Source organism: Cetorhinus maximus, chromosome 9 (assembly GCF_964194155.1).
Source record: "Cetorhinus maximus chromosome 9, sCetMax3.hap1.1, whole genome shotgun sequence".
Lineage (NCBI taxonomy): Eukaryota > Metazoa > Chordata > Chondrichthyes > Lamniformes > Cetorhinidae > Cetorhinus > Cetorhinus maximus.
In genome coordinates this window covers 139,578,501-139,650,589 of record NC_135887.1, presented here as the reverse complement: position 1 = coordinate 139,650,589, position 72,089 = coordinate 139,578,501, and positions in this window count along the sequence as shown.

Genomic DNA, 72,089 nt, shown 5'->3' with positions numbered 1-72,089 from the left:
TTGTGCTATTCAATGAATAACATTCATAGTTTTTTTGCCATTATGCAAGCAAGGATTAATATCTAGCACAAAGGGACTGCAGGCAGAGAATTCAAATATTAATCTTGGGCCACAATGCTTTTACAATGAATCCTGCCCACTATAAATTATATTTATTACAGTGCAGTAATATCTGAAGGAAATGGTGGAAACATAATGTAGCCATAAGTCTAAATTGCCTATCATTAACATGTACGTTATACATTGGGTAAGTAGTTCACTAACCTGTTTTGGGGTGAAATTGGTCTAGCGAACTAGTAACCAATTTTTCACCCAGCCTGATCTTCTATTGACTGAAGTTCAGAGAATGATAATTCAAACTCCTTCTGGAGGCTAGTTTCCTGGTCTCAGTGTCGCTTTTATATGGTTTGAAATTAAAAGCCTTGGAAATATTTGCCAACATGACAGGAAAAAAACACTGATGCTGTGAAAAATCAATTGCTGGTTTTCCTATGGGTCCGTTTCACACTATTGGCATAGACCAATTTTGCCTTCATAATATTTAAGACAAGACCAAGTTACATTGAAGTGGAGAGATTAGTAGTCACGTTTTAGACATCTCAGAGAGAGTGAGAGGTAAACAGTGTGGTCATTTAGAGCGAGAGGGTGTGAGAGAAACAGTGTGGTCATTTAGACCGAGAGGGTGTGAGAGGAGCATGGTCATTTACAGCGAGAGCGTGTGAGAGAAACAGAGTGGTCATTTACAGCAAGAGAGCGTGAGAGGAGCAGAGCCTTTAACAGCGAGAGAGTGAGAGAAGAGTGTGAGACCATTAAAGAGTGCAGAGAGCAACTGAGTGGTGAGTAGAATTGGTGAGTATTTCTAGTCTTTTTTTCTTAAAGCTAGCTTGTTAAGTAGAAGATCGATACTGGTGTGTATAAAAAATATAATTAAAATAAAGTGTAAAGAGTGGGGATACTAGAGCAATTAATTAATTAATTGAATAAAATACGATAGAGATGGTAGGATGGGTGATGTGTTGCTGCTACAGAATGTGGGACCTGCTGGACACCAAGGTGATCCAGAGCTAACACATCTGTTCTAATTCTTTGCAGCTTGACGAACTGAGTTAAGGAGCTGGAGTCTGAGCTGCAGACATTGCACCACATCAGGGAGGGGGAAAGTTACCTGGACACTTTACCCCAGGAGGCGGTCACACCCCTCTGATTAGGTAATTCATATTTGGTCTGTAATCAGGGGCAGGAGGGTGTGACTGCAGATGAAGCAGGTATGGAGGCCCAGGAGTAGCTTTTAGGGAGCCTCAGCCCCTGTGACTTTCCAACAGTTACAAGGTTCTTGCAAGCTGTGTGGATGAGAGAGGGGGCTGCAGGGAGGATGAGCGAACTGACCATGGCACCATGGTACAGGGAGCCATTCAAGTGGGGGGAGGAAATGGGAGTGTAGTAGTGGTAGAGGACAGTATAATAAGAGGGATAGATACCGTTCTCTGCAGCCGAGATCATAAGTCCCGAAGGCTGTGTTGCCTGCCTAGTGCCAGGGTTAAGAACATCTCCTCAGGGCTGGAGAGGAACTTGGAGTGGGAGGGGAGGGATCCAGTTGTCGTTGTCCATGTTCATACCAACAACATTGATAGGACTAGAAAGGAGGTTCTGCTGAAAGAATTTAAACAGTTAGGAGCTAAATTAAAAACAGAACCTCCAAAGTAATAACCTCGGGATTGCTATTTGAGCCCACGAGCAAACTGACATAGACTAGGAGTTAAATGCGTGGCTCAGAGATTGGTGTGGGACGATTGGGTTTCAGTTCATTGGGCAATGGCACGAGTACTGGGTTAGAAGGGAACTGTTCCGGTGGGACTGACTTCACTTGAATCATGCTGGAACCAGTGTCCTGGTGAACCAAGTAACTAGGGCTGTAGAGAAGGCATTAAACTAAATAGAGTGGGGGAGACTTCTGGAAAAGGGATACATCGGCTTACAAAACTAAAGAACATGACAGCCTGGCAGGGCAGCTATGTAGGTAATGATACCCTGAGTATGACAGGGAGGGACAGAGTGTACAAACATGAAAAAAGCAATAAATGGGGCCAACGGGGGAAAAATGTTAAAAAGGCAAAATTAATGGAACTTTACTTAAATGCATGTAGTATTCGGAACAAAATAAATGAATTAATGGCTCAAATGGAGGTTAATGAGGATGATCTTTCAGCCATTATGGAGGTGTGGTGACAAGGAGATCAATGCTGGGAACTAAATACTCGGGGGTATGTGACTTTTTGCAAGAATAGGAAGGAAGGAAATGGTGGTGGGGTAGCTTTGTTAATACAAGATGGAATATATACGATAACAAGAAAGGGTCTTGGATCAGAAGATGTAGAATCCATATGGGTGGAGGTAAGAAATAACAAGGGGAAGAAGACACTGGTGGGAGTAGTCAATAGGCCCCTGACAGTAGCTATACTGTAGGACAGAGAATAAATCAGGAGATAATGAGGGTATGTAAAAAAGGCTATACATTAATCATGGGTGACTTTAATCTTCATGTAGATTGAGAAAAACAAATTGGCAGAGGTAACCATGAGCAAGAATTCATAGAGTTATTCGGGACAGTGTCTTAGAACAATATGTTGTGAATCCAACCAGGGATCAGGCTATTTTGTATCTGGTAATGTGTAATTAGGCAGATTTAATAAATAGTCTCAGAGTAAATGATCCCCTGGGAAACAATGACCATAATATGATAGAATTTAGCATTCAGTTTGAGAGTGAGAAACCTGGGTCAGAAACAACTGTGCTAAACTTAAAGGAGGGTAGTTACAATGCAATGAGGGCAGAATTGGCTGGAAGTGACTGGAGTGAACTGGGAAAGTAGTTTAGCAGAAAAGATGGTTGATGAACAATGGTACACTTTTAAGAAAATAGTTCATGACTCTCAACAAAGATATATCCCAGTGAAGAAGAAGGATTCAAGGAAGGGGATAAACCAACCATGGTTAACCAAGGAAGTTAAGGACAGTATCAAATTGAAAGAAAAACATACAATGTAGCAAAGATTAGTGATAAGCCATGGGATAGGAAACATTTTAAAAACCAACAAAAGATGACCAAAAAATAATAAAGAGGGGAAAAATAAACTTTGTAGGTAACCTAGCAAATAATATAAAAACAGACAGTAAGAGCTTCTTTTTAATATATAAAAAGGAAGAGAGAGGCCAAAGTAAACATAGGCCCATTAGAGAATGAGGCTGTGGAAATAGTAATGGCAGAGGAGTTGAATAAATACTTTGCTTCAACCTTCACGTTAGAAGATACTACTAGCTTTCCAAAAATAGTAAATAATCAAGGGGCAAACGTGGGGGAGGAAATAAATACAATATCTATCATTGGGTTTGCATCTTGGGTTGAATCCGAGGATATTAAAGGAAGTAGCTACAGAGATAGTGGATGCACTGGCAGTAATCTTCCAAGAATCCTTAGAATCTGGAAAAGTCCCAAGGATTGGAGAATGGTCAATATAACACCCTTATCCCTTATTCAAAAAGAGAGGGAGACAGAAAACAGATAACCATAGGCCAGTTGGCTTAACATTTGTCATTGGGAAAATGTTAGAGTCCATTATAAATGATGTAATAGCAGAGCATTTAGAAATACATAATCTAATCAAGCAGAGTCAGCATGGCTTCATGGAGGGGAAATCATGCCGAACAAATTTATTAGAATTCTTTGAGGAGGTAACAAGCAGAATAGATAAAGGGGGACCAGTAGATGTAATATATTTGGATTTCCAAAAGACGTTCGATAAGGTACTGCACATTAGGCTACTTAATAATATAAGAGCCCATGGTGTTGGGGGTAGTATATTAGCATGGATAGAGGATTAGCTAACTAATAGAAGAGAGAGAGCTGGTAAAGGGGAGGGCGGGGGGGGGGGGGGGCGGTGCATGTGCGGGATGGCAACCTGTTACTAGTGGAGTGTCACAGGGATCAGTGCTGGGCCCTCAAGTATTTACCATATGTATTCATGACTTAGATGAGGGAAGTGAATGTACTATCGCCAAGTTTGCGGATGACACAAAAATAGGTGGGAAGGCAAGTGGTGAGGATGATACAAGGAGTCTACAGAGGGATATAGACAGGTTAAGTGAGTGGGTAAAAACTTAGCAGATGTAATATAATGTGGGAAATTGTGAGGTTATGCACTTTGGCAGGAAGAATAGAGGAGCTGAATATTATTTAAATGGAGAAAGGCAGCACAGAGGGTTTTGGGAATCCTTGTGCATGAATCCCAAAAAGCTAACATACAAGTTCAACAGGTAATAGGGAAGGCAAATGGAATGTTGGGCTTTATATCAAGGGAATGGGGTATAAAAATAAGGAAGTCTTGCAAAAACTATACAAGGCACTAGTTAGACCACACCTCAAATACTGTGAACAATTTTGGTCCTCTTATCTAAGGAAAGACATACTGGCATTGGAGGTGGTCCAGAGGAGGTTTGCTAGGTTGATCCAAAGTATGGAGGGATTTTCTTATGAGGAGAGGTTGAGTGGTTGGGCCTGTACTCATTGGAGTTTAGAAGAATGAGAGGCAACATTACTGAAACATACAAGATTCTTAGGGAGCTTGGCAGGGTAGATGCTGAGAGGTTGTTTCCCTTTTAGGAGAGTCTAGGACCAGAGGGCATTATCTCAGAGTAAGGGGGCACCCATTTAAAACAAATATGAGGAATTTCTTCTCTTAGAGGGTAGTCAATCTGTGGAATTCTTTACCACAGAGGGCTGTATAGGCTGGGTTAAGTAAATTCAAGGCTGAGATAGACAGATTTTTAATCAGCAAGGGAGCTAAGGGTTCTGGGGAAAAGGCAGGAGAGCAGAGTTGAGGATTATCAGATTAGCCATGATCTCATTGAATGGCAAGCAGACTTGATGGGCTGAATGGCCTACTTCTGCTGCTACATCTTATGGTCTAATGCAAATAATTGCTTAAACTCTGTACTCTTGTGAAGAAAATGGCATATTGAAGTTCTATTAACATTTGCAGTTAATATAATCCTATTCTCTTTATTTTAGATAATGCCCAAATGGAGTTATAAAACCAAAATTATATGGACAAACACTGTATAAATTTCAGTTGTGTGAGAACCTACTCAGGGTGGGTTTGGATGGAGGGGTTGTGTGGCGAATGAAATAACAGCAAATAGTAAACCTAATGTTCATACCCATCGCTTCCTTATGCAGAAATCTTTTCACAAGGCAAAGATGGTAACATCATTTTCGCTGGAGAATCTGTAAATCTGAGATAATTGACCTCATTTCCTGTGTATTACTGGTAACTTTTGATCAATCAGTCCAATGTTTTCTCTCCTGAGTCCAGGCTAACCATTTGAATAGTCGCTATTGAATTTTTGAACCATCTCACGAAACAGAACCTGCTGACAAATGCAACTCCACACATGAAGCACTAAAAAATACCCATCAAAAATATTGTTCTTTGCTGCCAAATGCTAGTTAATGCAATTTGATTTAAGGTAAAGAATATGCATCTACAGTTACAAAAAAAAAGAAAGTACCAATGATAGACCTTTGAAGTGCAGTCACTATTGTGCTGTAGGCAAATGCAACAGCAACAGTTTCATGTGAAACTGTGCTTTATATCAAAGAATGATTTTAAAATTTTTTAAATGATTGGAAACCCTCAAATGATTTTTTTTAAAAAGAATAAAGCCACATTCCAGTGACTTGGAATCACAGTGAAAGATGGCTGCACATTTGTATCACTATACTTTCTGCATTCCAATTCCAATTCTACTGGAATGGAGTCACCATACCTGCACTGGGAACAATTGCTTTGAAAGTGGTGAATCGGGGCCATCTCCTATCCCATTAGCAAAGCATCCAGGCAATTCCTGGGCGGAGACAAACATGTGGATATGATCACTTAGACAATGGGACCCTGGCTGAGAGAGGAATTCCCAGACATGATCAATTCAAGGTAGCTGGGCTACACTAGCCATGCCCATATTTGTGGCACTGGGTAGTTGGAGAGAGAAAGTCATGTGACAAGGCAACCTTGTGTGTGTTTAAGCACATGCTTCATCTTCTGAACAAAACACGCAACTGAGGCGCTGATGGAATAAGACCCTGAGAGGGTTCCTTGCCTCTGTCTCTAGCTATTCCCTCCAAGTTGCAAGTTGAATCATGTCTGTTGATTTTGGCTATCCAGATGCTGCAGACAGAGGTTTTAAATGAACTCAACCCAGCCCCGTTATCTCCAGAAGAACAAATACATCGTCCGTCTACATCTTCAAACTGCCTTAAAGCCAAAAGCGGCAGAACCACCAAGTTCAGCCAGAAGCCAGCTGAGTCACCAAGCTTCAAGTGCTATAAACCCCTTTAATTTTACTGGACTCCAAATTAATCCCCACTCTGCAATCTATTTGTCTGTGCATGTGTGTGAACTTCAAGTGTGTGTGTGTGCGAATGTGTGTGTGTGAAGGTTGGAGCATATTTTTATTATTTTTCTCAGACTGGGTTAGGCATAATAAAACTAACCTTTTTGAAAAAAAATCTCAAGAAAACCTGAATGATCATGGCCAGAATTGTTCAGCCATGTGGCAGTGGGGTCGGGGCGGCAAAATGGTGCGAGCGATTCTAAACCCCATTGACTTCAGCAGGAACATCAAATCCCACTGCCGTAAAATTTCACCCCAGGTCTTTCATGGTCACAGCAAGTAAACGGTAAATTGGCAAGTATATCTGTTAACAGAAACCTGTTGCGTTCAAATGAGTGGAGGGAAAAGAAGAACACAACTCGACCCCTCCTCACCTGATTGTAACACCCCAGGAACAACAATGTGTGAAATGATTTCATTGTCTATTTTGTCAACATTTGTAGGATTAAATGTTGATCCCCAGCCTGCAAGAGCAATTGGGGCTTCTGTTTAATGTCTCACCAAAAAGACAGCACTTACTCAGTACGAGACTTGAGTCTCAGCCGGGAATTTGCGCTCAAGAGCGTGGCCACTGAGTCAAAGCAAACAGTGACTACCCTTCCAAAGTGCTTCACTGGCTGTAAAGCACTTTTGGGATGTTGTGAGGTTATGAAAAGCTGTGCGGAAATGCAAGTTTTTCCTCTTTTCTCTAGGCGACATCATCAGATTACTAATAAAAGGAAACATGAGGTAGGGACTTGCAATCACAATGGGCGGGATTTCCCACACCCACCGGCCACCAGGATCTTCCAGTCCCGCCGCAAGCCAATGAACTTCTGGTTGGGGCACCACCTCAACCACAGCAGGTCCGGAAAATCCCGGCCAGTGTTTCTGTACGAGCAGTTAACATGCTCACGGTTTAAAAAATTATCACCCGTGCATGATTCGCACTTACAGGAATTTAGTGCAAGTTGGTTTGCTTTGAATAGTCTTTAACACGGGTGTAATATCATCAGTGTGATATCGACAATATTCTTCGATGCTGAGGTCTGAGATGCGCATGTCAGTTTGGCCCCACAAGAAATATGTCATAGTAATAATACAACTCAGCAACCTTAGCTTTATGTCTTAGAAACAGCATGCATAAAACCTTACTGCTGAAAGTGAGCACACACTGTAACATTTCAAATTTAGTATATCAAATCTTCATTCAGTACAAGTGCAGACACGTTTCAGTATTTTTATACAAATTGCTCCTCACTTTTATACAATTTATGAATCTGAACATTACAAAGCATACTTGCTATTTTATTGTTCATCTATCATCTGTATTCAGATTTATTGGGAGATACTGAAGGTGACATGGTTGTCTCATGCGGTTTTGTCAAGTTTAACCTATGATTGACCCATATGCACAATGTTCACAATATTGAACAATTTTAAACACTTTTTACACAGGTGAAAGCTGTGTTGTTCATACAACTATTCAAGTTATAGGCCTTACAGCTAGGACTGGGATGGAAGGAGTGCGCAGTTGATCTAGCCCCACTACTCCACAGGTTAAAAGTTTAATTTACTCACCAATGTGGCCAATTGTTTACCCTCACTACTGGTACCCAGAATAAAAGAGACTTTAACCAGGCTTCTTCCAATCAACAACAAATGTATAAGTTTATTATGAAACAGGTCTTGTGAAATAGAAAGGCAACGTTTATCAACATGAAGTATGGAATATGAAATTTTAACAATTACTCTTTCGAGGTATCTTAAGTCTCACACACACACAGACACACAGACACACACACAATAACATAAGTAAAAATAGAAATGGAGGGATTCGACCAAAGGTTAAAAGTCAATGGTTCAAAGGCAAAAGATAGATGGTGGAGTTCTTGAAATGGCGTCCGGGTTATATGGTTGGTCTTGCAAAACTGATCCATGAAACAGTCAAATGACTCTGGCACTGCTATTCAGGCAGACTCACGGAATAGTTGAGGGTACTCTATTCCAGCATGTGGAACATCTCAGGAGCAGCTTATATTCACTCTCGGCTATGGATTGTATCTGGTCCACAAAAGGCTGCTGTCTTGCTTCTCAAGCAGTTGGTCCTTCTTTTCTCAAAGCAAAACCAAAACCCACTTTTGAAACGTAGTCTTCCAGGCATGCTTTTTTTTTCCAGGGCCATTAGAGTCATGTGATCCCCTTTGGACACAGTTCACCCGGGTCAAGAGGTTGACAGAAATTTTTTTCAACTGCTTAATTACCCTCTCTTTTTCCTGCTTTTTCCAGGAATAGCAATCAGAGTCCTGCATTAACCCTTTAAGGGACAGCGTCTTTTAAACACAAATTCTTCCAGAATGTTCTTGGTCCTTGAAGGTGAATCAATTTCTGTGATTAAAGTGTTCATGACATTAGATGATATCAAACCAGCATCTTTCCCCATCTCCCTGGGTAGCAGACTGAAAAGCCATCATCATCACCAGTCTACAAGTTGATATTCTGAATGAGATTAAATCAATCAAAATTACAGCTAGAAAAGTGTAGGATTAGTGTGTGAATCATAGATGAAATCTGTTGCAGAATATTTCACCATCTGTAACGTATGAGTTTACTGCTTTACTGGCAGTGTATTGTTCCTACAGTTAACAGAAACCAGAGCTAGCATTTCCGGCCCCGCTCTAATTCTGGCAACTGCCCAAGGCAGACAAGGTATTTGACCTTTCATTAGCTCCACGGGGAGCGGTTAGAAGCGCTGCTACCGAGTAAAATAGTTGTGAGGTGGGAAGAGAAGCCATTTCGACAGATGCTCTAGCTATTATCAAATATACAAGAGTGGAACCAAACAAGGGTAGTCACATAGGGGTGGGTTTTGGTGAGAGGCATTGGAGAAGGATCTTGTGATTAACCAATAAAGACGACAAAGGGATCAAGGAGAGAAAATACCACAAAGACATTGTCACAGAGATTATCAGTCATGATTTTGGTTTAGGCTCTTTTTAAAAATTCATTCATGGGATGTGGGCTTCACTGGCTGTGCCAGCATTTATTGCCCATGCCTAGTTGGCCTTTAGAAGGTGGTGGTGAGCTGTCTTCTTGAACCACTACAGTCCATGTGGTGTAAGTGCACCCACAGTGCTGTTAGGAATGGAGTTCCAGGGTTTTGACCAAGTGACAGTGAAGGAACGGCGATATATTTCCAAGTCAGGATGGTGAGTGACTTGGAGGGGATCTTCCAGGCGGTGGTGTCCCTATCTATCTGCTGCCCTTGTCCTTCTGGATGGTAGTGGTCATGGGTTTGGAAGGTGGTGTCTAAGGAGCCTTGGTGAATTCCTGCGGTGCATCTTGTAGATGGCACATACACTGCTGCTACTGTGCGTCAGTGGTGGAGAGTGAATGTTTGCGGATGTGATGCCAATCAAGCGGGCTGCTTTGTCTTGGATAGTATCCAGCTCCTTCAGTGTTGTTGGAGCTGCACTCATCCAGGCAAGTGGGGAGTATTCCATCACACTCCTGACTTGTGCCTTGTAGATAGTGGACAGGCTTTGGGGAGTCAGGAAGGTGTGTTACTCATCGCACGATTCCTAGTCTCTGACCTGCTCTTATAGCCACAGTATTTATATGGTTAGTCTAATTCAGTTTCTGGTCAATGGTAACCATCCAGGATGTTGATGATGGGGGATTCAATGATGGTAATTGAACATCAAGGGGCAATGATTGGATTCTCTATTGTTGGAGATGGCTATTGCCTGACACTTGTGTGGCACGAATTTTACTTGCCACTTGTCAGCCCAAGCCTGGATATTGTCCAGGTCTTGCTGCATTTGGACATGAGCTGCTTCAGTATCTGAGGAGTTGCGAATGGTGCTGAACATTGTGCAATCATCAGCAAACATCCCCACTTCTGACCTTATGATGTAAGGAAGGTCATTGATGAAGCAGCTGAAGATGGTTGGGCCTAGGACACTACCCTGAGGAACTCCTACAGTGATGTCCTGGAGTTGAGATGACTGACCTCCAACAACCACAACCATCTTCCTTTGTGCTAGGTATGACTCCAACCAGTGGAGAGTTTTCCCCCTGATCCCCATTGACTCCAGTTTTGCTCGGGCTCCTTGATGCCACACTCGGGCAAATGTTGCCTTGATGTCAAGGGCAGTCACTCTCACCTCACCTTGGGTGTTCAGCTCTTTTGTCCATGTTTGAACCAAGGCTGTAACAAGGTCAGGAGCTGAGTGACCCTGGCGGAAACCAAGCTGGGCATCAGTGAGGAGGTTATTGCTGAGCAAGTGCCGCTTGATAGCCCTGTTGATGACCCCTTCCATTACTTTACTGATAATGGAGAGTAGACTGATGGGGCGGTAATTGGTGGTAAATGGGGTTGGATTTGTCCTGCTTCTTGTATACAGGATATACCTGGTCAATTCTCCACATAGCTGGGTAGATGCCAGTATTGTAGCTGTCGTAGAACAGCTTGGTTAGGGGCGTGGCAAGTTCTGGAGCACAAGCCCTCAGTACTATTGCCGGAATTTTGCCAGGGCCCATAGCCTTTGCACTATCCAGTGCCTTCAGCCATTTCTTGATATCACGTGGAGTGAATTGAATTGGTTGAAGACTGGCATCTGTGACGCTCGGGACCTCTGGAGGAGGCCGAGATGAATCATCCACTCGGCACTTCTGGCTGAAGACTGTTGCAAATGCTGCAGCCTTATCTTTTGCACTGTTGTGCTGGGCTCCTCCATCATTAAGGATGGGGATATTTGTGGAGGCACCTACTCCAGTGAGCTGTTTAACTGCCCACCACTATTCATGACTGGATGTGGCAGGACTGCAGAGCTTAGATCTGATCAGCTGGTTGTGGGATCACTTAGCGTTGGCTATCACTTGTTGCTTATGCTGTTTGCCACGCAATTAGTCCTTTTTTATAGCTTCACCAGGTTGACACCTGATTTTTAGGTATGCCTGGTGCTGCTCCTGGCATGCTCTCCTGCACTCTCCATTGAATCAAGTTATATCCCCTGGCTTGATGGTAATGGTAGATTGGGGGATATGCCAGGCCATGAGGTTACAGATTGTGTTCGAGTACAATTCTGCTGCTGCTGATGGCCCACAGCGCCTCATGGATGCCCAGTCTTGAGTTGCTAGATCTGTTCGAAATCTATCCTCTTTAACACGGTGGTGGTGCCACACAACACGGTGGAGGGTTTCCTCAATGTGAAGGCGGGACTTCGTCTCCACAATGATTGTGCGGTGGTCACTCCTAACGATACTTTCATGGGCAGATGCATCTGCGGCAGGCAGGTTGGTGAGGATGAGGTCAAGTATGTTTTTCCCTCTTGTTGGTTCACTCACCACCTGCCACAGACCCAGTCTAGCAGCTATGTCCTTTAGGACTCAGCCAGTAGTGGTGCTACCGAGCCACTCTTAGTGATGGACGTTTAATTCCCCCACCCAGATTACATTCTGTGCCTCTGCCACCTTCAGTGCTTCCTCCAAGTGATGTTCAACATGGAGGAACACTGATTCATCAGCTGAGGGAGGGCGGTGTGTGGTAATCAGCAGGAGGTTTCCTTGCCCATGTTTGACCCGATGCCATGAGACGTCATGGGGTCCGGAGTTGATGTTGAGGACTTCTGACTGTATATCACTGTGCTACCACCTCTGCTGGGTCTGTTCTGCTGGTGGGACAGGACATACCCAGGGATGGTAATGGTGCAATGGGAGGGATAGAAATCGAATGAAAGGGATTCAAATGACGAGTTGCAAGACCTTGAAGAGGAAAGGGAGGTTAGAGATGGAATGGTAGTTGGTGTGGACAAAGGTGTCACCAGTGTTTGGTATTTTAGCACAACAATGGCTTTAAAAGTTAGAAGGGCAGTGTTTGAATATGGAGAGGATCATTTATAATATTGGTTAAAATTGGAGCCAGGAGAAAATTGGATCAGAGTTAAGTGGATGTTCAGGGTTGAAGTAGCAAGCGAGAGTAATTCTGTATGAGGTAATTTGGCAAAGGTAGGGGAGGGCAAAGGGGCATAGAGGTTCAGAGCTGGATAGGCATGAGAATGGTTGGGGGTTTGCTTAATGGGCAGGAAGAAGCAACAGAGGCTATTACAGTCTTGAGTATGGGACTTTAAGGAAGCAGTTGGTAAAGGCCTGGATTTCTTTTTTACCTCAAGGATCAAACTAAATTGGTCGATCTGTTTGTAATGAAATGAGTGAGGTCTTGTAGATGTTGTTGTGATCAAGTCAGGTCGGGTGATGGATGCCTAAGTCAGTTCTTTGCCATGTACACTGATAATGTGGCCCTCATATCTGCGAGTGCAAAGATGAAGGTCATGCTGAGGATATGATTGTCATGGGACAGAGCAAAGAATTTGTTAAGCACAAGGGAATCAAAGATGGGGGTGAAGAAGCGATTGCGCGCCAACAGCAGTTTTGACAGTTGGAGGAATGCCAGGTATGCAGTCCAGAGTTCAAGTGTGTGGTTGCAACCCCATGTTTGGAGAGAATCTTACCAGAGGTAGATATAGAAGAATTGGGTTGGAAGGAATGTAAATGATGATAAATATACCGCAGTGGATGAAGATGCCTCATCAATGGACAAGGCCATAGAAGATGGTGAGATTGAGTTGCAGCTGTAAATAAAAATAATGGGCCTGAACTTCCTCTGAGTGGCGAGCAGCGTTGGATTGACACGCCACGCCGAGTTTCTGAACTGTTTTTATTTCCAGCCTGTCTTGCCTGATCTTCCAACTCAGGCCGGGCGAGATACCAGGCAGTGCAGCGTGTACCTGGGTCCCAGCGTCGAAGTGCAAGGGGGTGGTCAAAGCGAAGGAGGCCACGACCCGGACAGGATTCTGCCTTCGTCGGGCGGGCGTGGCGGGCGAGCCCGGGAGTGGCCGCGAAATTGGCCGCCGCCCGTGATGTCACTCTGGCTGACCAATTAACGGGCAGCCAAGCGTGACAGACGCGCTGAAATGCTCGGCGCTGCCGGGCGTGGGGGCGGAAGGAGGGCGAGTAAGAGTCTCTGGGTTGGGGGAGGCTGAGGGCACACTGCAGCCTCGGGGAGCCGAAAATTTTGGACGAAGGAGAGTAAAGCTTTAATAATTGATATAAACATGTCTCCACGTGTGACTCAGTCACATGAGGGAGGGACACGGTTAAAATAAAATGGAAATTTATTTTTTGAGTTATTCACTTACTGTTGGAAACCTCATCTCACCCGTGGATGAGGTTTTGTAAAAAATGCAAAGGCTGCTTGGCCTAGTCACTCGCCCACCAACCGGACAGTTCAGCGGGCAGCGAAAAATGCAACTTAATTAATACTTTAAGGGCCTTAATGGGCCTCTTAATTGTCGGTGGGTGCGCTGTGGAATCTCAAGTGTGCCCGCCGACCGAAAGATCGCAAGAGTGCGCGATGATGTCAGGGCCCTCGCCCGATGTCATCGCGAGGGATTTTACGCTCGATCGTGTCTGGCGCACACCCGCCGGACGGCTGTAAAGTCCTGCCCCCCCCCCCGGTTTTGTATGGCACTAGCTGCTGTAAAGCAGGTAGGTTTGAAGTTCTATTGAGATTTGAAAGTCCTTGAGAGGCTAGGGAGAAGCTAAGTGTCTGAGGTAAGCGGATAGGATTTGGGATGCGGGGGTAATCAGAGATCTGGGGGTAATCGGAAGTGGGAGGGGGAATGGGAGGTAGAGGGGGCAATCAGAGGTGGGGGCGGATTGGAATTTGGGGGCATCGAATGTTGGGAGGCTCAGAGGTTGGGGGGGCAATAAAAGGTCGGGGAGGGATTGGAGGTGGGCGGGAGGTTTGGGGGTCAGGGGGGGAATCACAATTTGTTTGGGAGTCGGGTGGGTCGGGCCTATGGGGTTGGTGGTTGGGTCTCAGGGGTGGGGAGGTCCAGGCGTCGGAAGGTGTAGGGCCTCGGGGGTCGAGGGTTCAGGCTGGACCTCAGGTTGGATCGGGTTGGGTTGGGTCTGGGTTGGGGGAGGCTGTTAGGCCTCGGGGAGTAGGCGGACGGTGTCGGGGGTAGTTGGGCATCGGGGTTGGGGGGCGGTGGGGGATCGGTGGGGGGGTCGGTCGGGCCTTGGTTCAGGCCTGCCTTAAGGGGGTTGTGGGGTAGAGGGTGCAGGTCCACACTGGGGTGGAGTGGGGGGGGTGGACCTTTGTGGGGGTGGGGTGGTGGGGGGTGTTGTTGGGTCTCGGGGAGCTCAGGCCTCGGGGTGGTGTTGAGACGGGTGCTGAGCCTGGGTGCAGGAGGGTGGGGGGGTAGGACTTAGGAGTTAGGGGGTGTCACGTGAGGTCAGTCCTCAGGGGGGTGTCGGGCCTTGGGTCGGGTCTGTTGGGGAGGTGGGGGGTAGGGTGTTGGGCCTCGAGGTGTGATTAGGCCTTGGATGTGGGGAGTCAGGTGGGATTGGGTCTGCGGGGGTGGGGGGTGGCGCATTTTCAGTTTTTGGGCCTGAGGAGAGTAGGTTTGAGATACATGCCTGCTGGAGTGGTGGGAGGGGGGGGGGAGGTGGGGGGGAGGTGGGGGGGGGCGGCGGCGGGGAGCAATTTGCAGGTGCAGGAAACCCTATGGGGTATATTGGGAGACTCCTGAGGGGGGGTCGAGGGAGTGGGGGAATGCTACAGGGGGTGTAGTCGGCGGGTGGAGGGGGAAACCCATGGGGGAGCCAGGGGTGTGCAGGTGGTCCTGTGGATAGAGTATTCAGGGGGTGCAGGTAGACCCCTGGGGGTGTTGGTGGGGTGGGGCAGTTCAAGCAGGGGTTTATTCGTAGGTTGGGGGCAGTCCCCTGGAGGTTTGGGGTCGGTGGTTAGTACCATGGGGGTTGGTTTGGGCCTGTACAATGGTTACCTAGAAGTTAGAAGTAGTTTTAATTCTCCTAACCTTTTCTGGGTAACTTTTGGTGTAAACCAGTTGGAATCATTTGAAGTTTGTGATTTAAATCGCATTTTCGGATGATTCCCAGTGCAGGCAATTACCCAGGGGAAGTTTGCGCTTCTGGGCAATTACCATGTAAACCTTAACTGGCAACCTCTGAAGGGGATTCCCCAGCGCACCTTTGGGGTAGCCCCCCCCCCCTTAATCTGACACTGGGGAGCTTGGAAGTTAAGGTCCAGTAAAATTCATATCAAGAGAAGGGCGTTGAGTGTAGCCAGTGTGAAAAGGAGTTAAAAATCTCCTAGAATGAGTTATTGCTTGGTTCAGAAGCTCAGAGAAGAAAGAAAGGAGGATATCAAGGATAGAGGTGGAGGGAAGGGGAGACGGGGATGACAAAAACCCTAAAGGAGAGCCAAGAAGCGTGAAATAGAGTGAGGTATTCAAAGAGAATGTAGAAACGGTACGGGACAGGGCCAAGCCATGTCTTGTTAATGAGGGTCGCACTCTCACCTTGGCAGTGATGGCAGGTTAAATGGTGGGAAGGGCAACCAAGAAGATTAGGAGGATTTTTTTAAGGGATATGGTACCCCCCAGCTGTGAAGCTGATTTCAGACAAAGGCAGGATGTCAATGCCATATAAGGTTATGGATGCAAAGGGCGCTTGTTCACAAGTGAGCAAGAGAAATGTAGTGGGTTGATTTATGTCCTGGGAGAATCTGTGAGACAGCAATAGGTGAGTGAATGGGGCAGGAAGCAGACAAGTGAGGTCAGAGAGAAAGGCTGCAAAAGAGGGACTTGCGTCAGTTGAGGTTAGTGTTCTTAGGGAGACAGTGGATGGGAACCCCAGCAAGGGATGGATTGGTAAATGCAAAATACTGCGGATGCTGGAAACCTGAAATAAAAATAGAAAATGTTGGAATAACTCAGCAGGTCTGACAGTAGAGAGAAGCAGAATTAATGTTTTGAATCTGTATGACTCTTCTTCAGAGATTGGGCTTGTTAAGGGTGTGAGAGGGGGTTAAAGTCTCAAACATCAATGGAGAGAAGAAAATTCTGAAAACAAAAATTAATTAGAATTAAATTAATTGATTAGAAATTAAATAGAGTCTTTCCCGAATGTCTCTGGCCTATTAATCAATCATATACAGCATGTAACGCACAAATAAAGCAAACTGATGAGTCAACCTGCTGTGCACATCCAAACCATGATGCTGGAGAACAATTATTTTGTTCATAGCATAATGTAAAACACTAGGTAGTAAAGATCCAGCATGCTCTTATGCCTCTTCAGTTACACAAGTATGCAGGCTTCTTAGCAATTATCAGTGATGGCTCACAGTCCAGAAAAAGCAGACACTTCCAAGTAATTGGAGATCCCAGTTACAAATGCTGTAATGATGCCAATTTAATTTAATGTTGCTTAGCAACATCACACTGCAGTATATTGCTATACATAACAAATATCAGATGGCTGTTCAACACAATGTTATTCTCTTAATTATTGATTTCCTGAACACTGTTTTACATAATACATCCCTGGAAATGGACAAAGTATTCATTACATTTTTAGTAATAGAAAATGTAAAAATTCTGGAGTGGATTGATTATATGTGTCCTGGTGCTTATATTTACATTAAGAGCAATGATTAACTAACTAATCAAGCAGATTAAAGCCCCTATTTTCAGAGAACGATCACCATTGGTGCAGGTTCACACACTAGAAATTGGAAAATCATGCATGGGTAATAGCTAGGGCTGTAGAGAGGGCTTTAAATAAAATAGAGGGGGGAGGGTTCTGGAAAGGGGATACTTAGGCTTTCAAAGCAAAATGACATGGCAGCCTTGCAGGGTAATGATACCCAGAGTGTGACAGGAAGGGGCAGTGTGTACAAACATTAAAAAAAAGCAGCAAATAGGGTCAAAAGGGGAAAAAAATTTAAAATTTTAAAATTAATGGCTCTTTACTTAAATGCACATCGTATTCGGGACAAAATAAATGAATTAACTGCATAAATAGAGGATAATGGGTATGATCTTATAGCCATTACGGAGATGTGGTTACAAGGAGATCAAAGTTGGGAACTAAATATTAGGGGTATGTGACTTCTCGAAAGGACAGGCAGGAAGGAAAGGGTGGTGGGGTAGCTTTGTTAGTATGAGATGGAATACGTACGATAGCAAGAAAGGATCTTGGATCGGAAGATGCAGGATCCATATGGGTGGAGGTAAGAAATAACAAAGGGAAGAAGACACTGGTGGGAGTAGTCTACAGGCCCTCTGACAGTAGCTAAACTGTAGGACAGAGAATAAATCAGAAGATAATGAGGACATGTAAAAAAGGCAATACATTAATCATGGGTGACTTTAATCTTCATGTAGATTGGGAAAATCAAATTGGCAGAGGTAGACAGGAGCAAGAATTCATAGAGTGTATTCAGACAGTTCTAAGAACAATATGTTGTGAATCCAACCAGGGATCAGGCTATTTTGGATCTGGTAATGTGTAATGAGATAAATGATCTCAGAGTAAAGGATCATCTAGGAAACAGTGACCATAATATGATAGAATTTAGCATTCAGTTTGAGGGTGAGAAACTGGTCGGAAACAGCTGTGCTAAACTTAAATAAGGGTAATTACAATGGAATGAGGGCAGGGTTGGTTGGAGTGGACTGGGAAAGCAGTTATCAGATAAGATGGTTGATGCACAATGGTAGACTTTTAAGAAAATAGTTCATGACTCTCAACAAAGATATATCCCTGTGAGGAAGAAGGATTCAAGAAAGGGGATAAACCAACCACGGTTAACCAAGGATGTTAAGGACAGTATCAAAGTGAAAGAAAAATACATACAATGTGGCAATGATTAGTGATAAGCCAGAGGATTGGATAAGTTTTAAAAACCAACAAAAGATAATGAAAAAAATAAGAAAGAGGGAGAAAATAAACATTGAGGGTAAACTAGCAAGTAATATAAAAATTGACAGTAAAAGATTCTTTAAATGTATAAAAAGGAAGAGAGAGGCCAAAGTGAACATAGGCCCCTTAGAGAATGAGGCTGGGGAAATAATAATGGGGAACCAGGAAATGGCAGAGGAGTTGATTAAATACTTAGCTTCAGTCTTCACAATAAAAGATATTAATAACATTCTAAAAATACTAAATAAGCAAGGGGCAAAACTGGAGGAGGAATTAAATACAATAACTATCACTAGAGAAAAAGTGCTAGGGAAACTAATGGGGCCCCTGGACCTGATGGGTTGCATCCGAGGATATTAAAGGAAATATCTACAGAGATAGTGGATGAACTGGTAGTAATCTTCCAAGATGCCTTAGATTCTGGAAAAGTCCCAGAGGATTGGAAAATTGCCAGTGTAACACCCTTACTCAAAAAGGAAGGGAGACAAAAAACAGGTAACTATAGACTAGTTAGCTTAACATCTGTCATTGGGAAAATGTTGAAATCTATTATAAAGGATGTGATAGCAGAGCATTTGAAAATACATAATCTAATCAAGCAGAGTCAGCATGGCTTCATGAAGGGGAAATCATGCCTAACAAATTTATTAGAATTCTTTGAGGAGGTAACAAGCAGAATAGATAAAGGGGAAACAGTAGATAACAATAGTAATATATTTGGATTTCCAAAAGGTGTTCGATAAGGTACTGCACATAATAAGATAAGAGCCCATGGTGTTGGGGTAGTTTATTAGCACTGATAGAGGATTGGCTAATTAATAGAAGACAGAGAGATCAGTGGAGTGTCACAGGGATCAGTGCTGGGGCCTCAAGTATTTACAATATGTATTCATGACTTAGATGAGGGAAGTGAATGTACTATCGCCAAGTTTGCGGATGACACAAAAATAGGTGGGAAGGCAAGTGATGAGGATGACACAAGGAGTCTACAGAGTGATATAGACAGGTTAAGTTGGTGGGCAAAAACTTGGCAGATGGAATATAATGAGGGAAAATGTGAGCTTATGCACTTTGGCAGGAAGAATAGAAGAGCTGAATATTATTTAAATGGAGAAAGGCTGCAGAAAACTACAGCACAGAGGGATTTGGGAGTCCTTGTGCATGAATCCCAAAAAGCTAACATACAAGTTCAGCAGGTAATAGGGAAGGCAAATGGAATGTTGGCCTTTATTTCAAAGGGAATGGAGTATAAAAATAGGAAAGTCTTGCTAAAACTATGCAAGGCACAAGTTAAATCACACCTAGAATACTGTGAACAATTTTGGTCCACTTATCTAAGGAAAGATATAACAGCATTGCAGGCAGTCCAGAGAGGGTTTACTAGGTTGATGCCGGGTATGGGGGTATTTTCGTATGAGGAGAGGTTAAGTAAGTTGGGCCAGTACTCATTGGAGTTTAAAAGAACGAGAGGCGACCTTATTGAAACATACAAGATTCTTAGGGGGCTTGACAGGGTAGATGCTGAGAGGCTGTTTCCCCTTGTGGGAGAGTCTAGGACCAGAGGGCATAATCTCAGAGTAAGGGGGCACCCATTTAAAGCAGAGATGAGGAGGGATTGCTTCTCTAAGGGATAGTCAAACTGTGGAATTCTTTACCGCAGAGGGCTATAGAGGTTGGGTAGTTAAGTATATTCAAGGCTGAGATAGACAGATTTTTAATCAGTGAGGGAATCAAGGGTTACGGGGAAAAGGCAGGAAAGTGGAGTTGAGGATTATCAGATTAGCCATGATCTCATTGAATGGCGGAGCATACTCGAAGGGCTGAATGGCCTATTTCTGCTCCTATGTCTTAGGGCCTTATGGTCTTATAATGCAAGGACCAACATACATTACTTCTCTCGAACCATTCCCTCCGGGACACCCCTGGCCCAGTCGTCCATCACCCCCAACACCTCATCCCCTTCCCACAGCACCTTCCCATGCAATCGCAGAAGGTGCAATACCTGCCCCTTTACCTCCTCCTTCTTCACTGTCCAAGGGCCCAAACACTCCTTTCAGGTGAAGCAGCGCTTCACTTGCACCTCCTTCAATTTGGTCTACGGCATTTGCTGCTCCCAATGCAGTCTTGCCTACATTGGAGAGGCCAAACGCAGACTGGGTGACTGCTTTGCGGAAAACCTTCAGTCTGTCCGCAAGCATGACCCAGACTTTCCTGTCGTTTGCCATTTTAACACTCCACCCTGCTCTCATGCCCACATGTCTACCCTTGGCCTGCTGCAATGTTCCAATGAAGCCCAACGCAAACTGGAGGAACAGCACCTCATCTTCCAACTAGGCACTTTACAGCCTTCCGGACTTAACATTGAGATCAACAACTTCAGACCATGAACTCTCTCCTCCATCCTCACCCCCTTTTTATCCCCTTTTTTTCAATATTCATCTTAATTTAAAAAAAAAATTTCATCTTTTAATTCTTATTTATTATCCAGTTATTTTTATTTTTATTTATTTTCATTTTTATTCATTGTTTTATCCCCACCTTTTATCTTATTTTCAATCTTTTTTCCCACCACCGTCTCCTCCGCCCACCCCACCCCCACTAGAGCCATCAGTCACTTGTTCATGTTGTTCTTTCCAGAGTGCTTACCCTTGTCTAGCTATTATCACATTCTGCTTTCTGACCTTAATGCCACCATCAGCACCTCCTTTAGCCAGCACCACTATCCTTAACACCCCTTTGTCCTTTTGTTCACCCAGAGGGTGGTGACGGTCTGGAATGAGCTGCCTGGGAGGGTGGTGGAGGCGGGTTGCCTCACATCCTTTAAAAAGTACCTGGATGAGCTCTTGGCACGTCATAACATTCAAGGCTATGGGCCAAGTGCTGGTAAATGGGATTAGGTAGGTAGGTCAGGTGTTTCTCACGTGTCGGTGCAGACTTGATGGGTCAAAGGGCTTCTTCTGCATTGTGTGAATCTGTGATCTCTGGCAATCTCTCCTTTGCCTCCACCTATCACTGGCCTTCCATCCAGCTTCACCTGCCCTACCCCCGTTAAACAGTATAAATTTCATGACACTTTACTTCTCCTTAAGTCTGAAGAAGAGTCATACGGACTCGAAACGTTAACTCTGTCATTTTTTTCTCTCCACAGATGCTGTTAGACCTGCTGAGTTTTTCCAGCATTTTCTGTGTTTGCTGCATTACTTCAATGTTACTTCGGTACAGTTTACTTTGATGGGGAACTGTACAAAGAGGTGAGGATGGTATACATGGTGGTTTGAAACATGACACATCATCGAAATTATGAAGAGGGGTGTTCATGATGCCTAACAATACCGGTGCAAGGACATAGCTGTCCTTGCAGGAAAGCTCGTCAGTACCTCTCACATCTACATCTGCCTAAATCAAAGAATCCAGCCTTTTCCTACTGAGCTCCAAAAGACAAGCTGCCAGTGGAGTCTGCCACCTGCTGACAATCCTGGATTAGAGATGACTCCTTTCAAAGAAGCAAAGATTAGCGTAGCCTGAAATCCTAAACTGTCAAGGTGCACCTGCTGCACACCATCAACTCTACCCCCGCCCCCACTCTCTCACCCAAACCACCAATCATAACCTCTTAGGTAAGACAAGTAACAAACACTTAGGCCAAATTAGGGGAAAAAAACACTGAGAAATTCTCATCTGCAAAAAGCAATGAAACAGATTCTAGGAGGGACTCGGTGACTAGGGGAGACATCTCAAAATGCCCACTCACCTTCCAGACACAGATACGTCAACCAGTCTCAAGAACTTGTCCAGCTCCCTGCGTGGAGACTCTTCACTTTCTTGAATGAGTTTCCAGTATGTACACCAAATGCCAGATTCACTCCGGCAAGCACTCAGAAGGGAGCTGGACACGTTCTTGAGACTGGCATTTGGTGTACATACTGGAAACTCGTTCCAAAAGTGAAGTGTCTCCATGAAAAGTTTGCTAAGTTTCTATTTAGGTTTGTGCCTAATATTTTCAACAAGTGCAGTCTTTCGCTGGGATGTTAAACCGAGGTTTCTGTGAGGTGGATGTATGACACTACGGGCAAATAGCTTCTCCCGATGTGCTGGCAAACAGTTAACCTTCCATAAAAATAAATTAGCTGCTCAAGTATCCCATTGTTGTTTGTGGGACCTTCTCTCTCTCTCTCTGCGTACCATGCCCTGAGAGGGCTTTGGCGACCATGGACCTCCAAGTCAATCTTTCTCTTGATCACAAAGATAAAAACAAAAAGCTAAAAGCTACTGCGGATGCTGGAAATCCAAAACAAAACAAAAACAGAATTACCTGGAAAAACTCAGCAAGTCTGGCAGCATCGGCGGAGAAGAAATCAGTCAACGTTTCGAGCCTTCATGGCCCTTCGGCAGAACTGCAGCATAGTTTCAACAAGGGAGAAATATAAATTGGTTTAAGGTGGGTTGGGGGGGGGAGGGGGGGAAGAGACACATTGAGGGTGTGGTGTGAGCAGATAATAATCAAAAGATGTCACAGACAAAAGGGTCAAAGAGGTGTTGAAGGTGGTGGTCTTTGTCTGAGAAAAGTGCTAATTAAGAATGGAAAACAGGATATTCAAAGTACAGCTCTAGTGGGGGTGGGGTGGAAAGACTAAAGGTTTTAGTTTTAGATTTAAAAATAATGGAAATAGGTGGGGAAAGAAGAATCTATGGGACCTGGAAAAATTTATTAATTTTGCTTCCAATCTCCACCCCTCCATCATCTTCACATGGTCCATCTCTGACACTTCTCTTCCCTTCCTTGACCTCTCTGTCTCAATTTCTGATGATAGACTGTCCACCAATATCCATTACAAGCCTACCGACTCCCACAGCTACCTCGACTACAGCTCCTCACACCCCGCTTCCTGTAAAGACTCCATCCCATTCTCTCAGTTCCTTCGCCTCCGTCGCATCTGTTCTGATGACGCTACCTTCAAAAACAGCTCCTCTGACATGTCCTCCTTCTTCCTTAACCGAGGTTTTCCATCCACGGTCGTTGACAGGGCCCTCAACCGTGTCCGGCCCATATCCCGCGCATCCTCCCTCACGCCTTCTCCTCCTTCCCAGAAACATGATAGGGTCCCCCTTGTCCTCACTTATCACCCCACCAGCCTCCGCATTTAAAGGATCATCCTCCACCATTTCCGCCAACTCCAGCATGATGCCACCACCAAACACATCTTCCCTTCACCCCCCTTGACGGCATTCCGTAGGGATCGTTCCCTCCGGGACACCCTGGTCCACTCCTCCATCACCCCCTACTCCTCAACCCCCACTTATGGCACCTCCCCATGCCCACACAGAAGATGCAACACCTGCCCCTTCACTTCCTCTCTCCTCACCGTCCAAGGGCCCAAACACTCCTTTCAAGAGAAGCAGCATTTCACTTGCATTTCCCCTAACTTAGTCTACTGCATTCGTTGCTCCCAATGCGGTCTCCTCTACATTGGAGAGACCAAACGCAAACTGGGCGACCGTTTTGCGGAACACCTGCGGTCTGTCCGCAAGAAAGACCCAAACCTCCCTGTCGCTTGCCATTTTAACACTCCACCCTGTTCTCTTGCCAACATGTCTGTCCTTGGCTTGCTGCATTGTTCCAGTGAAGCCCAACGCAAACCTCATCTTCCGACTAGGCACTTTACAGCCCTCTGGGCTGAATATTGAATTCAACAACTTTAGATCTTAAACTCCCCATCCCCACCCCGTTTCATTTCCCCCCCCACCCGCTTTTTTTTCAATAATTTATATAGATTCTTCTTTCCCCACCTATTTCCATTATTTTTAAATCTAAAACTAAAACCTTTAGTCTTTCCACCCCACCCCCACTAGAGCTGTACTCCTGTTTTCCATTCTTAATTAGCACTTTTCTCAGACAAAGACCACCACCTTCAACACCTCTTTGACCCTTTTGTCTGTGACATCTTTTGATTATTATCTGCTCACACCACACCCTCAATGTGTCTCTTCCCCCCGCCCCAACCCACCTTAAACCAATTTATATTTCTCCCTTGTTGAAACTATGCTGCAGTTCTGCCGAAGGGCCATGAAGGCTCGAAACGTTGACTGATTTCTTCTCCGCCGATGCTGCCAGACTTGCTGAGTTTTTCCAGGTAATTCTGTTTTTGTTTTGTTTTTTTTTCTCTTGATCACCTTCATTGGTGGTCCATTCATCCAATTTGCGAGGTTCTTTAGAAATATCGTTCTTTGTCTACCTCAATCTCCTTTACCGTCGATCTTTTCCATCAGCATCAGAGTCTCTAAATCATGAATTCTTATTGGATTCCAACTGTCTCTTCCTCCTCTTGGTCAGCATGGTCGTTTTGGTCTCAGGTTTTACCAGCACCTCTTCAATGGCAGTGTGACTTGTCCAGGTAATATTCAGTATAACGTCCCAAAAACCACTGCTCGGCAGCCTCAATTTTTCTCTGCATTGCTTCAGCGATTGTCCAACACTTGCTCCGTATGTCAAAACTGCTGTGATGTAGCACACCAAGGTTCTCAGCTTTGTGGGACCTTGCAGTGCACAAATTGGCTGTTGCATTTAGCAATAGCATTATGCCAGAGGCACTTTATTAGCTGTGAGCATTTTGGGATGTTATGAAGATGGGATAGGTGCTATATAACTGCTAGCTACCACTTTATTTCAAACTGCAAATGCATGCCATGTTTAAAAAGAAAACAACAGCAAAGCCTGGGTAAAGAGCAAATGGTATCCATTTGCGGTTTTTACCATGTCTCAATGTATTTCAAAATAATGAACAGAAGCAGCTCAATCAAGTAAAAGAATTATTAATGATGACAACAGCTGGGAGTTATACCACAATCGTAACATACAGAAAGCATCCCACAGCACTCCAGTGTTATAAGGGGAGAAATGAATATCAAGCCAAAGAAGCAGATGTTTGCAGAGTTGCTGAAATGAGTGGTGACCAGTTAAATTCTAATGAGGGAAATCTTTGGGGGTGGGGCGGGTGGAATTCCCTACCGCATGGGCCTCACTGGCTGAAGGCATGGCCTGCCAATAATGGGGCAAAAATTTCAGGGATAGAAACAAGTGAGGAGAGCCTGGATAATGGAGGGTTTTAGAAAATGGGGGAGAGGTGGGGTATAGTGTCAGAGAATGCCAGAGATAGGAAAAGGTGTAATCATGACAAGAGATATAAACACAAGGGTAAGGGTTTTAATTTTGTCTTTTTTTATATATATACTGCATCTCAAGTGCTGAATGTTTTAAGAAATGGCCATTATTAAAATGTAATGGATAGAGTATTAAACCAAAATGTCAGACACTGCATGTGTTATCATTTGACTAGCTGGTTATCTATAATGAGTTTATTGTAAGGCTTTTTTTCATTCATTCACAGGATGTGAGTGTCACAAGTAAGACCAGCGCATTCTCGGTAGCTCACGAGAAGGTGATGATGAGCCACCTTCTTGTGTACAACCAAGTGGCTTGCTGGACTACTTCAAAGGATAGTTAAGGATGGACCATTTTCTGTGGACCCGTATTCACAAATAGGTCAGATTTCCTTCCAAAAGAGACACGAGTGACTAAGCCGGTTTTTGCGACAATTCGGCACTTTCATGCTCACCAAGGAGGGGGTGCAGGCAGTGGACTAGCGGTTTTGTCACTCGACTAGTAATCCAGAGAACCAGGTTAATGCTCTGGGGACCCGGGTTCGAATCCCGTCATGGCAGATAATGAATTCATCAGAGTTTGAATTCAATCAATGAAAATCTGGAATTAAAAGTCTAATGATATCCATGAAACGGTTGTCGTAAAAATCCATCTGGTTCACTAATGCTCTTTTGGGGAAAGAAAACTGCTGCCCTTACCTAGTCTGGCCTACATGTGAGTCCAGGTCCAGAGCAATGTGGTTGACTCTTAAATGCCCTCTGAAGTGGCCAAGTTATCCACACAGTTGTATCAAACTGCTAGAAAGTCAGTAAGGAATGAAACTAGATGGACTACCTGGTATCAACCTAAGCACCAGAAACGACCCTGCAAATTCCTCCTCACTAACATCTAGGGGCTTGTGCCAAAATTGGGAGAGCTGTCTCGCAGACAGGTCATAGTCATACTCATGGAATCATACCTTACAGATAATGTCCCAGATATCACCATCACCCTCCCACCAGCAGTAGAGGTGGCGGCACAGTGGTATACATTTGGGAGGGAGTGGCCCTGGGAGTCCTCATCATCGACTCTGGACACCATGAAGTCTCATGGCATCAGTTCCAACATGGGCAAGGAAACCTCCTGCTGGTTATCACGTACCACCTTCCCTCAGCTGATGAATCAGTGCTCCTCCATGTTGAACATCACTTGGAGGAAACACTGAGGATGGCAAGAGTGCAGAATGTACTGTGGGTGGGGGACTTACCAAGAGTAGCTCGGTAGCATGACTACAGACCGAGCTGGCCGAGTCCCAAATGACATAGCTGCTAGACTGGGCCTGCGGCAGGTGGTGAGGGAACCAACAAGAGGGAAAAACATACTTCACCTTGCCCTCACCAACCTGCCTGCCGCAGATGCATCTGTCCATGACAGTATCAGTAGGAGAGACCACTGCAGAGTCCTTGTCGAATGAAGTCCTGTCTTCACATTGAGGATACCCTCCATCGTGTTGTGTGGCACTACCACCGTGCTAAATGGGATAGATTTCAAACAGATCTAGCAACTCAAGACTGGGCAAACAGGAGGTTCTGTGGGCCATAAGCAGCAGCAAAATTTAACTCAGTCGATAGACAGAAGCACCATCACCTGGAAGTTCCCATCCAAGCCACTCACCATCCTGACTTGGAAATATATCACCGTTCCCTCACTGTCGCTGGGTCAAAATCCTGGAACTCCCTTCCTACCAGCACTGTGGGTGTATCTACACCACATGGACTGCAGCGGTTCATGAAGGCAGCTCACCACCACCTTCTCAAGGGCAATTAGGGATGAGCAATGCTGGCCTAGCCAGCGAAGCCCACATCCCATGAATTAATAAAACAATTACCATTACTAGCTTCTTGATTCCAGATTTATTGAATTAACATGATTCAAATTCCCCAGTTACCATGGTGGGATTTGAACTCATATTCCCATTGTTCCAATATTCCGATTCTCATCTGCTAAAACTGCAGCATCATCCTGGAGTGCAAACATAACCCCTGGCTTCTTTTATTTCATGCAAACCGTCTTCTGAAATCTCTCTCCCCTATCACCTTCACCCTCACCTCTAAGAATAAGTGCAATGGACTGATTGAAATTAAGACAATCTGATTAGCTGTCCCTGCGGCCCACCCAACACGTCCACCTAACCAAGCTTCCTCTATTGCTTCCCCCTTTCATTAATCCTGAACTCCTGTCTTTGGGAGTTGAGATCATCCAAAGCTCAGTTTCCCATGCCTTTACTCACTTCAAGTCCCGTCCCAGTCCCGTTCCCCTATCACCCCTACGCTGTCTGACTGACATTAGATCCCAGCCAAGCAACATCTTGATTTTAAAATGCTCATCCTTGTTTTCAACTCCCTCCATGGCCTTGCTCTTCCCTATTTCTATAATCTATTCCAACCACACAAACCTTCAAGATATCTATGTTCCTCTAATTCTGGCCTCCTGTGCATTCCCAATTATAATTGCTCCACTGTGCCTCCAGTTGCCTAGGCCCCGAGCTCTGGAATTCCCTCCCCACCTCTCACTGCCTCTCCACCTCGATTTCCTCCTTAAGCCACTCCTTAAAACCTACCCCATTGACAAAGCTTTTCATCATCTGACTTAGTATCACCTTATGTGGCTCTGTTCCATAGCGTATTTTGTTTTATAATGTTCCTGTGATACACCTTAGGGCTTTTATTCTCTTTGTTCTTTTATGGGATAGGGGTGCCGCTGGCAAGGCCAGCATTTGTTGACCCACCCTACCTGTCCTTGGACTGAGAGGCTTGCCCAGCCGTTTCAGGGAGCAGCTAAGGGTCAACCACATTGCTGGAGTCACATGTAGGCCAGGCCAGGTAAGAATGGCAGATTTCTATCCCAAAGGACGTTAGTAAACCAGATGGGTATTTACAACAATCGGTGATAGTTTCAAGCTAGTCATTACTACGACTAACCTTTTTATATTCCATTTTGAACCCAGAATGTCCCCAGATCATTACTGAAGAAACGTTAACTCTGTTTTTCTCTCCACGGATGCTGTTAGACCTGCTGTGTTTTTCTAGCATTTTCTGTTTTTGTTTTAGGATTTACAGCATCGCAGTATTTTGCTTTTATCCCCAGATCATTAGCTTGGGCCTCTGGATTACTAGTCCAGGGACATTACCACCACGCCAACCATCTCCCCCTAACATTAGATTAAGGGTGCTATATAAATACAATTTGTTGTTATTAGTTGAGGCCTTTGGATTACTCGTCCAGCGCTTATGGTACAACATATCCTGCAAGTAGCAGTGATAGAGTGCTGTGGTACACAGTGTAGAAGATAAGTTTCTGTAAGCAATACTGTTTTGTGGTTATTCACTGGGGGATAAGGTAAAAAGAACACAAACAAAACAAAACAAGGCCACTGCTGTCATCAAGTTATACGACAGTATATTCTGTGCCGCACTTTCAGTGTACATTATCCATCATTTTATTCGATGCTTTCTTTGACTTCCAAGGATGTGGCATTATAATTAAGTGAATCCCCCTGAGATACTCCAGTTAAAGGAGTCACACTCACCACTTAAAAGCAAGTGAAGTAAAATTCTTTCCTTCCACAACATTTGCAGCAGTTTGATTCTCAAAGTCCTGGAAAGAGAAAAATAAGATCCTCAGCAAAGGTTGTACCATCAACGTATGCAAAGAGTTAAAAAAAAACATTTTTCGAATGAACAGATGTAAAGTATAGAGCGAGGAAACAATGGCCCGAAATAATTCTGGGCTACACGGATATTCATCTCCCTGTGATGTACTTTAGTATCACAGATTAATGATTTTACAATTGAAAAATGCAATTCCCAACAAGCTAGCCTATTTTTCCTCACTTTTAAAGTAATTGCTTTCTGCTGTGCTTAAAACCAGCTATCTTCAACAGACATTTGAAATGCAGTATAAACATCTTCAATTCAACATTAAGTTATCGCGGAAAATTCAAAGGTTATTGTGGAAAATAAAAGCTTACGGAATAGGGGTAGCCTATTGGCATAGGCGGAAGATTGGCTGGCCAACAGGAAGCAGACAGTAGGCATAAATGGGTCTTTTTCAGGTTGGCAAGATGTAACGAGCGGTGTGCCACAGGGATCAGTGCTGGGACCTCAACTGTTTACAATTTATTTAAATGATTTGGACGAAGGGATGGATGGGATGGTTGCCAAATTTGCTGATGACACAAAGCTTGGTGGGAAAGTAAGTTGTGAAGAGGACATAAGGAGGTTAAAAAAAATTATATAAATAGGTTAAGTGAGTGGGCAAAGATCTGGCAAATGGAATATAATGTAGGAAAATGTGAAATTGTCCATTTTGGCAGGAAGAACAAATGAGAAGCATATTATCTAACTGGTGAAAGATTGCAGAGCTCTGAGATGCAGAGGGATCTGGTTGTCTTAGTGCATGAATCACAAAACGTTCTTATGCAGGTACAGCAACAAATCAAGAAAGCTAATAGAATGTTATCATTTATTGCGAGGGGGATTGAATACAAAAGTAGGGAGGTTATGCTTCAGTTATACAGAGTACTAGTGAGACCACATCTGGAGTATTGTGTACAGTATTGGTCACCTTATTTAAGGAAGGATGTAAATGTTTTGGAAGCAGTTCAGAGAAGGTTTACCAGACCAATACCTGGAATGGGCAGGTTGTCTTATGAGGAAAGGTTGGACAGACTAGGCTTGTATCCACTGGAGTTTAGAAGAGTAAAAGGTGACTTGATTGAAACATATCAGATCCTGTGAATTCTTGACAGGGTGGATAAGGAGAGGACGTTTCCTCTTGTGGGAGAATCTAGAACTTGGAGTCACTGTTTAAAAATAGGTGGTCACCCATTTAAAACAGAGGCAATTTTTTTTCTCTCAGAGGGTCGTGAGTCTTTGAAACTCTCTTCCTGAAAAGGTGGTGGAAGCAGAGTCTTTGAATATTTTTTAAGGAAGAGGTGGATAGATTCTTGGTAAGCAAGTGGGTGTTAGGTTATCGGGAGTGGACGGGATGTAGATTTGAGGTTATTATCAGATCAGCCATGATCTTATTGAATGGCAGAGCAGACTCAAGAGGCCAAATAGCCTACTCCTGCTCCTTGCTTGTATGTTCAATGAATGGATAGCACCTGTGAAAAGAGTTTTGTTTAGAAACTATTTTTTGCCTAACTTCTGGTATCTGGTAGAAGGGATGGGGGTCTTGGCAATTAGCTGGAGAGCCAGCAAGAGCCCCATGCTCCCATGGGATGAATTTTCTGGATGGCTGAATGGGAGCGGGCGCGGACCCAATCGCCGCTCATGATCGGGTCCTCTCTGCCATTTTATGTGGACGGGCCAATTAAGAACGGCCCAACGTGCTTCACGGCTCCCGTGGATAGCGGGAGTGGGTGGGCGGCGCTGGGCTGAGTCCGCCCGCCGGGTCCAATGGCAACCCGGCGACCGATATAAAGGAAGGCCTGGCAGCCTTGGAAAGGCTGCTTACAATGGCTGGGTGCAGGGCTCTGCAAAGGGGCTTTGGAGGTTTTCAAGTCTGGAGGCTAGGCCATCGGGGCAGGCCAGGCTGGAGGGTAAGGTGGGAGGCCAGTGTGCCCCTCGTATTACTGATGACCAGCTTGGTGCCCTCCTCGAGGAGGTGGCAGCACGGGGGGAGGTGCTGGATCCCCAGGATGGGGGAAGGAGGCCCCCCCCACATGATGAAACGTGTCTGGGAGGAGGTGGTGGAGGTGCTGAGCTCCCGCGACGTGGTGCGGTGCACCTGGATCCAGTGTCGCAAGCGCTTCAATGACCTATTGCGCTCTGGAAGGGTGAGGACCACGTTGGCATTGGTCACTTAACCCAGCAGGCAGGCTTTCCCCCCTGTTGCCCCCCACTCCCCCCAAGTCTGAGTGTAGTGACTGCATTGAATCATTGACGACATGTGTCCTTCGCTGGGTGGGTTGAGAGTCCAGACAAAGCAGCTGGAATGTGTTTTGAAGTATTGCAGATCACACAGGAAAGTTTCAATAACTTTGGAAAATCAATGCTTGAGAGAGCTCATTCGCGACCCCAGTGAGTCCTCTTATCCCCCTCGTGGATGAGGTTAATAGAAACGTCTCCTACCTGCCTGCCCGTTGTGCTTGTGCACCGACCCGAAGATTGCACGAAAAATCGGCGTCGATTGGTGAGTCAAGGACCTTAAGCGGCCCGTTAATTAATGGCGGGCGCACAGCAGATATCATCGCGTGCCCGCCCAATGATATATCACGATGGCGAGGGGTGACATCACCACACATCAATTTACACACAAACGTGTGGGCCCCGCACGCCAACGGAAAAATTCTGCCCCATGATGCCACTTTCCGGTAAGGGCCCACCACTTCTCGTTCCGCTCAGGGACCTGACAGTTCAGTGACCGGCCTTCCCCTGCATCAAGCGCCCTGGAGCCAATCAGAGGCCGGCAGCTCTATTGCCACGGGAGATGGTGGCTGATGCCGGCATGAGACCCACCCGAGGCCTAGGATCGTCAGGGGATCCCAGGCCACAGATGAGAGATGGCAGGAGGGAGTGCATCGCTGAGCGGAGGCCGTGGGAGGAGGGCCGTAAGGGGGGAGGTTGGCAACAGGGGTCGGGTGCTGGTTTTTAGCGTACGCCCCCTTCCTGATGCAGGGTCCCTCGACCAGGCACTGAATATCTTTGAATGCGGACACCACCCCCCAACTCCCACCCGAACTCAATCAGGGCTGGGCCGGAAGGCAGTGGGGTCCTCACCCACTACCCTCCTACCTGATTAAATGCCCCCTGCCACCAAACTCGTCACAGTTTAAGGCAGAAGATTCTGCCCATAAATCTCTGCCCAAAGTTTGAACGTCAGTTCCTGACCATTACCCAATATACCACTTTCTGCTTATTGCAGATTACAAGTAAATTGTTAACTTCATTTAGAGATGTTTCAAAGGAGTGGGGGTGGGAAATGTTGCAGATAAGTGGGCTGTTTTTTACTGAACGGTATTTCTAATCCGGAGTACAAGGAGCTATATACTAGCTGTGTGACATCCAAACGCTTGATGCTGGCACTGTGCATAACGGAACAAGCACTGAGATTTCCATCTTAATCAGCACAAAGAAATTTGTAAAATAGCATCAATATAACATCTGAAAAATTGCTCTGAGTTATTACAAAGAAAACTACAGTTAATGCTTAACATTTTTCACTTAATTCAGGAGTAAGTTGTGACCCTCATGATCCGTTCTTCACGATTATCTGAAAATTGCATCAGTTTGGGGGGGTTCGGATCTACAGTTCGTTTTGGAAGTTCAGTGGAAGTGAAGGTCAGCTGCTGCAGTCACCTGGAGCAACATCACACAGGCTGTTCTTATCAGCAGATAACTGACCAACATGTCCCGCAAGCTTAGGAAATTAAACGTTGTTTTGTAGAAGAAATTGTGTGATTTTGGCAGGGCAGGAGTATTTCTCTAATGTAAATGTCTTTGCAGCAGCATCTGTGAATGGAAATTGGTTGAAACAGGCCAATCGACAACGCAGCATTGAAACAATGATAGTTATGTAATAACTGAGCGTCAACAGCAATTTACATTTTAGCACAATTGTGTCCCAGTCGAAGCTGATGGTTTCAACAAAGAAAGAAGCATGATATATTGGCAGATGGGTGTGTTGATAACTATACAGGCCAATCCATTTAGATGTAGTCTACAACAAGTCTCACATATCAAAGAACAAAGAACAAAGAAAAGTACAGCACAGGAACAGGCCCTTCAGCCCTCCAAGCCTGCGCCGATCATATTGCCTGTCAAACTAAAACATTTTGCACTTCCGGGTTCCGTATCCCTCTATTCCCATCCTATTCATGTATTTGTCAAGCTGCCTCTTAAACATCACTATCGTACCTGCTTCCACCACCTCCCCTGGCAGCGAATTCCAGACACTCACTACCCTCTGCATAAAAAACTTGCCCCGCACATCTCCTCTATAGTTTTCTCCTCTCACCTTAAATCTATGTCCCCTAGTAATTGACTCTTCCATCCTGGGAAAAGGTTCTGACTATCTACTCTGTCCATGCCACTCATAATTTTGTAAACTTCTATCAAGTCACCCTTCAATCTCCGTCGCTCTAGTGAGAACAATCCGGTTTCTCCAACCTCTCCTTATAGCTAATAACCTCCAGACCAGGCAGCATCCTGGTAAACCTCCTTTGCACCCTCTCCAATGCCTCCATATCCTTCTGGTAATGTGGCAACCAGAATTGCACGCAATATTCCAAGTGTGGCCTAACCAAGGTTCTATACAGCTGCAGCATGACTTCCCAGCTTTTATACTCAATACCCCTGCCAATGAAGGCAAACATGCCATATGCCTTCCTGACTACCTTATCCACCTGCGTTGCCACTTTCAGTGACCTGTGGACCTGTACACCCAGATCCCTCTGCCCATCAATGCACTTAAGGGTTCTGCCATTTACTGTGTAATTCCTGCCTGTATTAGACCTTCCAAAATGCATTACCTCGCATTTGTCCGGATTAAACTCCATCTGCCATTTCTCCGCCCAAGTCTCCAACCGATCTATATCCCGTTGTATCCTTTGACAATCCTCTTCACTATCTGCAACTCCTCCAACCTTAGTGTCGTCTGCAAACTTACTAATCAGCCCAGTTACATTTTCCTCCAAATCATTTATGTATACTACAAACAGCAAAGGTCCCAGCACTGATCTCTGCGGAACTCCACTAGTCACAGCTCTCCATTCAGAAAAACACCCTTCCACTGCTACCTTCTGTCTTCTATGACCAAGCCAATTCTGTATCCATCTTGCCAGCTCACTTCTGATCCCGTGGTACTTTACCTTCTGTACCAGTCTGCCATGAGGGACCTTGTCAAAGGCCTTACTGAAATCCATGTATATAACATCCACTACCCTTCCATCTTCGATCATCTTTGTCACTTCCTCGAAAAACTCGATCAAGTTAGTGAGACACGACCTCCCCTTCACAAAACCATGCTGCCTCTCACTAATACGCCCATTTGCTTCCAAATGGTAGTAAATCCTGTCACAAAGAATCTTCTCAATAATTTCCCTACCACTAACCTAAGGCTCACCGGCCTGTAATTTCCTGGCTTATCCCTGCCACCCTTCTTAAACAATGGAACAACATTGGCCATTCCCAAGTCCTCTGGGACCTCACCAGCAGCCAGTGAGGATACAAAGATTTCTGTCAAGTCCCCAGCAATCTCCTCCCTTGCCTCCCACAGTACTCTGGGGTAGATCCCATCTGGCCCTGGGGGCTTATCCACCTTAATATTCTTCAAGACGCCTAACACCTCCTCTTCTTTGATCTCAACATGATCCAGGCTATCTACACACTCTTCCCTAGACAAATCAACCACTAAGTCCTTCTCTTTGGTGAATACTGATGAGAAGTATTCATTTAGTATCTCTCCCATTTCTTCTGGCTCCGCACACAAGATTCCCACCTCTGTCCCTGAGTGGGCCTACCCTTTACCTGGCTACCCTCTTGCTTTTTACATATGTATAAAAGGCCTTGGGATTTTCCTTAATCCTGGTTGCCAGTGACTTTTCATGACCCCTTTTAACCCTCCTGACTCCTGGCTTTATCCAAATGCCATGGCAGTTTTCCTGTGGATCCCTCCAACATTAATAATCCTTCCTTCTCTCATGTCTTTTCTCTTTACCGGCATGGCATAGTAAGGCTATGCTTTCACTCCTTTTCTCATTTCACCACACCATTGGCGTCTGTCAGTGGTCAGAGTTTCCTAAGTGTCAACAGCCATGTTCCACTGCTTCAAATAAATCCTCAATGTACCTTTGTCTGTCCTGCTTTCTCCCGCCATCCACCACTTCTCCATAAAGAACCTGGTTCAGTTGACCTACCTCCTCCAGCCCAACAAATATTGTGGAGCTGTAGATGGAGTTAAAGTGAACTCACTCTTCGGGACATGGATCTTAAATAGGAGGTGGAGAGGTGGGGTGCGGGGAGAGCAATGGATGATCATGGATAGAGTTTCAAAGGAGAAGGGCTTAGTAAGAAGCTGTAAACAGGAATCCAGCTCCCTTCCACCTCCAGTATCGTGGGAAAATATCAAGTGACCAGTTAATTAGTTAGAGGCAACATTGAGCCACATCTGTCTGTCTTGTTACCGAACGTAAACATTCAGAGTGAACTGTTTGCAAATATGTTGATTGTGGTGAGGGAGCTACATAAGAAGTAAAGGAAGTGAAGCCAGCCCAGATGGCAACAGCACACAAACATGCAGCGTCCAGTGACACAATTGAAGCCTCCATTAGGCACAAGACAAGGTGAAATTTTCCATCCACTCTGATTTCATAATGCATAATAAACTAATGATGAAAATTCACTTTCAGCAAGTCACCAGTTATTTATTAATGATTATAAAAAAAGTAGGGTTGCTTGAAATTTCGGTGGCACTGGGCTTATCATCTAAACCTGGACAAATGAGCCCTATCCTCTATTTTGCTTTCAAAGACTTCCCAATTATTACTGGAAGGGATTCAGCTAACAGATGGAGCGGTGGATAATTTAAAAATTATCATCTCATCTGGATTTAAAAACAAGATTTGTCTTACTTTTGTAGCATGGTTATAATAAATACTCAATAGCAGAAGTGTTTGATACAGTTCTCGGGCAGATATCTATATTGGCCTGGCCAACGGACTATAGATTTAGTCACGTACTGATATCTTTCAGGATCAATACAATAACTTATTTGGTCAAACAACATTATACATTACACCAAGAATTTATATAATCAGTATTTTGATACAATAAAGAGATGGGTTTTCCTTGCGTGCAATTTAATGAAATTATATCTTCTTGATGATTTACAATTTAAAAGAAATACATGTAATGATGTACGCAGCTAGCGCAGGGAAAGGCGATCTGCATTTATACTATCATTTTGTTTTAGACCCAGGATATAAAATTTGTAAATTATCAATGAGTCTTTGGAATTTAAAGAAAACAGTGAGTGAGGGGTGGACGGAAGCTTCGGTGAACAACTGTGGTTTGTCCCTTTTCCACCCTGCATGAACTTCCCCCATTAGAATCAACTTTGGATCTCATTGCTCGGTGATTGTGACTGCCAATGCTTCCAGCTCATTTAGATACTTCCTGCAAGAGGCAATAATTTCCAAGAATGATTGCAATGCTTCCTTTGTTTATAGATACCTACAGGCAAAATGTATAAAAGGATGCGTGAACAATTACATATTTAATTTAGGTTGCAAGTAACACATTTGTTTAAATCCCAAAGAGGCTAAGGATACACGGAGTGGTAGCAGAGTATAAATCACTCATTGGGAAGTAGTGGTAATATCATCGGACCAATAATCTAGAGGCCCAGGCTAATGCTCTGGGGATGCGGGTTCGAATCCCTCCACAGCTGGTGCAAATTAAATTCAGTTGGTAAAATCTGGAATAAGAAAGCCAGGCCGGGATTTTCTGGCCCTGCTATAGCAAAGTGGGGTCAGAAATTGCAGTGAGCCAGCCAAAAGTCCATTGATTTCGGCAAGACTGGAAATTCCCATCACTAGTCTCGGCAATAGTGGCCATGAAACCACTGTCAGTGGTTGTAAAAGCCCAACTGGTTCATTAATGTCCTTTAGGGAAGGAGATCTGCCGTCCTTACCTGGTCTGGTCTACATGTGACTCCAGGCCCACAGCAATGTGGTTCACTCTTAAATACACTGTGAAAGGGCCTAGCAAGCAGAATGAAATCAGATGGATCACCTGGCATTGACCTATGTTTACAATTCATATAAATGACTTGGATGAAGGGATGAATGGGGTGGTTGCCAAATTTTCTGAATGCACAAAGGTAGGTAGGAAAGTAAGTTGTGAAGAGGACAAAACGAGGCTACAAAAAGATATAGATAGGTTAGGTGAGTAGCAAAACTCTGGCAAATGGAGTATAATGTGGGAAAATGTGAAATTGTCCATTTTGGCAGGAAGAATAAAAAAGAAGCATATTATCTAAATGGTGAGAGATTTCAGAGCTCTGAGATGCAGACGGATCTGGGTGTCATAATGCATGAATCACAAAAGGCTAGTATGCAGGTAATTAGGAAAACTAATAGAATGTTATAATTTATTGCGAGCGGAATTGAATACAGAAGTAGGGAGGTTATGCGTCAGTTATACAAAGCACTAGTGAAACCACATCTGGAATACTTATTTAGGGAAGGATGTAAATGTGTTAGAAGCAGTTCAGAGAAGGTTTTCCAGACTAATATCTGGAATAGGCGGGTTGCCGATTAGGAAAGGTTGGACAGGCTAGGGTTATATCCATTGGAATTTAGAAAAGTAAGAGGCAATTTCATTGAAACATATAAGTTCCTGAGGGGTCTTGACAGGGTGGATGTGGAGAGGATGTTTCCTCTTGCGGGATAATCTAGAACTGAGGGTCGCTGTTTAAAAAATAAGGGGTCATCCATTTAAAAAAGAGATGAGGCAAAGTTTTTTTTCTCTCAGAGGGTCGTAAGTCTTTAGAACTCTCTTCTTGAAAAGGCGGTGGAGGGAGAGTCTTTGGATATTTTTAAGGCAGAGGTGAATAGGTTCTTGGTAAGCAAGAGGGTGATAGGTTATCAGGGTAGGAAGGATGCAGATTTCAGGTTACAATCAGATCAGTCATGAATTAATTAAATGGTGGAGCAGGCTTGAGGGGCCGAATAGCCTACTGCTGCTCCTTGTTTATATGTAACCAGCCCTGTCAACCCTGAAAAATCCTCCTTACGCACATCGGGGGGGCTTGTGCCAAAATTGGAGGAGCTGCCCCACAGATTAGTCAAGGAACAGCCTGGCATAATCATTCTCATGGAATCATACCTGACAGAAAATGTCACCGACAACACCATCACCATCCCTAGGTTTATCCCACCGATAGGGCAGACCCAGCAGAGGTGGCGGCACAGCGGTATACAGTCAGGAGGGAGTTGCCCAGGGAGTTCTCAACATCGACTCCGGATCCCATAAAGTCTCATGGCATCAGGTCAATCTTGGGCAAGGAAACCTCCTTCTGATTATCACCTACGGCTCTCCCTCAGCTAATGAATCAGTACTCCTCCATATTGAACACTAATTGGAAGGAGCACTGAGAGTGGCAAGGGTATATTCTAGGTAGTCTGGGTGAGGGAGTTCAATATCTATCACCAAGAGTGGTTTGGTAACACCACTGCAGACTGATCTGGCCAAGTCCTAAAGGGCATGGCTGCTAGATTGGGTGTGCAACCAACAAGAGGGAAAAATCTTCACATTGAGGATACGCTCCAGCGTGTTGTGTAACACCACCACTGTGTTAAATGGGATAGATTTCATACAGGTCTAGCAACTTAAAACTGGGTATTCATGAGGCGCTGTGGACCATTAGCAGCAGCAGAAATGTATACAAACACAATCTGTAACCTCATGGCCCAGCATATCCCCCACTTGGCCATTACCATTAAGCCCGGGGATCAACCCTGGTTCAATGAAGTGTGCAGAAGGGCATATCAGGAGCAGCTCTGAGCATACATAAAAATGAGGTGACAACCTTGTGGAGTTACAACACAGAACTACTTGCGTGCCAAACAGCGTGAGCAGCATGTGATAGACAGAGCTAAGCAATCCCACAGCTGACAGAACAGATTGAAACTCTGTAGTCCTGCCAAATCCAGTCATGAATGGCGGTTGACAGTTAAGCAACTCACTGGAGTAGGAGGCTCAACAAATATCCTCATCCTCAATGATGGGGCACCCCAGGAGATCAGTGCAAAATATAAAACTGAAGAATTTGCAACAACATTCAACCAGAAATGTCTAGTAGATGATCCATCTCAGCCTCCTCCAGAGGTCCCCAGCATCATAGATGCCAGTCTTGAGCCAATTCAATTCACTCCACATGATATCAAGAAATGGCTGAAGTCCCTGGAAACTACAAAGACAATGGGCTTTGTTATGGCACAGCAGGTGGTAAATTATAAGCCACTCAAATCCCAGAGGGAAACTTGAAACAACTGCCATGACTGTTTTGCAATTTGTATTTTTATTTTGAGATGCGTGCCTTGAATGCGATAGTAATACATTGACTGAGTCTTAGATGGTCTTTTACAAAACTAAATTAGACATCTATTAATAAAATAAATAAATTTAAGCACATACATAGCAGGGATATTCATAATGAATTCTCTTAGCTTCAGTTCCTATAGGCAGCAGCTTGGTATATAGAGGCTGGAGGCCTTTCACACATGTTAGATCTTAGAATGCCTTCTCCTTATACATAACCTCATCCCTTTTATACATGTTTCTCCATTTTTAATGTAAGTCCCATTGTTCCAATATGTCTTTGGACTTTACCTTTTTAATAATAAAAATCTTTCTGTTTTGAAATTCAAACTATACTGGTTTATCCACAAATGCAAATTTTCATTTACACCTCACATTCTAAAACATCAGCCATATTTACTTATTTAGCATTTCAAACCTAGCTTCTCCTCTGATACATCAAAACCTTCGGACCAGCTGTCCTTAATTCAATTATTTCCGCCACCCTCCCCATGCACACACATAGACTATCCAGACCCCACTAGTCCTACTTTATAATAAATCCCAATAACATTATGAGGACTATTATATTTTCATGATGCTCCCTTCCTTATTGAAAAATGAATTGTCATAATTTAAAAAGATGGCTTCATTTTCTTAACGCATCTTACATTATCTCCTATATTTATTACACTATTACATTACCAGATGCATGCATGAGCATAACAATATATATACCAAACTTTCGTATCAACATAAATCATTCCTGTCCAGGTTTTAAATGTCCAGTTTTCCCTTTAAGCTTCAGACTCTTGACAATGCATCTGCAATCAGATTTTCACATTGAGCCACATATATAATCTATAGGTTAAATGGTTGCAGTAATAAACTGCATCTGAATAGCGCTGTACTTTTGTCATGAAATTTGTCCAGAAACTTGAAAGCATTGTGCTCGATATAAACAATTGTCTCTGACGAATTGTTTGCCACATTAATCTCAAAATGCTGCAATGCTAACACCAGATCCAAAGTCTCCTTTTTCATTGTTGAATATCTTCCCTGTTGTATATACAACGTCCGTGAAAAATCCCTTATCGGTATCTCAATTCCAGTGTCATCTTCTTGTAACAGTACAGCCCCAGTGCCTATAACGCTTATGTCAACGGCCAACTTAAATTGCTTGGCATAATTGGGTACTGTCAAAAATGGTGTTGTAGGCAATACAGTTTTCAAACTGTCAAATGCCTTCTGACACCCCTGTGTCCATTGAAACTTCTTGTTTTTTTTAAATAGTTCAGTCAATGGATCACCCATTTGGCTAAAATTTGGTACAAGCTTCTGGTGAAACCCACTCATGTCCAGAAATCTCAAAACTTCTTGTTTTGTTGTAGGCACAGGGAAATCCACGATAGCCTTGATGCTTACATCTTTTGGCGCAACCTTACCATGTCCACAAGTAAGGCCTAGTGATGTAACTTGCGCTTTTGCAAATTCACTTTTAGTCAAGTTCCTCACCAAATTGGCTTCTTGTAATCGACAAAACAATTCTTCCAGGTGCTGTAAATGATCCTCCCACGTTTGACTGAAAACTATTAAGCCGTCAATGTAAACAGCACAATTGCTCAGTCCTGCAATTACTTTATTTTTCAGTCTTTGAAATGTTTTCACAGCAAATGGCATGATTTAAAACTGATACAGTCCATCTAGTATCACAAAAGCCGATACTTCCTTTGCATTCTGAGTGTCCCACTTTCTCAATGCAATCTTCCAGCTGCTATATAAGATATGAATCCATTGTTGTCACTGCATTCACCTTTCGATAGTCCACGCACAGTCTTTGTGTTCCATCCAGTTTTGGTACCAGCACAAAAGGTAAACTCCAGTTACTGCAACTATATTCAATTATGTCGTTTTGAAGCATGAATTAAATTTCATCTGTACTTGTGATAACTTTGTTGGATTTAATATATAAGGAGGTTGCCTTATCGAAGGTGAAACTTCTACACATACATCATGTCTAGCTAAATTTGTCCTCCCCAGCTTATTCCCACAAATAGCTTTGTGTGCCTGCAATAGCTTCTCCAAATCACTTTGACACTTGTCTGGAAGGTAACTCAATATTACATTTACATTTTTAAGTACCGCCTCATTATCCAATTTGATTAGAGGAAAATAAATTTCAGAATTGTGCATTTCTACCTCTTTCTCTTTATCTACTACCACTAATATTTCCTTTTGGTCCTCTTCCCTGTCAAAGTAATTTTTAAACATATTTACATGACATACCCTCTGATTTTTTCTTCTATCTGGAGTATTCATTAAATAGTTTACTTCACTCAGTTTCTTTTCAATCCTGTAAGGCCCACTAAACATTGCCTTTAACGAGTCACCCAGTACTGGTAACAGAACTACCACTTTCCCCCCACCAACAAAACTATGAGCTGTAGCTTGCCTGTCTGCCTTCACTTTCATCACTTGTTGTGATATCTTTGAATGTTTCCTAGCTAACTCACATGATCTTTCCAATCTTTTTCTGAAGTTTGATACACAATCCAGGAGAGTAGTTTCTGAATTTTGACCCACCAATTTCTTATAAACCAATTTCAGTGGTCCCCTTACCACATGACCATAAACTAGGAGCATCCCTAATAGCAAATAACAAGAAGGGAACCACCCCAACCCAATCCTGTGAATAATACTGACCATACATCCTCATCTTAGTTTTTAAAGTTTGATGTCATCTTTCCAAAGCCCCTTGTGACTCAGGATGGTAAACCATTGACTTAATTTGTTTTATCCCCAAGCTATTCATTACTTCCTTAAACAGCTGTAACATGAAATTTGAACCCTGGTCTGATTGTATTTCTTTTGGTAAAGCATATCTTGTTAAAAAAAAAAATTAGTCAACTCTTCCACAATTTTCTTTGTTGTAATAATTCTCAAAGGTATTACTTCAGGAAACCTGGTAGACACATCCATTATTGTCAGTAGGTACTGATTTCCACTTTTAGTCTTAGAGAGGGGTCCTACAAAATCAATCATGACCCTAGTAAAAGGTTCTTCAAATGCTGGAATTGAATTAAAGGTGCCTGCTTAATCACTGCTTGTGGTTTCCCTACCACCTGACATGTGTGACATGTTCTACAGAATTTGACTACATTTTGTACTTTTGCCTGTGCCTTCCTAATTCCTTAATGTCCCCCCACTGGAACTCCATGAGCTATCCTCAAAATCTCATTTCTATATCCAAAATTCCTATATAACAATCTGATGCACTTCCTTCCAGCTTTCATTTTCTGAAACATGATAATGCCGCCATTTTCTCATTAAAATACTATCCTTAAGATTATAACATTCTGGAATACATCCTGCCTCTGTTTCTGAGTAACCTGTCTGATATTGCTGTCTTATTTGCGTATCATTTTTCTGTAACTCCACCAACTACCTTGAGCTAAACACCTCAGCTGCATTGTCCTCCAGTCTTTCTTCCTGAACAATCTTATCAAAAACAGTGCCAGCTAATTGGACTTCCACATCTTCTCTCTGCATTTTAACTTCCTGTTCTTCTTGTTTCAACCTGTGAGCCTGTGATCTTGTTATCACACAATCTAGAAACAATTCAGTATGCTCTCTCTACAGCACTCCTGTGGAAAATACTTCTACAAGCTGGTAAACCACTATAAGTATCACGCACATCTGGGATCCAGCTATATAATTACTTAACATTAATTGAACCCCTGCAATGAGCAATTTTTTGCTCACCCCAACAATCACCTCACCTGTTTTCCACTTACTCTTCAAATTTACCTTCAACAATGGAATAGGTTTAGCATCTCTATGAACCCCACTTATTATCATCTGTTCCTGTAATACTTCATCTGAACAACAAAGGTCACTATCCCACAACATTAAGGATTGACTATCCCCTGTGTCTCTTAAAAAGTTAACACATTTACCTACTCCGCCCTGTACACATGGAACGACTTCCCCTTCACATACAAAATATTTAATTATTTCTGCAACCTGCTCCTCAGAACTCCCTTGGATAAATTCTGAACACATTTCTACTTCTTTACTTATCACCGATTCTTCCTGTTTTACCTGTAGACAAACCATTGGTTTTTCTTGTGCCTGAACCTCAGAACCCACAGTGCTTTTACTTCCAGAATTTTTCTATACCTCAATAATCCCACCAGATTTTTCCTGACACACTGACGGTGTGTGTCCAACCTTATTACAATTTAAACACCTCGATTTTCAAGCGTCACTTCTACACTCAGCACTTTTCTTTTTATTCTGAGAAAAAAAAACTTCCTGGGAATTTCCACCTACTCCTTCTCTTCCCTGACTACCCATCTTCCTTTCAGCTTCCCACTTTCTATCCTTCTCTGATTTAAAAGGGTGATGAAAGAAAGGTTTAGCACTATGAACTAACTCATAATCTTCAACTATCTCTGCTGCATGCCTTACCATTTCAACCCTCTGTTCCGCCACATGAGTCCTCATTACCAAAGAAACAGAGTTTTTAAATTCTTTCAAAAGAATTATTTCTTTAAGAGCTGCATATGTCATCTCAATCTTTAATCTCCATATCCACTGGTCAAAATTACATTGTTTTGCTCTCTTAAATGCAATGTAAGTTTGCCCAGGTTGTTTTCTCATATTTCTAAATTTCTGCCTATATGTCTCAGGAACCAACTCAAAACAGCCTTTTTTTACCACATCATTGTTCACCAACATTTCTTCTGACAGTGAAGCATAAACCTCATGTGGTCTACCCACCAACCTGGATTGTAACAACAATGTCCAGTTTTCCTGTGGAAATGTCATCTGTTCAGCTATCTTCTCAAATGAAATAATGAATGCTTCAACATCTCTTTCTTCGAACTTTGGAAGAGCTTGTACAAATTTAAACATCTCCCCCTTGGTTCTGACCTGGAAATAAATCCTGGTGTCTTTTTTTTAAAACTGCCAGCAGTTTAAGCTGGAATTCTCTCTCCCTTTATCTCTTTCCTGCCTTTCTAACCTCACCATTTATAATTCCCTTTGAAATGCCCTTTCTCTTTCCCTTTCTTTTGCTGTTGCATCTAGTTCCAATTTTTTTTTCATTTGCAACTGAATTTGAGCCCATTCCAATGAACCATCCCTTGGAGACCTCAGTCTCTCGGGTATTCCTCCCAATTTTAAATGCTGTGCTATACCTTCAATTATCCCTGATTTCCTTACCCCTGCAGGTGATTCTAATTGTAACTTATCTTCCAATTCTGTTAACTTAGCTTATTTGCCTTTTGAAAACCAACCAAATTTATAACTTCAACTCCGAGACAAGTCTTAGCAACTGTCATATTGCAGTTTCACTACTTTTAAAAAAAAAACCTCATTCCAAACTCCTGAATTCAAAGTGCTTCTCCTCTTTGTAACCTTAAGATTCACAAACTCCAAACCAGCAAGGAATTTCAAATATATCCTGCAAAGAGCTCCCAATTTTGTTATGGGACAGCAGATGGTAAATGCTAAGCTGTTAAAATCCCAGAGGGGCACTTGAAACAACTGCCACAACTGTTCTGCAATTTGTATTTTCATTCTGAGTAAATGTACACAAAAGGCAGGACAAACCCAATCCAGCCAATTACCGCCCCATCGGTCTACTCTCCATCATCAGTAAAGTGATGGAAGAGGTCATCAACAGTGCTATCAAGTGACACAAACTCAGCAATAACCTGCTCAATGACACTTAGTTTGAGTTCCGCCGGGGCTAATCAGTTCCTGACCTCTTTGCAGCCTTAGACCAAACATCGGCAAAAGAGCTGAACTCAAGAGGGGAGGTTAAAGTGTCTGCCGTTGACATCAAGGCAGCATCAAGGAGCCCGAGCAAAACTGGAATCGGAATCAGGGGAAAAACTCTGCACTGGTTGGGGAACAAAGGAAGATGGTTGTGGTTGTTGGAGGTCAGTCATCTCAGCTCCAGGGCATCACTGCAGGAGTTCCTCAGGGTAGTGTCCTCAGCCCAACCATCTTCTGCTGTTTCATCAATGACCTTCCTTCCATCATAAGGGCAGAAGTAGGGGTGTTCACTGATAACTGCACAATGTTCAGCACCATTTGCTACACCTAAGATATTGAAGAAGTCTATGCCCAAATGCAGCAAGACCTAGACAACATTCAGGCTTGGGCAGTGAAATGGCAAGTAATATTCATGCCACACAAGTGCCAGACAATGACCATCTCCAGCAAGACTGAATCTAACTATCACCCCTAGACATTCAATGGCATTACCATTACTGAATCCCCCACAATCAACATCCTCGGGTTTACCATTGACCAGAAACTTAACTGGACTAGCCATATAAATACTGTGGCTACAACAGTAGGTCAGAGGCTAAGAATCGTGCAACGAGTAACTCACATCCTGACTCCCCAAAACCTGCCCACCAACCACAATGCACAATTCAGGAGTGTGATGGAATACTCCCCACTTGCCTGGATGAGTGCAGCTTCAACAACACTCAAGAAGCTGGGCACCATCCAAGACAAAGTGGCCAGCTCATCCAACACACCCAACATCCGCTCTCTCCACCACCAACAATGGCAGCAGTGTGTATCATCTACAAGATGCACTGCAACAACTTACCAAGGCTCCTTAGACAGCACCTTCCAAAACCACGACCTCTACCATCTAGAAGGACAAGGGCGGCAGATGCATGGGAACACCATCAGCCTCCAAGCCACTCACCAACCTGACATGGAAACATATCGCCATTCCTTCACTGTCGCTGGGTCAAAATCCTGGAACTCCCTTCCTAACAGCACTGTGCGTGTACCTACACTACATGGGCTGCTGCAGTCAAAGAAGGCAGCTCACCACCATCTTCTCAAGGGCAATTAAGGATGAACAATAAATGTTGGCCGAGCCAGTGATGCCCACATCCCATGAAAGAATTAAAAGAAGACATATATATAGTAAATAACTTTTTGTTTTTCTTCCTGCCTTTCTGTTCTCTAATTGTTCTCTCTTATTTCCTCAGTTGCTGTTTTCCCTTCGCATCTTGTGTCTGCCTGTTTCTCGAAAGTAGGTTTTTTTTAAACATGTTGAAGACGTGTCTCTCTCATTCTTTTTTCCAGCACTTTGCTTGATATTGAACAAAGGATCAAACGCTCTGTCCCTGATCCCCTGTCAGTCTTTGCTTCATTGATTCCCTTCGCTATTATGGTCTGCTTCCTGAAGTTCCGTTTACTGCTGGCAAGATATAACTTCTGTGGATAATTGTCCTATTGCAACAGTGTGTAAGCCATTTCTGTGTATGCTATTTGTATTGGAGTCAAGGTACGAGACTGGGCTACTTGAAATTATCTGGTTTAACCAGTAGTCATGAATCCTCAAATAAGCATTTTCAAAAAACAATTTACTTAACAAGACCCTTATTTAAAATGTATTAAAATAGCACACAAAGTAATTTAATGAGAATGTCCAATCAGGAAAGGTTGAGCAGTTTTGGCCTATACTCATTAGAGTTTAGAAGAATGAGAGGCTATCTTATGTAAACAAATCAGATTCTGAGGAGGCTTGACAGGGTAGTTGCTGAGAGGATGTTTCCCCTAGTGGGGCCACACAGTTTAAAAATAATTCACTTAAGCTGGAGATGAGGAGGGATTCCTTCCCTCAGAGGATCATTAGTGTTTGGAATTCTCTTCCCCAGCATGTAGTGGAGTCTGGGTCATTGAATATATTCAAGGCTGAGTTATACAGATTTTTGATCTACAAGCGGGCCAAGGGTTATGGGAAACAGGCAGGAAAGTGGAGTTGAGGCCACAATCAGATCAACTATGATCTTATTGAATGGTAGAGTCCTCGAGGGGCTGAATGGCCTACTCCTGCTCATATTTTCTATGTTCGTATGTGTACTACTGGAGGAAAGCAAATCAATATGATATATTAATTTAATGGCCTCTGGCTCATACTCCACAGTGTGATAAGTCAGGCAGTGATGGATAGAACTGGAGCCTAGTTGTTATACAGCTATAAGCTTTTATTTACAGGGACACCGATTACATAATCCAACAGCCACACTTTCAGCCTGTTTCTATATACTCTTTCGAGTTATCAACAGTCACAGATTGCAACTCTTTCGAGTACAATCACAGTTCTTGATTTCCAGGAGTGGGACATGAATCCACAACCCTCTGATTCAAAGGCGAGGGTGCTATGAACTGAGCCACAGCTGACACCTATATATATGAGCACAGCTGAATCCCCAGTTAATTCTCACCACCTGAATACAATTAAACGCTCAATTAATACACAATTAAAATGCAGTGCAGAAATGCTTAATGTTAAAAGGCTATGGGATTGAAAATTATTATAATATTAACAATGAACAGGTTTGTTACACTTGCAGCTTGTTAGAATGAATTAACCACCTCAGTTAGACAGCTGTGAATTGTGGCTTAAGTCTCAACATTGTCCAACTGATTGTTCCTGATGTCAGATAATGTCATGAATTCCTTTGACTCTTTCCAAGGGTAGCAACTCACCAAGGCTGCTTACACAGCACCTTCCAAACTCACAACCGCTAACATCTAGAAGGACAAGGGCAGCAGGTACATGGGAACATCACCAGCTGGAAGTTCCCCTCCAAGCCACTCACCATCCTGACATGGAAATATATCGTAGTTCCTTCACTGTCGCTGGGTCAACATCCTGGAACTCCCTCCCTAATAGCACTGTGGGTGTACCTACACCACATGGACTGGAGCGGTTCAAAAAGGCAGCTCACTGCCCCCATCGCAAGGGCAATTAGGGATGGTCAATAATTGATGGCCCAGCCAGAGATGTCTGCATCCCATGAATGAATAAAAAAATAGAGAATGTAATCACCCATTGATTGTTATCACTATAGGACGTAGAGGTATTAGAGAAGGAGCAGAAAAGATTCACGAGAATGGTTCCTGGGATGAGGCACAAGAATTATATACTAAGATAAAAGCAAAATACTGCGGATGCTGGAAATCTAGAACAAAAACAAAAATACCTGCAAAAACTCAGCAGGTCAGACAGCATCTGCGGAGAGGGATACAGTTAACGTTTCGAGTCCGAATGACTCTCCATCAGAACTGTTCTGATGGAGAGTCATTTGGACTTGAAACGTTAACAAGAATTATATTCATGGATTCAAGAATCTGGGGCTCATCTCCTTTGGAGATGAGAAGGTTGAGAAGGTTTGATAGAGATGTTAAAAATCATGAGGGGTCTGGGCAGAATGCATTAGAAGAAACTGTTCCCATTGACAGACGGGTTGAGAGGACTCAGGCTAAAGGGGTTTGACAAGAGTAGCAATGATGACATGAGGAAAAGCTTTTTTTTAAGCAGCAAGTGATTAAGGTCTGGAGTGCACTGCCTCAGAGTGTGGTGAAGGCAAATTCAATCATGGCTTTCAAAGGAGAATTGGATTATTATCTGAAGATGAAAAGTTTGCAAGGCTACGGGGAAAAGTGGGGGAGTTGTTTTTACAGAGAGGTAGCACAGACACAAAGGGTCAAATGGCCTCCTTCTTGTTGTAACCATTCTATGATTCCATGATGAAATGCTGGTACTTTTCGGCATAGATGCAATTCCCAACTGAGTGTCATGACAACCACTCTCATTGACCTCAAAGAAATCAATTAGCAACCACTAAAGCTAAAAATGCCTTACATTTCATATAGCCCCTTTCACAAGGTCAGCATGTGCCGAAGCACTTTACAGCCATTGAAGTGCAATCACAGTAGCAATGTGAGACATTTTGGGGAGATGGAGGTACAGTGGTTAAGTCACTAGACTAGTAATCAAAGGCTCAGGCTAATGCTCTGGGAACACAGGTTCAAATGTTGTTTAGCGAAGGGTATCTGCTGTCCTTGGCTGGTCTGGCCTACATGTGACCCCAGATCCACGGCAATGTGGTTGACTCTTAAATGCCCTCTGAAATGGCCTAGCAAGCTACTCAGTTGTATCAAACTGCTAGAAAGTCTCAAAAAGGAATGAAACCGGACGGACCACCCAGCATTGAACTGGGCACTGGAAGCAACAATGGAAAACTCGGGCCCTAAAGCACATAGCTGCGAGACAGCATCTGTGGCAGGTGGTGAGGGAACAAACAAGAGGGAAAAACATACTTAACCTCCTCCTCACCAACCTCCCTTCTGCAGAAGCATCTGTCCATGACAGTATCTGTAAGAGTGACCACCACACAGTCTTTGTGGAGACAAAATCCCGCCTTCACATTGAGGATACCATCCATTGTGTTTTGTGGCACTACCACTGTGCTAAATGGGATAGATTTCGAACAGATCTAGCAATTCAATACTGGGCATCCATGAGGTGCTGTGGGCCATCAGCAGCAGAATTGTAATCGAACACAATCTGTAACCACGTGGCCCGGCATATCCCCCACTCTACCATTACCATCAAGCCAGAGAATCAACACTGGTTCAATGAAGAGTGCAGGAGGGCATGCCAGGAGCAGCACAAGGCATACCTAAAGATGAGGTTTCAACCTGGTGAAGCTATAACACAGGACTACTTGCAGGTCAAATAGCATAAGGAACTAGTGATAAACAGAGCTAAGCGATCCCACAACCAATGGATCAGATCTAAGCTCTGCAGCGCTGCCACATCTAGTCGTGAATGATGGTGGACAATTAAACTAAATGGAGGAGAAAGATCCACAAATATCCCCATCCTCAATAATGGAGGAGCCTAGCACATCAGTGCAAAAGATAAGGCTGAAGTATTTGCTACAATCTTCAGCCAGAAGTGCCGAGTGGATGATCCATCTCAGCCTCCTCCGGAGGTCCCCAGCATCTCAGATGCCAGTCTTCAGCCAATTCAATTCACTCCACATGATATCAAGAAACGGCTGAAGGCACTAGATAGTGACAACATTCTGGCAATAGAGCTGAAGACTTGTACCCCAGAACTTGTCACGCCCCTAGCCAAGATGTCCCAGTACAGCTACAACACTGGCATCTACATTGCTATGTGGAAAATTGTCCAGGTATGTCCTGTACACAAAAAGCAGGACAAATCCAACCCAGACAATTACCACCCCATCAGTCTACTTTCAATCATCAGTAAAGTGATGGAAGAGGTCATCAACAGTGCTATCATGCAGCACTTGCCACTCAGCTCCTGACCTCATTACAGCTTTGGTTCAAACATGGACAAAAGAGCTGAACTCCCGAGGTGTTCGACCACTACCTTCTAGAAGGACAAGGGCAGCAGATAAAGGGGAACACCACCACCTGGAAGCTCCCCTCCAAGTCACACCATCCTGACTTGGAAATATATTGCCGTTCCTTCACTGTTGCTGGGTCAAAATCCTGGAACGCCCTTCCTAACAGTACTGTGGGTGTACCTACATCACAGGGGCTACACCGGGTCAAGAAGGCAGCTCACCACCACCTTGTCAAGGACAATTAGGGACAGGCAATAAATGTTGGCCCAGCCAAGGAAGTCCACATCCCGGGCACAGCAGCTGGTGGAAATTAAATTCAACTAATAAAGTCTGGTATTGAGAGCTGGTCTCAGCATTGGTGCCCATGAAACTATCACTGATTGCTTCACTAGGGAAGGAAATCTGCCATCCTTACCTGGTCTGCCCAACATGTGTCTCCAGGCCCACAGCAATGTGGCTGCCTCTGAACTGCCATTTAAAATGGCCTAGCAAGTCACTCAGTTCAAGGGCAATTAAGAATGGGAAAAAATTGCTGGCCTTAACCCAGCAACGCCCACAACCCATGAAAGAAACAAGCAAAATAAAAATCAGCAGCCATTTGACACAGCAAACTCCCACAAATAGCAATGAGATAGGCACCAGATAATCTGTTTTTTAGTGATGTTAGTTGAGGTATAAGTGTTGGCCAAGATACTGTGGGAAACTTTTCTTCACGTCTGAAATCAGTGCCATGGGATCTTTTACACACACCTGTGAGGGCAGACAGGGCATTGGTTTGACATCTCATCCTCTCATCCAAAAGTCAAAACCTCTAACTGTGCTGCACTCCCACAGTACAGTGTCATCCTTGGACAAGCACAACATCAATCTGCAATCCTTTGAGGCAAGAGTGCAACCATTAATGCTTTTGAAGTTATACAGCTGAAATCACAGATGGTGCAATAATTGACAAGTTGCAGACGTCTGCATCAGATAAACAAACTCAGGTGATGTGTCAATAATATTTGTGCCTTGTGCTGTGAGGAGCAGGCAAGACCCATTTTGAGCTCTTCTGTGTTCCTAGGAAATCACTGCATTCAAAAAGGAACCCCAGACTTGCTTCCCTAAAATCAAACCGAGCTTTCACTTTTTGAAAATGAAAACAATCAAAATACCGTGAGTGGCCTCTGATTTACACGGTGTTGATATCAAGCTGGAGGATTAATCGATTGCTGAGTTTTAGCAGCTGATGAAACCTGGCAACATGAAAAATACATTCAAAAGCAAAATACTGCAGATTCTGGAAAATTAAAATACAAACACTTTACAAACTTTTGAAAATGCTCAGCAGGTCTGGCAGCATTTATGGAGAGGGAAACACAGTTAACCTTTCAGGTTTTGACTCTCAAAGGTCATTGACCTGAAAAGTTAACTCTGTTTCCCTCTCCACAGATGCTGTCAGACCCACTGAGCATTTCCAGCAATTTCTGTTCTTATGCAAAATAAGTTGTTACACTTGAGCTTTTCACTGGGTAAGTTATGGACACAGATTTCAAAACCTAACTGACCCAGGGGATCTCTCTCACATTTGTCACAAGAAAGTTTTAATAAGCTCCATTCATTCAGGTTAGCACATGTGTAGAAGGGGACGTAATCTAACCAACGACAGGAATGGAGCATGTGTGCTCTTTGGCTTACATTCCTAAAGCTGTTCCTAGGAGACTATTTGAAGAGTGACTTTAATGTATCAGCCTGTCAATGGCTCAGCGCCCCTTTAATTTCCAGATCTGTCAATGGCTTCATGATTTATTTGCATGCTATGTTCATTTCTTTCATTTAAAACTTTGCCAGCTTTTTCAGTTAAAGCAAGGGTAGAAGGAAGAGTTTCAATGGTGGAACAACAGGAGATATTGGTGAAAGGAGGAATTCACCACCAACTCATGGCGGTACAGTGAGGGTGGATTCAAGGAGTAAGCAAGCAGAGCCCGTACCTACGCTGTCCAGCAACACTCAATCCTTTTTTTAACGTAATGCCTTGCCACTTGCTCAGCCGTGTGTGCTGCCTCAACAAACTGACTAATACCTGCCCAGGTGTCGGCTGGGCTGGTGCCTGCTTACAGCGGTGTAGACGATGTAGAAAGCTGAATATCTGTGATTAGTTCCAGCTTCTTCCCTTTCCATAAAAAAACAAACAAGTAACAAATTGAGTACAAGGACATTACCGGACATGCATAGCGTGCTTCATGGCAAAGCAACAGCGCTGCTTTGAATGAGATGAAAGGCAAGATCTTAGCCCTGCATGCTGTTGCGCAAAAGATGAGCGTTGCCATCTCTAGGAATTTTAGCATCGGCCAGGCTGCCCATCGCAGCCTGTGAGTTGTGTTATTTCTTCTTCACAGTAAGTATAGGGGTTTATCCACTGTGTCAGTACGCACATGGTAATGCCTGTTGAACGCCGCACTCATTTACAAAAATAACAGTACACAACAAAAAGTAATTCTGCTTCGCGAAGCAAAGGCTATACAAAAGTGCACCATAGAATACAATTTAAAATGCTTTCCAGCTAAAATTGGAATGATTAGAAGGGGGAGTCAGTTCTATCCATGCATAAACCATTTGACAACATGCGTGCACATCCAATTTTTCTAGACTGTTGAAATACTTCTAAAATATCCTCATTATCCATCTTCTAGGGTTCACTTACAACAAGATACTCGCATATTGCAGGACTACAACTGGCTTGTGTGAAACTATAAAAACAAACATAGACAGTACTCAAAATCTCCTTGAATAAGCTTTCTATCAATCCAAAATAATTGCCACTTATATGTAGTGGTATGAGATTCACAGTGATCCTCAGTAACTCTACTGTTAGCTTCACAGAAACGGTATCAAACTGTTCTGGCTCACTGGGACAGGCAGCTCCCAGCTCAATCATGTGAAACTGCCGTATTTGCGTAGATTTTTTCTTATTCATTCATGGGATGTCAACATTGTTGGCAAGGCTAGCATTTGTTGCCACCCCTAATTGCCCTTGAGAAACTGGTTGGGATCCCCCTTCTTAAACTGCTGCAGTCCATTTGGTGTATGTACATACCGAGTGCTATTGGAAAGGGAGCTCCAGGATTTTGACCAAGTGATATAGTTCCAAGTCAGGATGGTGTGTGATTTGGAGTGAAACTTGCAGATGGTGGTATTCCCATGCATCTGCTGCCTTTGTTCTTCTAACTGGTAGAGGTCACATCCTTGGAATGTGCTGTTGAAGGAGCTCTGGTGAACTGCTGCAGTACGTTGTGTAGATGCAGTCACATTGACGGAATGAATTTTTAACATGGTGAATGGGTTGTCAGTCAAACAGGCTGCTTTATCCTAAAAATAACTGGAAAATTAATCCACCACATCGCTGACTTGTGCCTTGTAGAAGGGCGACAGGCTTCGAGGAGTCAGAAGGTGAGTTATTTGTTGCAGAATTCCCAGCCTTGTAGATGCTTTTGTTGCCACAGCATTTAGGTGGCTACTTCAGTTCAGTTTCTGGTCAATGGTCACCCACAGAATTTTGATAGTGTGAGATTCATCGATGGTAATGAAGCTGAACATCAAGGAGAGGTGGTTAGATCCTCTTTTATTGGGGATGGTCATTGCCTGGCACTTGTGTGGCACGAATGTTACTTGCCACTTCTCAGCCCAAGCCTGAGTGCTGTCCATGTCCTGTTGCATGCGGGTATGAGCTGCTTCAGTATCTGAGGACTTGTGGGTGGCCTGGAACACTGTGCGATCATCAACGAATATTCCCACTTCTGACTTTATGATCGAGGGAAGGTCAGTGATGAAGCAGCCGAATGTGGCTGGGCCTAGAACACATCTGGAATAATGTACTACAACACACTGTACAGCTTAGTCTTCCCACAGAGCATTATTTATAGCATTTTTGCTTATTAAGTAATGGCTTATTCAATAGATGTTTTCCCTGATTATCTGTTCAATTCACTTTTGTTACAATGCCTCCTAGTTTTAACAATGCGTATTTTAATGGTTTTCATTGTGGATGATTTGAAAAAAAGAGTAAAATAAATTTCAACTAATGCATAAAGGGCTAAGAGCAAATTAAGCAGTAAAACGATAGTTACAGCACATTGAAGAAAAATGTACTAATCGGACACTAAAAAAGTAATTTTCGTTTGAAAATGTTTCCAGGAGAATGAATGGTGCCAATAATATTCCACAGTGTCATCATTACTGATAAATTCGAATTGTTGTCCTTCTCTTTCATGTTTTAATGCCATTACAATGCACACGAGAGGGCAAGGAACATCTGTGGCACATTCCACGATTTTCAATAATCTCTTCCATAGACGACTATCTTTTCTGACTAAATACTGTGGGGTGTATACATCCACTGTTTCTGTAGGAATAGTTGACAGCTCTCAACATTTTATGGCCGGAATTTTACGGCCCGCTGCAGCGTGTATCCCCCCGCCGGATGTGGACAGCTATTTAAATCTCCATTCAGATTGGTGGGACTTGTAATATCCTGCTGGGTGGGAGGGACCGTAAAATCCTGGCCTATGATCCAGTTACTGATTTGCAACTTTGCTCTCGCTAGCTAGCAGATTGAAGCCTAGCCCAGCTGCCTAATTCCCCTTACAGTCTGCTCCTACCCTTCTCTCCAAATGCATTTTGCTCATACAGTTAACATGGCATTAAGCATCAATAAAGAAAACGGACTGCTTCTACGAGCACTGATAATGCTGATATAGTTCCCCCGCCATTAGCATTGCCAGCCCTCCAGGATTGGCCTGGAGTCCCCAGGAATTGAAGGTCAGTGTCCAGGACACAGCTCCATGCAGCCCTGGAGAAAAGTCATAGGGATACTAAAAGGTTGTTTTTCTGTCATTTTCTTTGAACATTTCTCTTTACCAGATATGCAAATATCGAAAATGGTGGAAAACAAGACTACCTGGCTAACAGTCAATCATCATCCACTTGGGTAATGAGTCCTTTTGCTTTCCAATTGACATAGGAAGGCAATACGTCATAAGAATGGGTGTGTTGGCCAATAGATGGCAAAAGCGTGGGGGCAAGTCATGTGATGAAACCTCCAGGAATGCACTTATCACAGTTGGCAACCCTTCCCACCATACCACTGTCAACTTTTGCCTCATTGTAAGAGTAAGGCTGGGAGTTATGTGAATATAAGCCAATACACAGATATCATAGCTTTATTTGATGCCCCTCCTAAGATCTCCATCTGCTCAATGATCATTTTCTGATTATGCCTTTGTTAAGCATTTTTGTACGGTATATGCGCTCTAGAAATGTAAGATGTTGCTTTTTAATATTCTTGAGATGTTAACATTTGAATTAACTTATGTGTCACAAGTGATGGAAGACATATCAACAACCCCCAGTATATTTCAGACTTGGGTTCTTTCCCACCAGATGAAAATAAATGAAGTAAAAACACAATGCCAATCCAAAGGATATCAAAGTATATTTTTGGTTCAGTTAGCACCTCGCACTAGGCGTTACCTCTAATCACAATGGCAACCATGCATCTTACACTTACCATGACAATACTGTAATAATATTAGAAAACATAGTCATGTTTTTCTTGCAAAGGGAGGGGTAGCACAGAAAAGTGACAACATGCTAATGTTTGCATCCTATTCATATTCATGATTAGGAGTTTACTAAGTTAATGGGGGCAGTGTTCAGAGTTTATTTTTCCATGGAATTAAATCACTTTGGCCTTGAAATTATGCTGATGGAGATTAACATCTGCATGTTTATTCAGTTTGACTGAACGTTGTCTCTCTGCTATTTTAGTTAGAGTATAAACCCATTTTAAATGGGTTGATGCCTCAGCTGAAACACGGGAGAAATTTGAGACTAACTCATGACACTACCACCTACAAGTCTCCTGTGGCATAAAAAACCTGTGGGTCATTCTGGGGTTTTTATTTATTTAGCCTGGAAGGGAGTTTGGTTTAATTTGGATAAGGTCAGATTCAACCAACAATGGGTAACTCTCAGAGACAAGTAATCAATTTAACATGCAGTCTCTGAGTCCCTGATGGAATATCAGATAGGCCAGTCATTAAATCTCCCATAATCGGTTTACTTTCACATCAGCTGAGGCAATGGCAAGTCATTGAGCGCATCTTTATGCTGGAATGGGTTTTTGTTCAAACTAACCAATAAGGAATTTAGCTAAATAGGTACACAGCTGCTGGGATCTTCCTCATGAAGGGTGGCCCTTTGTACGACAACTAATAACTTCACTTGACATTCTTTTGGGAGAGGGTGGACAGCCAGAGGTTGTGGTCCACATTGGGGCTAATGGCATAGGCAGCTGAGGTGCAATACACCTTTAAGAGAATGTGAGCAGATTGAGCATGGGCAGGAAAAGGGATGAGGTCCTGAAAGCAGATTTTAGGGAGTTAGGAAGGGAATTTAAAAAACAAGACCTCAAGAGCAGTAATCTCAGGATTACTTTCAGTGCCACATGCTAGTGAACATGAGAATAGGAAGATTCAGCAGTTCAATACGTGGCTGGAGAAAGGGAGTGGAAGGGAGGGCTTTAGATTTCTGATGCATTGGGATCAGTTCTGGGGCAGGTGGGACCTGTACAAGAAGGACGGGTTACACCTTAACAGGACTGGGTTTAGTGCCCTCGGGGGGAGGTTTGCTAATGCTGTTGGGGAGGGTTTAAACTAGATTGGCAGGGGGATGGGAACCTGGGGGGAAATTAAGAGTGCAGAGGAGAAAAACTGGCAGTGAGAAGTAGTGAAGTATCAACTGATAATGAGGATATATCAGAGAGTTGCATCAAGGTAGACAGAATACTTAGAGAGTTTGATAGAATTAGAGTAGGCAATGGTAAATCATGAGAGAGGGTCAGAATAAGCAGGAAAGTAAAAAAAAGCCTAAATCAGGGTTAATGTGCATATATGTGAATGCACCGAGTGTGATTAATAAGATTGGGGAACTGCAGGCACAGGTTGACAAATGGAATTATGATATTATTGCTCTAACAGGGACCTGGCTCAAAGAAAGGCAGGACTGGACGTTAAATATTCCTGGGTACAAGGTATTTCGGAGAGGCAGGAAAGGAAGAGAAGTTGGGGGAGTGGCAATATTGGTTAAAGATGGCATTACAGTACTGGAGAGAGAGGATGTTCCAGAGGGGTCAAGGACAAAATCTCTTTGGCTGAAGGTAAGGAATAAAAAAGGTGCAATAACATTGATTGGTGTAGTATACAGACCACCAACTAGTGGAAGGGATGTGGAGAAACAAATTTTCAAAGAAATTACAGAGACGTGAAAGAGTTACAGAGTAATCATAATGGGGGACTTCAATTATCCGAATATAGACTGGGATAGGAATAGTACAAAGGGACAAGAGGGGCGAGAGTTCCTGGAATGTGTTCAAGATAAATTTCTACAGCAGAGCAAGGATAATTAATTGGGCGGAAGCCAAATTCGCTGGGATGAGAATCCATCAGAATTGAGTGAGTTGGAATCAAATGTTAGCAGAAAAGACAGTGGCCAGGACTTTTCCGTTGGTGAGTTGGGGGCGAGGAATCCCCAATGTAATCCCGCCCCATTTAAATATTCAGGAAGGCGGGGGGACAGCGAAATCAGCTGTCCGCCCGCCGACCTGTCAATGGACAATTGAGGCCATTGACAGGGTGGTTAAACCAATTAAAGGCCCTGCCCGTCCAACCTTAAGGCTGGCGGGCAGGCCAGGAGCTCCAGGGGGCTTCTGAAAAAACATGAAACCTCATCCACTGGCGGGATGAGGCGTCATGTCTGTTTTCAAAAAGTTTAATAAAGTTTCTGTGCTTTTTATTAATGTGTTCCATCTCATGTGACATTGTCAAATGAGGGGGACATGTAATTAATTTTTTTATTTTTCTATTTTTGATGTTTATAAAGCTTTCAGTGATCTCCCTGAGGCAGCACTTAGTCTCAGGGAGATGTGCACTCTTTCGCACGCATGCGTGAAAAAGCGCACTTTGACTGTTGGGGAATCCCTCCCCACCCCGCACAGCAAGCACATAGCGCTTCCCATTGGCTTTAATTGGCCCGCCCACTCAAAATGTCGGTGGGGCCCGTTTTGGCGGCGGCGATCGGCTGCCCACCCGCCGCTGAGCCGATCGGGCCCACCCGCCGATCAAGGGCAAAATTCTGCCCAGTGTCTGAACAATGGACCACCTTCAAAGAAACAGCATTGCAGGCAACATCAAGGTATATTCCCATGAAGGGGAAAGGTAGGATAAATAAATCCAGAGCACCCTGGATGACAAGAGAGATAGAGGTAGAGATAAAAAGGAAGAAGTGTGTGTACCACAGATTTCAGGTCGAAAATACAGTGGAGAATCAGGCTGAATAGAGAAGGACCAGAGGGGAAGTGAAGAAACTAATAAGAAAAGCAAGGAGAGAATGAAAAAAGGCTGGCAGCAAACATAAAAGGGAATCCCATGACCTTCTATAAGCATGTAAATAATAAAAGGGCGGTAAAAGAAAGAGTAGGATCAATTAGGGACAAAAAAGGGGACTTGCATGTGGAGGCTAGATAAATAGTGGAGATGTTGAACAAGTACTTTGCATCTGTCTTTACAAAGGAAGAACTTGTTACCCAGGCCAAGGTCAGAGAGGAGATAACTGGTGTACTCGTACTAATCGGGATGAAGGAGGTTGGTAAGGCTATCTTTACTTAAGATTGATAAGGTACCAGGACTGGATGAGATGCATCCAAGGATACTGAGGGAAATGAGAGTGGAAATTGCAGAGGCACTAATGAAAATCTTCCAGTCTTCCTTAGGCACAGGGGAGGTGCCAGAGGACTGGAGAATTGCAAATGTTACACCCTTGTTTCTAAAGGGTGCAAAGATAAAGCTGGCAACTACTGGCCAGTCAGTTTGACCTCAGTGGTAGGGAAACTTCCAGAACCTATAGTACGGGATAAAATTAATAATCACTTAGACAAGTGCAGGATAATTAAGGAAAGCCAGCATGGTTTCATCAAGGGAAAATCGTGTTTAACTAACTTGCTGGAGTTTTTTGAGGAAGTAACAGAAAAGGTTGACAAAAGAAACACTGTTGATGTAGCGTATATGGATTTTCAAAAGGCACTTGATATGGTGCCACACAACAGACTTGTGAGCAAAATTCTAGGTTGTGGAATAAAATGGAAAGTAGACACTTGGATAAGGAATTGGCTGAGTAACAGGTAACGAAGAGTAGTGACAAATGGATGTTTTTCAGATTGGAGGAAGGATTGTAGTGGAGTTTCCCAGGGGTCAGTGTTGGGACCCTTGCTCTTCCTGATACATATTAATGACCTAGACTATGTCGTGCAGGGCATGATTTCGAAATTTGCAGATGATATGAAGATTGGAAATGTTGTCAACTGTGGTGGGGATAGTCTTGAACTTCAAAGGACATAGACATGTTGGTGGACTGGGAAGACAAGTGGCAGATGAAGTTCAATGCAGAGAAGTGTGAGGTGATTCATTTTGGCAGGAAAGATATGGTGAGACAGAATAAACTAAAGGGAGAGCCTCTAAAGGAGATGCAGGAACAGAGGGACCTCAGTGTAACATACAGAGGTCATTGAAGATGGCAGGGCATGTTGAGAGAGCAGTTAATAAAACATGTACTATCTTAGACTTTATTAATAGGGGCATTTAGTACAAGAGTAATGAGGTCATGTTGAACTTGTATAAGACACTAGTTGGGCCTCATCTGGAATACTGTGCCCAGTTCTCAAGTTCTTTCTACTTGAGAAAGGATGTGAAGGCACTGGAGAGAGCACAGAGGAGATTCCCCGTATGAAGAACTGTAGCTATGAGGATAGATTGGAGAGGTTGGGACTGTTTTCCTTGTTGAAAAGAAGGCTGAGAGGAGACTTCATAGAGATATTCAAGATCCTGAGGGGTATGGACAGGGTAAATAGTGAGAAACTGTTCCCACTCAAGAGAATATCAAGAACTAAAGGGCACAGATTCAAAATAATTGGCAAGAGGAGTAAATGTGATGTGAGGATTTTTTTTTTTCACCCAGAGGGTCATTGGAGTCTGGAACAAACTTCCTGAGAGGGTGGTAAAGGCAGGTTCAATCGAGGCATTCAAAAGGGCATTGGATTACTCACTGAAAAGAGGGAATGTGCAAGGTTACAAGGATAAGGCAGGGGAGTGGGACTAGGTGGAATGCTCTTTCAGAGACCCAGTGCAGACTTGATGGGCCGAATGGCCTCCTTCTGCACTGCAAAGATTCTGTGATTCTGTGACAGCTCAGCTGAGAAATCCTCATCTTGCAACTTTAAGCAAAATAATCTTTTGTTGCTTTATCGTAAGAAAAGCAGGTCGGGAATAAATGTACAGCTTTGGAAAATTATATTCTGCTCAGTCATGTTATCTGGTTAAATAAATCTATTTGTTGGTTTATGCTCATGGAGTAAAAGGCACAGTAGCAACGTAAATACAAAATTGACTGAGTAATAGGAAACAGGGGGTAATAGTTAATGGATGTTCTTTGGGCTGGAGGGAGGTTTGTAGTGGAGTTCCCCAGGTGTCGGTATTGGGATCCTTGTTTTTCCTGTTATATATGAATGATCTAGATCTTGGTGCACAGGGGGCAATTTCAAAGCTTGTGGTTGATAAAAAACTTGGAAGCGTTGTAAACTGTGAGGAGGACAGTGTAGAATTTCAGACGGACATAGACAAGTTGGTGGAGTGGGCAGATAGGTAGCAGATGAAGTTCAATGCAGAGAAGTGTGAGGTGATGTATTTTGGTAGGAAGAACATGGAGAGACAGAATAAAATAAGAGGTAGAATTCTTAAGCGGGTGCAGGAGCAGAGGGACCTGGATGTATATTTGCATAAATCATTGATGGTGGCAGGGGAGATGGAGAGCAGTTAATAAAGCATTCAGTATCCTGGACTTCATTAATAGAGTACAAGAGCAGGGAGGTTATGATGAGCTTATATAAGACACTGGTTAGACCTCAGCTGGAGTATTGTGTACAGTTCTGGGCATCACACTATTGGAAGGATGTGATCGCATTGGAGAGAGAGTGCAGAAGAGGTTTACAAGAATGGTTCCAGGGATGAAAAACTTGAGCTATGAAGATAGATTGGAGAGGTTGGGACTCTTCTCCTTGGAGAGGAGGAGGCTAAGAGGAGATTTTATAGAGGGGTTCAAAATCATGAGAGGGCTGGATAGGGCAGATAGGGAGAAACTGTTCCCGCTTGTAAAAGGATCGAGAACAAGAGGACACAGATTCAAAATGATTTGCAAAAGAAACAAATGTGATGTGAGAAAAAACTTTTCCACACAGCGAGTGGTTTGGGTCTGGAATGCACTGCCTAGAAGTGTGGTGGAAGCAGGTTTAATTGAGGCATTCAAGAGGGAATTGTGTGATTATTTAAATAGACGCAATGTGCAGGGTTATGGGGAAAAACAAGAAGAATGGCACTAAGTCATAACGCTCATTTGGAGAGCCAGTGCAGACACGATGGGCCAATTGGCTTCCTCCTGCATCGTAACAATTCTGCGATGATTGGTTTCTACTCAGTAGATTGCGTTCTAGTGTGCCTTACAAAAAGAGAGGAAGGCAAGCATATCAACGTGTAAGAGTCAGAGTGTCCAATACAATAAGCGGTCTACTGTTAGAATCCACAGGCATGTAACGGTTTAACTAAACATTGGGCAGAAAAGATACTCTCCAGGTTGTGGGAGAAATGAGGTCCACTAATTTCATCGCTAATGACTAATGACTAATTTTAATGACTAATGGCTAATTTTAATGACTAATTTCATGGAGCCAAGAGAATATGTGGTGTAACCCCATGAATATTAAACACTTCTGTTCACTAACGAATTCCCTGTTCCAACTTATAATTGTGTTGGGATAAAGAACATGCATTTAAATCGTAACTTTCATGCTCTCAGGAAGCTGTAAAGTTGCTTTACAACTCTTGCATTCCTTTCAAAGTGTATCCTCCTCCCAGTAAGTCTTTTTTGAACTGTTTTGTAGAGGTTGCGACTATGTACTTCCAACTGCATCTACAATTATATATGGTCAAGCTTACAATAAAAAAATCTGAATTTTTCTATAGTTGTATTAATACCTCATTGGAAAAATGTTGCCTACAGTACTTTCATCACTCCTGTCTTGATGCTAATCTCATTGTGGTACATTTTTCTCAATGGCACATGCCTCCAATATCATCTTTCCTTTTTATATCACTCCTTATAAATGAGTTTACACTATTCCATGCATGTCATACTCAAACCAATTCCCGGGTTTGCTTTTTTTTAAAAACTAATTCATGTAATGTGGGCATTGCTGACAAGGTCAGCATTTATTGCCCATCCCTAACTGCCCAACAAATGGTGGTGGTGAGTTGGCTGCTTGAATCACTGCAGTCTTTCTGGTGTAGGTAAGTGCACAGTGCTGTTAGGTTGGGAGTTTGTTCCTTCACTGTCGCTGGATCAAAATGCAGGAACTCCCTCCCTAACAGCAGTGTGGGTGTAACTACACCACATGGACTGCAGCGGTTCAAGAAGGCAGCTCACCACCACCTTCTCAAGGGCAACTAGGGATGGGCAATAAATGCTGGCCCAGCCAGCGTCACCCACATCCTGTAAATTAATTTTTAAAAAATGTTCCAGGATTTTGGCCCTGCAACAATGAAGGAACAGTGACAAAATTCCATGTCAGGATAGTGTGGAACTTGAAAGGGAACACAACGAGCTGCAAGTTCCTATGTATCTGTTGCCCTTGCCCTTCTAGGTGGTAGAGCTGAAGTTGATGGAGCCTTGGTGAAATGCTGCAGTACATTTTGTAGGTGCAGCCACATTATACTAGTAGTGGAGAGTGAACTTTTAACATGAGCTTCCTGAGTGTTATTGGAGCTGCATTCATCCAGGCAAATGGAGAGTATTCCATCACACTCCTGATTTGTGCCTTGTCAACAATGGAAACACTTTATGGAGTGAGGAGATGAGTCATTCTCTGCAGAATTCCCAGCCTCTGACCTGCTGTTGTAGGCACAGTATTTAACATGGCTCGTCTAGTTAGGTCTCTGGCCTATGGTGGCGCCCACATGTTGATCTCCTGATTTGATAGTAATTGTAGAATAAGTTATATGCTGGGCCATGAGATTACAGATTGATGCTATACAATTCTGTTGTTGATGATGACCCACAGTGTCAGTGTCTCATGGGTATCCAAATTTGAGTTGCTGTATCTGTTCTGAATCTATCCCACTTAACAAGATGCTAGCATCACACAACATCATGGTGAATGTCCTCAATATGAAGATGGGACTTAATCTCCCAAAGAACTGTCCGATTATCCCTCCTACCAATACTGTCTTGGACAGAGGCATCTGTGACCAGTAAATTGGCGAGGTCAAGGTAAAGTGACTTTTTCCTCCATGTCATCTCTGATCACCTGCTGTAGGCTCAGTCTAGCAGCTATATCCTTAAGGACTTGGCCAGATCGGTCAGTAGTGATGCTATTGAGCCACTCTTGGTGGTGGACATTGGAGACCCCCATTCAGAGTATGTTCTACACACTTACTGCCCAGAGCTTCTTCCAAGTAACATTTAACATGGAAGAGTACTGATTCATCAGCTGAGAGAGGGCAGTAGGTGATAATCAGGAGGAGGTTTCCTTTCCCATGTTTGACCTTTTCTCATGAAACTTCATGGGTCTGGTGTCATTGTTGAATATTCCCAAGGTCAATCCCTCCTAACTCCTTCTCACTATTCTGCCACCTCTGGTAGGTCTGTCCACTGGTAGGACAGGGCACATTGAGAGATGATAATGGAGGAGTCATTGCCTGATAGCTATGAATCTGTGAGTATGACTATTTGAAGTTGTTGATTGAATAGTCTGTGGGGCAGCTCTTCCAATTTTTTGCATCAGTTTCCAAATATTACGAAGGATGGCTCTGCCACATCGACTGGCCTGGTTGCATCTTATCAGATCCGAATCCAATGTCTCGGTCGTGCCAGGTTGCGTACATGGTTTTATTCTTTATTCTAGTGATTTAATATAACTGAATGGCTTGATCCGCCATTTCAGAGTGTAATTAAAAGTCAACCACACTGCTGTAGAGTCACATTCCTCACGGAATCATATCTTACAGAAAATGTCCCAGACTCCACTGTCACCATCCCTGGGTATGTCCGGTCTCACCAACAGGACAGACCCAGCAGAGGTGGCGACAAAGTGGTAAGCAGTTAGGAGGGAGTTGCCCTCGGAGTCATCAGCATTGATTCTGGAACCCATGAAGTCTCATGGCCTCAGGTCAAACATGGGGTAGGAAACCTCCTGCTGATTACTATGTACCGCCCTCCCTCAGTTGATAAATCAGTGCTCCTCCATGTTGAATACCACTTGGAGGAAGCATTGAGGGTGGCAAGGCGCAGAGTGTACTCTGGGCGGGGTAGTTTAATGTCCATCACCAAGAGTGGCTCGGTAGCACCACTACTGACCGAGCTGGCTGAATCCTAAAGGACATAGCTGCTACACTGGGTCTGTGGCAGGTGGTGAGGGAAAAACATACTTGACCTCACCCTCAACAACCTGCCTGCCGCAGATGCATCTACCCATGACAGTATCGGTGGGGTGACAGTCATTGCAGAGACAAAATCCCGCCTTCACATTGAGGATACTCTCCATTGTGTAGTGTGACACTACCACCGTGCTAAATGGAATGGATTTCGAACAGATCTAGGAACTCAAGACGGCATCCATGAGGTGCTGTGGGCCATCAGCAGCAGCAGAATTGTACTTGAACATAATGTGTAACCTCATGGCCCAGCATATTCCCCAATCTACCATTACCATCAAGCCAGGTGATCAACCCTGGTTCAATGGAGAGTGCAGGGGGGGGCATGCCAGGAGCAGCACCAGGCATACCTAAAAATGAGGTGTCAAGCTGGTGAAGCTATAACACAGGATTACTTGTGTGTCAAACAGCATAAGCAGCAAGTGATAGACAGAGCTAAGCGATCCCGCAACCAACATATCAGATCTAAAAACAAAAAACTACTGCGGATGCTGGAAATCCGAAACAAAAACAGAATTACCTGGAAAAATTCAGCAGGTCTGGCAGCATTGGCGGAGAAGAAAAGAGTTGACGTTTCGAGTCCTCATGACCCTTCAACAGAACTCATTCAACAGGGTCATGAGGACTCCAAATGTCAACTCTTTTCTTCTCCGCCGATGCTGCCAGACCTGCTGAGTTTTTCCAGGTAATTCTGTTTTTATATCAGAAAAAAGCTCTGCAGTCCTACCACATCCAGTCATGAATGGTGAGTGGACAATTAAACAACTCACTGGAGGAGAAGACTCCACAAATAGCCTCATCCTCAATGATGGAGGAGCCCAGCACATCAGTGCAAAAGATAAGGTTGAAGCATTTGCTACAATCTTCAGCCAGAAGTGGTGAGTGGATGATCCATCTCGGCCTCCTCCGGAGGTCCCCAGCCTCACAGATACCAGTCTTCAGCCAATTCGATTCACTCCACGTGATATCAAGAAATAGCTGAAGGCGCCGGATACTTCAAAGGCTGTGGGCTCTGACAATATTCCGGCAATAGTACTGAGGACTTGTGCTCCAGAACTTTCTGCATCCCTAGCCAAGTTGTTCCAGTTCAGCTACAACACTGGCGTTTACCCAGCTATGTGGAAAATTGCCCGGGTACGTCCTGTACACAAAAAGTAGGACAAATCCAACCCAGCCAATTACTGCCCCATCAGTCTACTCTCCATCATCAGTAAAGTAATGGAAGGGGTCATCAACAGTGCTATCAAGTGGCACTTACTTAGCAATAACCTATTCACTGATGCCAAGTTTAGGTTCCGCCAGGGCCACTCAGCCCCTGAACTCATTACAGCCTTGGTTCAAACATGGACAAAAGAGCTGAACACCCAAGGTGAGGTGAGAGTGACTGCCCTTGACATCAAGGCAGCATTTGACCAACTGTGGCATCAAGGATCCCGAACAAAACTGGAGTCAATGGGAATCGAGAGAAAACTCTCCACTGGTTGGAGTCATACCTAGCAGAAAGGAAGATGGTTGTGGTTGTTGGAGGTTAGTCATCTCAGTTCCAGGACATCACTGCAGGAGTTCCTCAGGGTAGTGTTCTCGGCCCAACCATCTTCAGCTGGTTCATCAATTACCTGCCTTCCATCATAAGGTCAGAAGTGGGGATGGTCGCTGATTATTGCACAATGTTCAGCACCATTCGCGACTCCTCAGGTACTGAAGCAGTTCATGTCCAAATGCAGCAAGACCTGGACAAAATCCAGGCTTGGGCTAACAAGTGGCAAATAACATTCGTGCCACACAAGTGTCAGGCAATAACCATTTCCAGCAAGACAGAATACAACCATTGCCCCTTGACATTCTATGGCTTTACCATCACTGAATCCCCCACTATCAACATCCTGGGGATTATCATTAATCAAAAACTGAACTGGACTAGCCATATAAATACTGTGGCTACATGAGCAGGTCAGAGGCTGGGCATAGTGTGACGAATAACTCACCTCCTGACTCCCCAAAGCCTGTCGACCATCTACAAGGTGCAAGTCAGGAGTGTGATGGAATACTCCCCACTTGCCTGAATGAGTGCAGCTCCCACAACACTGAAGAAGTTGGACACCATCCAAGACAAAGCAGCCCGCTTGTTTGGCACCACATCCACAAACATTCATTCCCTCCACTGACGACGCACAGTAGCAGCAGTGTGAGCCCTCTACAAGATGCACTGCAGGAATTCACCAAGGCTTCTTAGACAGCACCTTCCAAACTCACGACCACTACCATCTAGAAGGACAAGGGCAGCTGACACATGGGAACACCAGTACCTGGAAGTTCCCCTCCAAGCCACTCACCATTCTGAGTTGGAAATGTATTGCCACTCATTCACTGTCACTGGGTTAAAATCCTGGAATTCCCTCCCTAACAGCACTGTGGGTGTACCTACAGCACATAGACTGCAGCAGTTCAAGAAGGCAGCTCACCACCACCTTCTCAAGGGCAACCAGGAATGGACAATAAATGCTGGCCCAGCCAGCCAAGCCCACACCCCGTGAATGCATAATTTTAAACATGGGTAAGAATAAGAACATAAGAACATAGATGCGGGAGGAGGCCATTAGGCCCTTTGCGCGCACTCCACCATTCAGTGAGACATGGTTGATCTTAAACTTCAACACCAGTTTCCTGCACTATCCCCATATCCCTTGATATTTTTACTATTTAGAAATCTATCGAGCTCAGTCTTGAACAGACTCAATGACTGAGCCTCCACAGCCCCCTGCTGCAGAGAATTCCAAAGACTCACCACCCTCTGAGTGAAGATGTCCCTCCTCATCTTAGTTCTAAATGACCTGCCCCTTATTCTGAGGCTGTGTCCTCTGGTTCTAGACCGCCCTTGCCAGGGGAACCATCCTTCCTGCCTCTACCTGTCGAGCCCCTGTAAGTATTTTGTGTGTTTGAATGAGATTCTTCTAAACACCAGTGAATAAAGGCCCAATCTATTTAATCTTTCCTCCTAGGACAATATCTCCATCCCAGGAATTAGTCTGGTGAACCTTTGATGGAAGGTTTTCCTCCACACAGTACATTACCAAACCTTTTGGGTCTTTCCAGCAATCTGATAGCTTCTTGGTCACTATTACTGGTGCCAGCTTTTTAATCTAGATCGTTTATTCAATTCATTGAATTCGCATTCACAAACTGGATTTGAACTCACTTCCACAGGTTATTAGTCGAGGTCATCGGATTACAGACTGGCCATGTCCAGATCACCCATTTATGGGTCTTTCAAGTGGCTCTCACAGTTAAACTGGATTTTTTTTTTAAGTTGTCAGGTGAATGGACAATAATAGGCACCTTTTAAAAACTTTTACTTATTAAAAAATTTACCAACAAACTGTACACCCATGTGCCTTAAATCATTCGGTATAATTTTTGAAATTGGGATACGATAAAAAATGTGCTAATTTTTTGCAATAAACCAATTTTTCAGCTGCGTTTATATATATTTATTTGTTCATGGGATGTGGGCATCACTGGCTAGGCCAGCATTTATTGCCCAAGGGGAGGTGATGGCATTGTGCTATTGTCACTGGACCAGTAACCCAGAGGCCCAGGGTCATGCTCTGAGGACCCAGATGGTGGAATTTGAATTCAATAAAAATCTGGAATTAAAAGTCCAATGATGATCATGAAACCATTGTCGATTGTTCTAAAAACCCATCTGGTTCACTAATGTCCTTTAGGGAAGGAAATCTGTCGTCCTTACCTGGTCTGGCCTACATGTGACTCCAGATCCACAGCAATGTAGTTGACTCTTAAATGTCCTCTGAAATGGATGAGCAAGCCACCCAGTTGTAACAAACTGCTACAAAGTCACAAAAAAGGAATGAAACTGGACCGACCACTTGGCATCGGTCTAGGCACCGCAAACGACAACGGCAAATGCAGCCCTGTCGACCCTGCAAAGTCCTCCTTACTAACATCTGGGGGCTAGTGCCAAAACTGGGAGAGCTGTCTCACACCTAGTGAAGCAACAGCCAGACACAGTCATCCTCAGGAATCATATCTTACAGATAATGTCCCAGATACCACCATCACCATCTCTGAGTACTTCTAGTCCCACCGGCAGGACAGACCCAGCAGTGGTATACAGTCTGGAGGGAGTTGCCCCGGGCGTCCTCAACATCAGCTCCGGACCCCATGAAGTCTCATGGCATCAGATCAAACATGGGCAAGGAAACCTCCTGCTGATTACCATGTACCACCCTCCCTCAGCTGATGAATCAGTGCTCGTGCATGTTGAACACCACTTGGAGGAAGCACTGAGGATGGCAGGGGCGCAGAAACTACTCTGGGTGGGGGACTTCAATGTCCATCACCAAGAGTGGCTCGGTTCACCACTACTGACCGAGCTGGCCGAGTCCCAAATGATATAGCTGCTACACTGGGTCTGCGGCAGGTAGTGAGGGAACCAACAAGAGGGAAAAACATACCTGACCTCATCCTCACCAACTTGCCTGTCACAGATGCATCTGTCCATGACAGTATCGGTAGGACTGACCACCGCACAGTCATTGTGGAGATGAAGTCCCATCTTCATATTAAGGATACCCTCCATTGTGTCGTGTGGCACTACCATCATGCTAAATGGGATAGATTTCGAACAGATCAAGCAACTCAAGGCTAGGCATCCATGAGGTGCTGTGGGCCATCAGCAGCAGCAGAATTTTATTCGAACACAATATGTAACCTCATGAACTGCCATATCTCCCACTCTACAATTACCATCAAGCCAGGGGATTAACCCTGCTTCAATGAGGGGTGCAGGAGGGCATGCCAGGAGCACCACCAGGCATACCTAAAAATCAGGTGTCAACCTGGTGAAGCTATAACACAGGACTATTTGTATGCCAAAGAGCATAAGCAGCAAGTGATAAACAGAGCTAAGTGATCCACAACCAACAGATCAGATCTAAGCTCTGCAGCCCTGCCACATCCAGTCATGAATGGTGGTGAACAATTAAACAACTCACTGGAGGAGGAGGCTCCACAAATATCCCCATCCTCAATGATGGAGGAGCCCAGCACAGCAGTGCAAAAGATAAGGCTGAAGCATTTGCAACAATCTTCAGCCGGAAGTGCCAAGTGGATGATCCATCTCGGCCTCCTCTAGTTTCCCAGCATCACTGATGCCAGTCTTCAGCCAATTTGATTCACTCCACGTTATATCAAGAAACAGGTGAAGGCAACGGATACTGCAAAGGCTATGGACCCTGACAATATTCTGGCAATTGCACTGAAGACTTGTGCTCCAGAACTTGCCGCGCCCCTTGCCAAGCTGTTCCAGTACAGTTACAACACTGGCATCTACCCAGCTATGTGGAAAATTGCCCAGGTATTTCCTGTACATGAAATGCATCAGTCAAGTAATGGAAGGGGTCATCAACAGTGCTATCAAGCTGCACTTGCTTAACAATAACCTGCTCACTGGTGCCCAGTTTGGGTTCCGCCAAGGCCACTCAGCTCCTGACATCATTACAGCCTTGGTTCAAACATGGACAAAAAAGCTGAACTCCTGAGCTGAGGCGAGAATGACTGCCCTTGACATCAAGGCAGCAGTTGACTGAGTGTGTCATCAAGGAGCCCGAGCAAAATTGGAGTCAATGGTAATCCGGGGGAAAACTCTCCGCTGGTTGGAGTCATACCTAGCACAAAGGAAGATGGTTGTGGTTGTTGGAGGTCAGTCATCTCAGCTCCAGGACATCACTGCAGGAGTTCCTCAGGGTAGCGCCCTAGGCCCAACCATCTTCAGCTGCTTCATCATTACCTTCCTTCCATCATAAGGTCAGGAGTGGGGATGTTCGCTGATGATTGCACAATGTTCAGCACCATTCGCAACTCTTCAGATACTGAAGCAGTCCAATTACAAATGCGGCAAGACCTGGACAATATCCAGACTTGGGCTGACAAGTTGCAAGTAACATTCGTGCCATACAAGTGTTAGGCAATGACCATGTCAAACAAGAGAGAATCCAACCATTGCCGCTTGATGTTCAATGGCATTACCATCACTGAACCCCCCACTATCAACATCCTGGGGGTTACCATTGACCAGAAACTGAACTGTACTAGCCATATAAATACTGTGGCTACAAGAGCAGGTCAGAGGCTAGGAATCCTGCGACGAGTTACTCCAAAGCCTGTCCACCATCTACAAGGCACAAGTCAGGAGTGTGATGAAATGCTCCCCAATTGCCTGGATGAGCGCAGCTCCAACAATACTGAAGAAGCTGGACACCATCCAGGACAAAGCAGCCCACTTGATTGGCACCACATCCACAAACATTCACTCCCTTCACCACCGATGCACAGTAGCAGCAATGTGTACCATCTATAAGATGCACTGCAGGAATTCACCAAGGCTCCTTGGACAGCACCTTCCAAACCCACGACCACTATCACCTAGAAGGACATGGACAGTAGATAGATGGGAACACCACCACCTGGAGGTTCCCCTCCAATTAATTCACCATCCTGACTTGGAAATATATCGCTGTTCCTTCACTGTCGCTGGGTGAAAATCCTGGGACTCCCTTCCTAACATCACAGTGGGTGTATCTACACCACATGGGACTGCAGCGGTTCAAGAAGGCAGTTCACCACCACCTTCTCAAGGGCATTTATGGATGGGCAATGAATGCTGGCCCAGCCAGTGAAGCCCACATCCTGTGAATGAATAAAAAAAACAATCCCTAATTGCGCTTGTTTGAAGGGCATATAAGAGTCAACCACATCACTGTGTGTCTGAAGTCACATGTACGCCAGACAAATTAAGAACAACAGATTTCCTTCCCTAAAAGACATTAATGAACCAGATGGAT